Source organism: Physcomitrium patens, chromosome 1 (genome assembly GCF_059467195.1).
Source record: "Physcomitrium patens ecotype Gransden chromosome 1, ASM5946719v1, whole genome shotgun sequence".
NCBI lineage: Eukaryota > Viridiplantae > Streptophyta > Bryopsida > Funariales > Funariaceae > Physcomitrium > Physcomitrium patens.
In genome coordinates this window covers 27,228,304-27,300,392 of record NC_143410.1, presented here as the reverse complement: position 1 = coordinate 27,300,392, position 72,089 = coordinate 27,228,304, and the positions used below count along the sequence as shown (strand labels likewise).

Here is a 72,089-nt window from a genome sequence, read left to right as displayed (position 1 = left end):
CCAAATCTGAATGTCTGACAACCTTTCGAAGGATAGTTAATTTGCCCCTGTGCTCTCGACTCGTGGGGCTCGTTCAATGGCTAACAGGCGCAGTACAAAATCGTTCACATTATGAATGAAAGTCTTCCAAATCTTGTTGTTATTAAGAAAATGAAACAATGCATATTCTGAGGGGTCCCTTCCCAAGCTGATATTCATCTGACTGAGACCTCCGTTACCGAGTTACTCAACCCAAGAGCGACCTTTTCTAGTTCTTTGCCTGTAAAACTCAATAGCTAGATTTAATGTGGATGATTACAGACAGTACAAGTGGAAACGAAACGGAAGGAAACGCGACAGAAAAGCGGGCGAAATCAGGGCCAGAACCCGTCGCCTCGGGACATTAAAGTGGCTTCACAATACTTTTGGGCCATTCTCGTCATTATTAAGTAAGAAATTAACTCTCCCGTACAGGCAGATTGTGCCTTCCCTTCCCCTCACTTTCTTCCACAGCAACTTGTCAGTGCATTTGAACTATGTTTCGCAACCAGATTATGGCTTGTGAAGGAACGCACTGCAACTGTGCAGATCGAACCTTGTACCGTTCCGATGTAGGAGGAGTCATGTGTGAGACAATACTGGGGATTCAGCTCAAAACTGGTAAACAGAAACATTTGGTTCCAGACAGCATTGCCCTCGCCGTCGGACCAGCTCCCACGTGTAGCTTGGCCCACTCCAGCTGCCACTTTTAGTGCGCTTCCAAAACCTTGACCAGGTGCGAGTCAGCCTTTGCCGGCCTCTCATTTGCACGTCGTATTGGATTCAGCCGATCAGTGGATCACTAATTTCGCACAAATATCACACACAAACTGTCGGCGGGGTATCCAGGAAGCCTCGAATACGTCTTCGCCATGTGAACCACTGAGAAGTCAGTCTTTGCCAGAGGATCAGTCTTCGTGACAATGCTCGGTTTCTGCATCCCCTCTACCGAAAATGGCGTAAGCCCAATCTTTCGTATGAGAATCTACACTCATCCCATTATCCATTTCTGTCAGGATCTATTATGGGCTCCTAGAGATCCATAGAAATGCTTGCTCGTGGTTGATGGTTGGCAGCGGAAGGCAAAAGAGGAGCGACCCAAGAGGCGGAATGCATCATGAGATGCTCCACGCCTGTGATTTACAGAGGTCCGCACTGGTTCAAGGTCCAAACCGAAATTCGAACTCAGAGGGAGGGTGACACTGAGTGCGCAGACTGTTTTCCTGTGCCCCACTTTCAAATGCATCGCCAGCGTTTTCCAAGGTGTGTCCTTTCAGTCAAATTGCCAATGCAAATGGGTGCCAGCTAAAACCATGAAGCAGAAGCAGCACGTCGGAGATTTGGAATTCGCCACAAAGACAACGAGGTGGCTGAGTTAGGAAGACACCGACTCATCTTCTACGCTGTTCATACAGACGTCTTCGTCGCTGTGCAAGTTGAAATTTTTTTGTGATTTTTTCCACATTTTCAACACCACCAACAAGTTTTCTACGACGATTTCATCTTCGTCTTCATCATCATCATCATCATCACTGCCTTACCTTAAGCGTGGTGAGTCTCATCGCATCCTCTTGATTGTGTATCATGGGTACTTGATAAGGAGTGGCCACTGCATATTTCAGATACGTCGATTTGTATTCATACCTTGTGTACCAGCAATGACGAATCCATAGTTTTGTTGTTGTTGTTGTTGTAATGTTATATAAATAAATAGATAAATAAATAAGGACGGATTTCAACAAACACGGATCATAAATGAGCACAACTATATTTTCACTTTGCAACTAGAATATTAATGTTTACAGGTAGTGACTTCAAAATAAGAATTTATATGGAGTTTTTCAAAGATATTTCCAAAATGTAAAATCAATTAAAAATTAATATATATATTATTTTAAAATAAAAAATAATCATTTTTTTTTATGTATCAAATATATTTATGATATTTTTTTTCATAGCCCTTGTAAGTCATATCTTGAGGTGGCATTCAAGTTAAGACAAGTTAGTCATAAGAAAAATATTTTAGAATTCAGGTGATGAATGATTATATTTAATGTTTATTTAATTATCAAATTTAAGTAAGTTAATTTTTTTTTTTTAGTATACATAAGATTTTATATTTTATATTATAATCTTAAAATTTAGTAAGATATTTTAGAAAAGATTTTGTTTTGTAAGTGGTATATGCCATGTATTAATTAGTAAAAATAAATTCTTAAAATAGATGCAATAAAAGATGTATTTTGATTTTTTTTTATCTAAATAAAAAAATCAAGAAGAAATTTAGAAAGTATAATTTTTTTTATTTGATTATTTTATTTTAATAGTTATAGGCTAAGTAAATATATAAATCTATAGATATATAGATGGACTGCTCTAAAAGAACACAAATTTTAATAACAAAATCCAATGGAAGGTTGTCTAATAAACTATTTTTTATTAAAAGAATACGTTTCTATAGAGCTTTATTATATTATGTATTGTCTTGCTTGAGAATGCACGAGATATTTAACTATGGAGGATAAACTTGTATTTTGCTGTAAACAAAGAATCTAACAACTATGATAAATTTCTAAAAAAATTCCAATTAAATCTTAACAAAAATACTTAAAGCTTATTTAAATCTTACAAAAAGTATAAAAAAATCCTAATAAAATTCTAAATAAATCTACACAAAATTTTATAATAGTTTTAAAGCTGTAATAATTATTAAATAATCCATTGATCTTTCTTAAAACTTTATAAATATTTCAATCTATAAATTAATAATAAAGACATAAAATTTAAGGTATTTTAAATATACCAACTAAGATAAAAAGCTCTTAAGTTTTTTGGCTATTGGCTATCTTTTTTCTCCAATCTTAATATCAATCTACCAACTATAATATCTACTTATTGAAATATTTTTTATATTCAATATTTGCAAAAATATTATAATTTAAGTTTTTTTATTTTTACTTTTTTAGATAGTGTTTTAATTTGATCAAAAAATTTCTTAAGATCAAAGAAACTCTCATTAACCTTTGAAATCTAAATATTGAGATCCTAATCCAATTGAGTTTCAATAACCTTTGATCCAATCATTCCATTGAACTCAAATTTATAAAACAAATTAATAACAAGAAGATTCACAATTTTACAAAATTTTACCTCGAAATGCCCTATAATGCTCGCAATATTTTCAACAATATAAACTCTTTTTATTTTTTAAAATCTCAAATCAATTAAAATAACTTTGAATTTGCAATACTCTTATAAAGAGAATATTAATCTAAATCACTTCAAACTAATGCTTTAACAATCCTTATTAAATTTTTTCTATGATTTTATTCTCAAATCAACAAAAAAATCTAACAATTTATACAGTTTATGTCTTGGGACTTAATTACAACTTTGGTCTACAACTAATCTTCTTAGAGTATTAATATTTAGTTTTTTATATATAATTTTTAATAAAATTTATTATTTATTTTTATCTAAAGATATCCATGATATTAATTTTATTAATCTAACTTATTTTATCTTATTCATGAGACTACAAAATAAGTAAAAGTCTTTTTTATAAAAAAAAACAACCTTAGTACATATTACAAAAATTTTACAAGAAGATTTTATAAATATTCTATAAATATTCTATTAGGTTCTAAAAGATTCTAAAATATTTTAAAAAGATTTTAAAAAGTTTTAAAAATATTCTAATAGGTTCTAAAAAATTCTAGGAAGATTTAAGGAAGTTATTTAAGAAGCTTCCTTAGATCGCTTCATCTTCAAGCAACATGAGAACTTCTCAAGGAGCTTTCTAAAATTGCTTCATCTTCAAGCTACATGAAAACTTCTTAAGAAGCTTCCTAATACCTAATATGTATATTGGACTTAAAATTGAGGGAATCTTCAATCTCAATAATATATCTTTTGGAGTTATAATTGACATGTCTTCATGTTGATCTTATACTCATCTCATTTAATCAAGTTCTTGTTAGCTTTCTTGTTAAAATTCTTATCTTCAACTTCTTGTTTGGTCTCTTCTATAGTGTATTTGTGACATTTTTTCAAGACTGTCTTCTTATTAATATTAAAGCTTGATCCTTCTTGATAGAAAGTAGATTATCTCTCTTCTTAAAGGCATCTAAGAACTTTAGAGGTTGTAAAGTATCCTCTTCTAAATTTATTTTATTTTAGATTTTTTATTTTATTTTATTTTATTTTATTTTTTAAAATAGTTGAAAGTAAAGATGTTAGTATGATTGAGTCTCCTAAGTTGAAGTTAGATATTATTATGAATACACTAAATGCATTAGCTCTTGAAATTGCTAAAATTGAGGAATTTTTTGCAAGATTTTATAGTGATGTAAGATCTATAGTAGGTCAGCCTATGATATGCTTACTTTCTTAAAGTTTTATATCCAAGGAGGCAGTGGCTCTTATATCTCAATAAAAAATATTTATACATTGAATAATATAAAGAATTTTGGATTAGTCTATTAAAAAAGTTTGATAGCATATACTTGAAGTTTGGACGATTTATTATCTAAATTTAATTGTTAATTTTTTTATAATTTGAGTGCTATCCAACAAAAGAGTCATATATTGGTTTGGTTGAAATCTTGCTCATAGAATAAGTCTTATCTTGATTTATTCCTTTATTTGAGAAAAAATCTTTAAACTTGAGCAACTTTGAAGCTTTTTTAGAAGCATTTGTGGAGGCATTTGGAGAATATGACAAGGTTCAATGGATGACATCAAAGATTCACTTATTATGTGAAAGATCATGCTCTACTTTGGTTTATACATTTGATTTTAGGTAATTGGCTTGTGATATCAATTGGGATGAATAAATTCTTATGAATCAATTTTATTGGAGATTAAAGGATGATATAAAAGACTATAATGGACATATATATTTATTCTAATATTTACTTATATTATTAAATAGAAATAAATAAAAATAAATTTATTTTATAATATTTTCTAAAAAAACTTCTTAGAAGCTTCATAGATGTTGTTTTGACTTTATATGTGTTTGTAGTTGATTGATAGGTTAGAAACTTAGTCAATAAGTTAACCACATGTTAGTAGCTTATAGAACAAGTAAATTATATGGTAAAAATATAAAAAACTTGTCTTACAAGTTAAGATACATGTTTTGCAAAGTCAATATGTTTTGGAGGTCTTATAGGACATTTCCATGTAATTCTTAGCTAAGAATATATATGGAAGCAAGAGTGTAGTTTGCTACACTCTTTATATTATACATTCTTATCAATGCCTTTCTAATCCTTATTCTTTACAAATTTGTCAATACTCTTAGGATGGAAATTTTATGCATCTTTAGTACCAACTAAAGAAATACTAATTCTATGCCTATGAAAGAAGTTCAAAATTTGCATCAAGAAATTGTACAATTGAAGGAAACAAGTAGATTGACATCACAACTAAATTTAAGAATTTTTACTTTTATAAGTACAATAGGGACAAGGATTAATATACTTGAGAAGTTTGATGGAATAAGATAAAAAATTTGACGATTTTTGCAATGAGACAATCTCTATCCAAAATTGCATTCTTTCCAATATCTTGATGGATTTACTCAAGTTAAATTTATAGGCACACCTTTATTTGGAAGTACTATTTTTTAATTTTTACTATTAATAGAAAAAGATTCATACTTCTTTTATAATTTGAATTCATTCCTAAAAGTGTTTATGGCTATATTCAAAAAAAATAATCAAGAAGGATTGATAGAGACCAAATTCTTATCTTTACAACAATGATTACAATCAACTATCATATATACTATTGAATTCCAAAACCTTACTTGTGACATAGATTAGAATGACAAAGCCTTTATCAATCAATTTTGATATGGATTGAAGGATAACATCAAAGATTTATTATTGACGATGCCAAAAGCAGAATCTTTAAAAAAATTTATTGCTCAAGATATTACATGCAATAGTCAATTATTTGAAAAATATGAAGAACAAAGATTTGGATAAAGAAGACCAAGTCAAGAAATGAAAATAATTCTGAAGTTTTTAGAAACTTATTCATCAAGGCCAAAACTAATACAAATTGATATAGTAGGTTTTAAATCACTTATTGAGTGAAAAAAAGACTTATCATTGTTAAGAAGGTTTGTGCTTATATTATAGAAAATCCAAGTACACTACTCAATATTATCTAAAGAAGCAATATAATGACAAATAAAAGAGCATGGTTGCCAAAGAAGTTGATGTGTTGAAAAACAAGTCTCTCTGGCTTCTATAGAAACCATGTGGCTGAAATCTTATGCAACTCATAGTAAAGCTCATATTTTCTCCTTAAATCCTTCACCTTGTTTTATAAAAGAAGTTTTTTTAGGATAAAAAAATCACAAATTCTTAGCCTTGTTGGATTCAAGAGCCTCATCCACTTTTATAAAAAAAAATACTTTGTCAAAAAATAAGATATATCTTTAGTTAAGAAAATCAAATCTGTGTATGTAAAAATAATAGATGGTCATTTATTATCTTTTGAGGATGTTATATATGAAATTATTCATGTAGAATTAACAAATAGTAATTATAATAGTTTAATAATATTTAATATGATTAAATTTCTTTCTAACCTAATTATTTTAGGATTATTGTGGTTAAAAAAATACAACCTTTACATAGGTTAAAATTCTTACAATCTTGATTTTTTCCATAATTTAGTCCAAGATTTTGCTAGGCAATTAAAAATCTATAAGAAAAAAATATCTAAACTATTATTGGTAGGTGCAAGAAGTTTCATGCATGTTGTAAAAGAAAGATCAATTTTTGTTATATATGCCACATTTATTATTGATGGAGAAAAGATTTCAAGTGGCATTCTAAACTAATACCAATATTATTAAGACATCTTTGAAAAAAAGAATGCAAATATTTTTCCAAAGCATCATCTTTATGATTATTCCATTGATCTTCAAGAAAGAGCTCAACCACCATTTGGACCAATTTATACTTTATTACAGAACTTGATGGTATAGAATTAAAGATACCTATAGCATAGAAGAAAATTAAGTTATTTAAACAAAGAGATAAAAATATTAGTTTTGATGAAGAAAAAAATCCATTAAAAGATATTGAGATAGAAAAAGAAGACCAAATTGAAGATCAAGAATTTGACTAAGTTAAAAAATATTCTATATCAACATATTGAAGAATCATTGGCACATGCCGGAGGTTGCACAAGTTCTAGGAAGGTGGATGTCATGATGTAATATAACTAATAGATGAAAGAAGTGAAGAAATTATTATATTATAGGAGATCTTACTACAAATATTATAATAAATTATCTTAAAAAATAGACAATAATCCGAAGAAAAATTAAACTAAAGGTGTAAATGCTATCTTTTTTTCCAAGGTAGGCTTCTATTTATTTTGTAAGGCCATATATAAGGCAAAACAAGGTAGATTAAAAAAATTAAAGATATAAAAATATGTAGGAAGAATTTAGGAGTTGATTTTAGCAAGAATTAACTCAAAAAGACAAAATTTGATATCCAAAAAGAACCAATTATCAATCTAAGTCGAAATCAGACCGTGAGGTATAAAATGGAGCACCTACAACAACTCTAGGATTCTTTTATAGATCAAAGAGTGGGATTTGAAAGAAAAATTGATAGAATTTCTTTGAGCATTAATTTTGAGTGATTGGAGGGCGTAATGACTTTGAAAGAGCTTTGCAAAGTCACACTTATTTTGAGAGATTTTAGAATTTGTGAAATAAAAAGAATATTACATTTTAGAGAATTTTGTGAGTTTGATAGTAGATCTATAATTCAAATTTTAAGCACTTCTATGAATAGTTATTTAAATTATATGTTATAAGTTTGAGCTTGATCAAACAATTGAATTGAAGGTTATTGAATTTTAAGTAGGTCAAGGTCTCAAAAATTGGACTTTGAAAATAAATTAGGATTTTTAATATTTTTAGCAATCTATTAGTTGGATTGAAGTGAAATTTATGTATGAAGGCAATAGACTTGATTTGCAACACATGTGTAAAATTTGAGGATAATTGAATGATTTGAAAAGGAGATATTGGCACTAGAAATTCAACATTTGAATTGGAGTAGAAGGTCAGCCAACACTCAAGCGGATTTTAGGATTTTCCTTCTATTTGGTAATTGCGATTATCTTCAAATTTTGTATGCTTATTACTAACTTAGTTGTTGAAAAGTATATAAAATTTTACAGACAATCAATAGTTTAATTGATTGATATTGAGGCTCTAAAATATACTAGGATTAAATTGAATTGGTTATGTTTTGGATAGTTTTTGATTTAGGCTTAAGGTTGGATTAGGATTTTGGATTTGCTTAAGATTTAGGATTTAAGATTTGCTTAGGATTTATAATTTGGCATAGAATTTGATTGAAGTCCATTTGGATTTCAACTAGGATTAAATTAAAACTTGATTTAGATTTATTTAAGATATATTTGTGATTATTTTAACATTTCTTTAGGATTTTTTAGGAATTCTTTTAAAATTTATTGTAGATTTCTTTTAAATTCTTTTAAGATTTTTTTTTTTTTTTTTTTTTTTTTTTTTTTTTTTTTTTTAATTTCTTTAAAATTTCTTATGAATTTAATTAAATCTTATTTAACATTATAAAGGATTGATTGGGATTTATTTAGAATTCTGTTAAAGTTAGAATTTTTTTATTATAATTTCCATTCTACCTTCTATAACCAAATGCCTAGTATATTCTAAAGTAAGATTTCACGTAATACAACATTGTTTTATCACAAATTAAAATAAATAGCAAGCTCCACTCAATAGCTTTTCATTCTATTAAATTTTTAGTAGTTGAGATTAATTATGAGATCCATGACGAAGAACTTGTTGAAATTGTAGATTTATTTGGAAAAAGGCATCATTATCTAGAAGATATTTTTAGTCTAGTCACCATATATAAAGATCATAAGAAACTTGAGTACTTCATATCAACATGTGTTTTGAATGATTACGAAGTTTTTTGGAACATATCTTTATTTAGATTTGATTTCAAGCTTACTTATTGACTTGGTATTATATTACATGTGTTCTTGATTGAGAACACACCTAGTCCTTAATTGTGGAAGGTAAGTAAAAATGCAAAAACAATCCTATCAAGTCTAATAGAATCTTAAATAACCTTAAGTAGATCTTAATAATCCTAATTAAACTTTGATCAATCTAAAATAAATTTAAAAGAAATTATAAAAGAAATACAAAAAAGTCTTTAACTAATTCTAAAGAAAAATAACAAGAAATCATAAGAGATATAATAATAAACTTTTAAAAAAATAACAATAATCTTAAAGTAATATTAAAAATATAAATCTTTAAAGAAATAATAAGAAATCCTTTAAAATACTAAAAATATAAATTTAAATATAATCCTAATTAAATCTTAATTAAATCTTAGATCAAATTTTAGATCAAATCCTAATTGAAATCCTAATAAATTTTTAAATCCTAAACAAATCCTAGACAAGTTCTAAATCAAATTCTAAGCAAATTTTAATCCTAACCAAATCTTAGATCAAATCATAAATCAAACTCTAATCAAATCCTAGATCTTAAACAAACTCTTAACAAATCCTATAGTAAAATAGAATCTCAACAACTAATGTCCAATCGTTTGATATCAACTCAAAATTTGCACACTTTTTAATGTCTTAGTAAGGAAGAAGCACAAGAAAGATGAAATCAATTATACTTATATTTGAGAGAAATGTAAGATAATTCAATTGGATATTAGGTGGCCTCTTACCCCAATCTAAATGCTAAACTTCTAGTGCCAATATTTCTTTCTTGAATTATTGAATTTTTTTCAAATTTTACCTAAAATATTGAAAATTAGGTTTAATATATATATATTTTCTTCAATCTAATAAATAAATTACTAAAAATCTTAGAAATACTCATTGACCTTCAAATTCTAATTTTTGAGACACTAAAAAATAACAAGGTTTATAAGATGTCTTTTCTAAATATTCTTATATTGCACCAAAAGAAGGAGATGCAGCTTTTGATCAACAAAGAATAATCCTTTTGAAGCGAAAGCATTTTCAACTTTGAGCAATAAAATCAAAATTGATTATTGATTCAACTTTTATTATGTAAATTCAATTAAGTATATCTTTTGATTTTCTTATTCATGATATCAAGAATAATTCTTTTAAGTCTTATGATACTTCTAAGTTTGAATTTAAGAATAATTTAATCTTTTATGAGAGGCAATTATATATTCTAAAAGACAAAGCATGATTATATGTTCTTCAAGTTCGTCATGACTTTCCAATAATCAGACATTTTAGATATAATAAGACTTTGGAGCTAATATCAAGAGCTTTTTGGTGGCCTCAAATATAAAAGATAATTAAAAAATTAGTACAATCATGTGATATTTGTTCAAGATCAGAAACTCTTTTTCATCAATCTTATGGACTTCTCCAGCCATTGTTTATTCTGGAACAACTACAGTATTTTGTTTCTATGGATTTTATCATAGATCTTCTAGTCTCAAGTTTATATGATACTATATTTGTGATAGTAGATCATTTTACTAAGATGGCATATTTTGTATCATGTATAAAAACTATCATAGTTGAAGAAATGGCTAAGCTTTTTTTTTGATAATATCTATTGCTATCATAAATTACTCAAAGATATTATATTAGATAGGAGTATTTAATTTATATCAAGACTTTGGAGAATATTTTTTAAGATTCTAAATATAGATGTAAAGCTCTTTTTGACTTTTCATCCTCAAATTGATAAAAAAACAAAAAAGATGAATCAAGTTTTGGAAGAATATTTGAAGTATATCATCAACTATCAATAAGATGATTGGATATTTTTTTTGCCATTGACAAAGTTTATATAAATTAATTCAATACATTATTCTATTCAACAAATATATATTTCTTACCAATTATGGTTATCATCTATGATTTAATACTTTTGACTTTTTAAAAGTTGATAATCTTGCTGTAGAAGCTTTGGTAAATTATTTCTTAGAGTTACATACAACAATGAAAGTGTAGTTAAAAGAAGCTCAAGAGTGATAAAAGTTCAATGTAGATGCCTAAAATAAGAAACAACCACAATTCATCATAGGTGATAAGGTATAGCTACTTTGATATAATATCAAGACCACTCATTCTTATAATAAGTTGGACTATTATAAGCTTGGACCCTTTTCTATTTATAAATAAATCAATCCTATTGCTTATCAATTACCTATCGGACTCTATGGAGATCCATCATGTATTCCATATGTCTTTTTTTAAGCCATATAATAAAGTGAATATCTTAAAAAGAAGACAAATGTCACCTCATCCTATAAAAATAGACAATAATCAAGAATTCAAAGTTAAAGAGATCTTAAATTCAAGGCAGTGCCAAAATAGATTAAAATATCTTGTTTATTAGCAAAGATATGACATTAATAAATATATATGGAAGATAGTGAAGAATCTTATAAATACAATAAAAAAGATTAAGACTTTTCATTGATAGCATCTATCAAAATTAAGATAAAGAATAGTAAATCTTTATAATAAAAAAAAAAGATCAAAAAAAGATACTGTTTTATTTTTTATTTTTGTTTGTAAGTTTTGTGTAGTTATAGTATTGAGAAGATGGAGAACCAATAATTAGTAGATTCAACTCAAGAGCTTTCACTTGCTGACTTATCGGACAAGTTATTACAATTGTCACAACCTTCAAAACAACGTAATCAAGATGAAGACCTTTAAGAACCACATGTCTTTTCTTCAATAGATGGCAAGATACAATGTGTTTGATATCATGACCTTGGAAGAGACTCTCAATGTTTGGTGATTTTATTAAAGCTAGGGATGATTCTTGATAGTGTTACAAATGTTTTATTTGAAGAGAGTTATAAAGGCTTTAACAACAATCAATTAATAGAGTGGTATTTCCACCCTAGTATAGAATATTAGTGATGGCTGAGATGATCTATCAATCATTTTCAAAGGAAATAACCAAAGTATATTGCAAATATAATTTATCACATCTTAGATTACTTCAACATATGATGACTACTTCTCATGGAAGTTATTTCTAGAAGAGGGATAATATCACAAACATATATATATTTACTCTAATATTTATCTATATGATTAAATAGAAGTAAATAAAAATAAATTTATTTCATAATATTTTTTAAAGAAGCTTCTTACAAGCTTCATAGATATTGCTTTGATTTTATATGTATTTATAATTGATTAATAAGTTAGAAACTTGATCAATAAATTAATTACATGTTAGTAGCTTGTGAAACAAACTAACTATGTGACATACATATAGAAAACTTGCCTTGCAAGTTAAGATATATTGTCATGATGTAAAATGGCTAATTAGTAAAGAATGAAGAAATTATCAAATTTTTGAAGATCTTATTTTAAATATATTATAACAAATTATCTTAAAAAAATAGATAATAGTGAAGTAATAGAAAAATTAAAGGTACTAATGTTGTCTTTTTTACAAAATAGGCTTCTACTCACTTTGTAGTACCACAAATAGAGCAAAATAAAGTAGATTAAAAAAATAAAAAATATAGACACCTTTGGAAAGAAATTAAGAGTATTTTGTAGCAAAAATTACCTTAGAAACCTAAAAAATGATATCCAAAGAGGACTAGTCATGAACCTATGTCGAAATCAAACCCTATGGCACAAAATCAAGCTTCTATGATAGTTTAGGGGTTTTTTTGGAGATTAGAGAATAGGACCTAGGAGTTGACTTGATGGAATTTGTTTGAGCATTAATTTGGAGTTATTTGAGTGTGTAATGACTTTGTAAGTGCTTTGCAAAGTTGGAGTTTGTTTTGGATGACTCTAGATTTGTGAAATAAAATGGGTGATATTTTTTGGAGAATTTCGTAAGTTTGGCAATAGATCTACAAGTGAATTTTTTTTGGTTTATAGATGTAGTTATACTTAATGTATGTTGTGAATTTAGATTTGATCAAACGGTTGGATTGAAAAGCATAAAGGTTTTTGTGGATTATGGTCTCAAAATTTAGGATTTTGAGGACTAGTGAGGTTTTTTTTTGATATTTATCAAGCTGCTAGTTAGATTGAGACAAAAGATTTTTCACATAAATAGTCAACTTGATTTTTAACAAGTGTGTAAAGTTTGAAAGCAAATTAATGGTTCAATGAGGAGTAATTGGCTCTAAGAGATTGACATTAAGATCAAAGACAGAGGTCGATCAATACACGAACCCATTTTTGAGGTTATCATCTATTTGGTAAATTTAATTCTTTTTAATTTTTTTTGTGTTTGTTTTCAATTTAATTGTTAAAAAGTGTGTAAAATTTGAGTTAAAATCAATGGTTCATTCATTAGTTATTGAGGTTTAAATCTGCTGTAGGAATTACTTGAAATTGATTAAGATTTGGTTTAGGGTTAGGATTAGGATTTTACATTGATTTAAAATTTGATTAGAGTTGGAATAAGGACTTGGATTTGATTTAAGGTTTGAATAGGATTAGGATTTGGTTTAGATTAGGATTTGATTAGAATTTGTCTAAGATTTGATTAGGATTTGTTTAAGATATGGTTAGGGCTTATTTAGGATTTGTCTAGGATTTGACTAGGATTTATTTAGAATTTTGTTAGGATTTGTTTATGATTTGATTAATATTTGACTAAGATTTGACTAGAATTTGTCTAGAATTTGATTACGGCTTATTTAGGAGTTGACTAAGATTTGAAAAAGATTTGACCAAGGTTTGACTAAAATTTGATTAATATTTGATTAAGATTTGATTAGATTTTGATTAGGATATAATTAATATTTTTATTTTTATTTTTTATTAAGATTTTTATTTTATTATATATTTTTTTGAATTTCTATGTTATTCTATTGTAAATTCTTTAAAGGATCTCTAAGAATTCTTTATATTTTTTGTATAATTCGTTTGAAACTTTAATTGAATTTGATTGATGTTTGATTATCTTTGCTAATATTTAAGTATAATTTATTTAAGAATCTATTAGAATTATTAAGACTTATTATTTCTATTTTTCTTTTATCTTCCATAGCAAGGTGTGCGATACATTCTCAAGCCAAATACCACGTAATACAACATATTTTGATGAATCCGACGTGAAAGACTTGAGGTGGAAGATATTTGGTTATATTGAATTATTTAAACTATGGAGAAGGAAGGCAAGAGAGTTGAAGGAGGAGTTATGGGTAGTATCAATTGGAGCTACAAGTGGTGGAAGTAGTGGAGGATAAGGTATATATTTTGATCCCAACTCTGCAAGCATACTTGAGGCTTTTATCTTATTTATGCAAAAATAGGTTAAACGTCGTAAAGAGGGCATGGCTAACAAAGCATTCCAAGCAATTGTGGACAAGATTGATCAATTTGAAGGGAAGAATATTACAAAATATATAAGGTGTTATGTAAAGGAAGTAGAATTGAAGCACGTTTCAAAAAGAGAGATGGTTCAATTATTTGAATTGGCTATTATATTAAAAATAAGAAGTCATGTGAAATCTATTATAGGACAATTTGGAGGTTCATGGAAAAATTTATCTCAAGCATTAAAAGATGAATAGTTTTTAGAAGATAGTGACTTGATTATAGAGAAGCTATTTTTTGAGTGGATTCAAAGACCTAAGAAAGATCTCTAAGCAACAAAATTATTGAGGGATTTTAAAAAGTTATATTCTTTTTTATGTAAAAAGGAAAGATAATTATTAGATCTATGAAAAGTGGAGTTATTTCTTCAAGCAACTGATGGAGAGTTACAGGAGAAGTTAGAAATTTTGCTTAAAGATAAAGAAGAAGAAGAAGAATTGACAAAAAATTGGAAGAAAGTGGAAGAGGTAATAGGATTACTTACAAAAAGAAAAAAAAGAAAGAACAAGGTGGATATTTAAAAACCATTGCAAGCATCTAAGATAAAAATAACTTCTATTATTCTTATATCTATGACTCAACCTTCAATGTCTATATCAAAGAAAGAAGATATGAGTATGGATGAAATCATATGTGGAATGAGAGATTTACAAATTAAATTTACAAAACTTGAGGAGAAGGGTCAAACATCAAGAATGTCAACAAGACAAAAATTATGACCAATAGAAGGTTTTATGCATAGGTGCATGTGGTATGATAGCACAGACCATTCAAAAAGGGAATGTGAGGATTTTACAAAGGCACTGTATAAAAGAGTTTTTTTTTTTTTTTTTTTTTTTTTTTTTTTTTTTTTTTTAAGATAATATGATATACTTAAAATTAAGTGGAAAAAAAATTAGAGACAACTTTTGGTAAAAGAGGAATGAAGGTGTTTGTGGGAGATGCTTTTTAAGTGCATATAATTTCAAGCAATGAAGCATCAATATTTTAGGTGGGGACAAATCTAAAAAAATATTTAAGTATAAATCTTGAGTATCAAGGGAAATCTAGTTCTTTGTGGTCGAGTGCAATGAATCATGCTGAAATGAAAAAAATTACTAGAGATGATTTAAAAAATATTGGCAATAATATTTGGCAAATTATTAGGTGGGATGATCTAATAGATAGATTATTAGTTCATATTCATATTGTAAGGAGTCAACATGAAGCATTAATAGAAAAAAAAAAAAAAAAAAACAAAAAAAACAAAAGAGAGTTGAAAATCATGAAGGGCCATCAAAAAGAATCACAAGGGGAGAGAAAACACAACAACAAAAGAGTCCTATATATAAAGAGACAACTAAGCATATTTCTACAAAAAAAAGGATATTATAAAAAAAAGTAATTATTCCAATTTATAAATTACAATCAAATATAGAAGCTATTACAGGTTTGAAGAAGGTATTAGAGGAGCGGATTTTAAGTAGAAAGGTTGAATTCACAATTGGTGAAATTCTAAAAATTACAAAATGAGAGTTTTATGAAGTTATTATTGATACAATAAAAAGAAAGAAACAATCTATTGGTCATACTATGATATCAAATGTACAAGGTACAAAGGCAATAGGAAGCACTAAAGATGAGGAAGTTAAAATACAAATTATTGGAGATATTTTACAAGTCAAATTTACAAGGAAAGAAGATATGATTCAAGCTTCTAGTCATTATTCTCAAAATTATTGGACAAGAGATACTACAAGAACTTTAATAAAATTGGAAGAATTAGAATAACCAATTTTAACATTGATTGATCATTGTTCTAAAATCAATTTAATGTCAACAAAATTGTATAAAACAAAAAATTGGCCTATTGATATTGAGTATAGGTGGATGATAAGAAAAGCAAATAATTCAAAGAAAGATTTGTATGGAGCTTGTCCAAATATCAAGATGACAATAGTAGATGTTATTCATGAATAAATTTTTTTTTTGTAAAATATGTTTACATACCTTATTATTTTGGGACAATCATATATTACTGCCATACAAATAGAGACAAAGATTATGGATGATAGATCAACTTATGCAAAGATAAGAAGTCAAGATGGAAAGAAGGCGGTGTAATTTTTAAAAATTTGTGCAAATCATGGAAGAAATCAAGATAGTTTGAGAGAACATCTTTTTATCAAAGGCACACAAAGAATTTGAAGATCTTGAAGATTCAAAGGATTTTTACTAGATACCATTTTAAAGCAAGATTGCCATAGTAAAAAGAGTGAAGGCTTTCCGCCTAGTAGAAAAGATGAGGATATTATAGGATTATCACAAGATAGATATATTGTATTCAAAAACATAAATAATTTTAGAAGGATAGATAAAAAAAATATCAAAAATATAGAACATGAATTAAAAAAATATGGAGTGATTGATGAAGATGAATACATATCAAGAATGTTTGAAGAGTCTTGTTTTGGTGATACTATGGATGATTTAGAAATATTATTGAATGAAGATTTTGAAGGAGGTGATAATATAATAAATATGCATTTTATTTATGATGGAATAAAAGAATATATAGATAAATAGGAAGTGAAGATAAACACAAAATACAAGACCATTGCAAGGAGGTTTAAATAGGTGGCATTGCTACTACCATCAGATTTTGAAGAAAGGATTAAAGGAGCTTCTATGCAACCAAAATTAAGAGATTTAAGGAAAATAGGTCATGAATTCAAGGATCATTTGACATTAAAAAGTTTAAAAATTGGATATGATAAGTTTTTGATAAAAGATGGGAAGAGATGTTTTAAAGAAATGCTTTCACAACATGGTAAGGCATGTGCATTTGAATCACATGAAATAGGGTGCATTGATCTAAATATTGTAGCACTTATAGTTATTTTCACAATTCTACATGAATCATGGAATTTGAAGCCAATTTTAATTCCAAAGGCCTATTTGCCAAAGCTAGTTGAATTATTCAATGAAAAGATTAAGATGAAAATTTTAGAACCATCTATTGCACCATATTTTGATCGATGGTTCATAATACCTAAAAAAAATGGGACATTGAAGTTTATTCAAGATATGCAACCAATAAATAAGATAACTATTAGAAACATGGCCTCAAGTCCAATTGTGGATGAGTTTACAAAAGCATTTATAGAGAAAAAATTATTCTATGAGAGATCTTTATTCAAGGTACAATCTATTTCAATTGACAATGTAAAGTAGAGATTTGACAACTAAGAAGACACCATTAGGATTGATCAAGATGAGTACTTTACGACAAGAGGCTACAAATTCTATAACACACACGATCAATGGAATGCATAAGGTGTTAAGAAATTTTATTTTAAGTATAATAATACTTTTTTTAGATGATGTGCCAATTAAGGGATGCGAAGTAGAAAGAAAAGATGAGACTTTGGATTCATAGGAGTATAAGAAGTTTGTGGAAAATCATATTGATGATTGTGAAAAGATTTTGACATGATTAGAAGAGGTTCATTTAACCTTATCGGAGGCAAAATCAATGTTTGAAGTAAAGGAAGTTTTGGTGGTTGAACATATGTGTGGAATATATAGACGTAAGCCAAATATGAAAAGAATTGATGTTATAAAAAAGATGAAAGAATGTGCAAATACAATGGAAGTTAGAAGGTTTTTAGGAGCATGTATTTTCTATCATGTATGGATACTACATTTTGCACATGTAGCAAATCTATTATATGAGTTGTTAAAAAAGAATAAAAAATTTCAATGGAAAGAAGAGCAAAGAAAAGCTATGGAAAAATTAAAAAATCTTCTTTCTTCACCTCCAACTTTAAAGAAAGTAAATTATGAGTATAGAAGGCTAGTGGTATTAATAATAGATGCAAGTCAAATTAGAATAGGCTCAGCAATGAGACAAGATGATAAATAAGGCAATAGATATGTAGTAAGGTTTAGAGCAAAGGTTTTGAATGCTAGATAAAGGGCATATGCAAAAATTAAAAGAAAATTATAGAGTGTAGTAATAGCTATGAAAAATAAAAGGGAGTATTTGATTGGTACATTGGTAGTTATAGAAACAAATTGACTACCTTTATTGATTATGATTATAAGTTTTTCAATAATAGATATTACAATGTTAAGATAGATTGTGTATTTAAAGTCTATGAATCTTGAATTCAAGCACATTTTGAGAAAAGACAATGCGGTTGCAGATATGTTGTCATGAGTATAATATAATAATGAAAATGATATAATTAATGATGACAAAAATATTGACACCAATTTTTATTCAACTTTGTATGCAAAAATGGATGGATTGTATTTGGCTGTACTATTTAAATTATTCTTAGAAGAATTATATGATGGTAAATGGTTGTATATAGAAAAATACTTAAATACATTAATGTGACAAGAAGGTTAGATGAACAAAGAATTTAAAAGGATTCAAAGGAAAACATATGGATATTTTCTTCAAAATCGATTTTTATGGAAGCATCCAAAGAAAAGAAGAAAAATACAACAACAAGTTGTAAATATTATTGAGACTCAACAAAAGATCATTAAGAAATTTCATGAAAGTCGATGGACTAGGCATAGGGATATTTGAGAAGTATTTATTAAGTTGAAAGAAAAATATTGGTGGAATGGCATGCACAAAGATATATCAAATTTTGTAAGATCTTATGAAATTTTTTAAGTATATTCAAACATTTGGCATCAAGATGGATTATACCGAACATGTCTTTTAGTTTTATATTATAAATGGGTGATAGATTTGGTAGCAATGCTAATGGGACTTAGAAAAATAAAGTATTTGGTACTTGCACAAGAAGATTTATCAAATATGGTTGAAGGATGAGCATTAAGAACAAAGGGTACTGAAGGTATATGTCGATTTTTATTGAAAGATGTTATTTGTTGCTACAATTATATTAGAAAAATTACATGAGATAGGGATGAATTAGATGCAAAGAAAGGACGAAAACTCTTTAGTAGAATAGGAATTAAAATTTTATTAATAACAGCATATAATCCAGAAGGTAATAGAAAGAATGAGCGTGGACATTCTCCTATTGTTGAGGCATTAATGAAGGCATGCAATGAAAAAACACATGAATGGCCTAGACTATTATCATCTAAACTATAGGCAAATCATATAATTGATAGTTCAGTAATAGGTTATATGCCTTTGGAATTAATATATGGACAAAAACCAATAATGCCATTAGAAGAAGTAGAGCCTACATGGAATGTATTGCCTTGAAAAGATGATTTCAATATGGAAGAACTTTTAGCATTACGGATTCAACAATTAGAAAGAAGACCTAATAATATTGAAGTAGAAAAAATAAGGTTGAAAGAAGCAAGGAAAAAGAATAAAGAAGGATTTGATAAAAAAAACATCAACTACGACCTAAAGCAATTGAAGATAGTCATTGGGTATTAGTTTATGATAGTAGCTTGGACAATCAACTCAGCATGGCTAAGAAATTTGTAAAGAGATGGTTTGGGCCTTATGTTGTGAAACAAGTGTACAAAAATGGAACATATTTGTTATGAAAATTTGATGGAATAGAATTGAAGATACGTATAGCAGGCAAGCAAATCAAATTTTTTAAATAAAGAAGTGAAGATATTTATTTTAATAAAGAATAAAATATATTACAAAATATTAAGATGGGAGAAGAAAAATAAGTTGAAGATTAAGAACTTCACCTAGATGAAGGACATTTTACATAAAAATGATAAAAAAAACTTGGTAAATGCCAAATGATACATAGGTTCATGGAAGGATGGATGTCATGATGTAAAATGGCTAATAGGTTAAAGGTGAAGAAAATATCATATTTTAGAAGATCTTGTTTCAAATATATTATAAAAAGTTATCTTAAAAAAATAAATAATAGTCAAGGGATAGAAAAATTAAAAGTACTAATGTTGTCTTTTTTGCAAAATAGGCTTCTACTCACTTTATAAGACCAAAAATAGAGCAAAATAAAGTAGATTAAAAAAAATAATATAAGAATCTTTGGAAAGAAATTAAGAGTAGTTTGTAGTAAAAATTACCTTAGAAATCCAAGAGATGATACCTGGAGAGGACCACTTATAAACTTGGATCAAAATCAAACCCTATGGTACAAAACCGAGCTTCTACACCAATTAAGGAGTTTGTTTTGGAGATTGGAGAGTAGGACATAGGAGTTGACTTGATAGAATTTGTTTGAACATTAATTTGGAATAATTTAAGTGTGTATAGACTTTGTAGGAGCTTTGCAAAGTTGGGGTTTGTTTTGGATGACTCTAGATTTGTAAAATAAAATGGGTGATACTTTTTGGAGAATTTCATAAGTTTGGTAGAAGATCTACAAGTGAAATTTTTTAAGTTTGTAGATGTAATTGTGCTTGATGTGTATTATAAATTTGGATTTGGTTGAATATTTGGATTGAAAATCATTGAAGTTTTTGTGGATTTTGGTCTCAAAATTTAGGGTTTTATGGACCAATGAGGTTTTTTTTAGATATTTGTCAATCCGCTAATTAAATTGAGGCAAAAGATTTTTTTACATAGGTAGTTAGCTTGATTTTTAATAAGTGTGTAAAATTTGGAAGCAAAATAATGGTTTAATGAGGAGTAATTGGATCTAGAAGATTGGCATCAACGTTGGAGAAGGAGGCGGGCTGACACACAAACACATTTTTGAGGTTATCATCTATTTGGTAATTTTGATTCTTTTCAATTTTTTTTGTGCTTATTTTCAACTTAATTGTTAAGAAGTATGTAAAATTTGAATTAAAATAAATAGTTTATTTATTAGTTATTAAAATTTAAATCTATTCTAAGAATAATTTGGGATTGATTAGGGTTCAATTTAAGATTAGGATTAAGATTTTGGATTGATTTAAGGTTTGATTAGGGTTAGAATTAGGATTTGGATTTGGTTTAGATTAAGATTTGATTAGGATTTGACTAGGATTTGTTTAGGATTTGATTAAGACTTATTTAGTATTTTTCTAGGATTTGACTAGGATTTATTTAGAATTTGGTTTAGATTTGTTTAGGATTTGATTAGGATTTGATTAGAATTTGACTAGAATTTGATTAGAATTTGTTTAAGATTTGGTTAGGACTTGTTTAGAGTTTGTCTAGGATTTGACTAGAGTTTTATTATAATATATTTAGGATTTGGCTATAATTTGACTAGAATTTGTATAAGATTTGATTAGGACTTATTTAGGATTTTTTTAGGGCTTGACTAGAATTTAAATAAGATTTGATTAGGATTTATTTAAAATTTGATTACAATTTGATTAAGGTTTGATTAGGGCTTATTTGTAATTTATATAGGATTTGATTAAGATTTTATTTGGATTTATTTAGGATTTTATTAGGATTTTATGAAGGCTTATTTTGAAATTGATAAGGGTTTGATAACGATTTGATGAAGGTTTGACTAAGATTTGATTAAAGTTTGATTAGATTTTGACTCGGATTTAAGTAAAAATTTTATTTTAATATTTTAATAATATTTCTATTTTAATATATATTTTTTGAATTTCTATGTCATTCTTTTATGAATTCTTTAAAAGATTTCTAAAAATTCTTTGTATTTCTTTTATAATTCTTTTGAAATTTAAATTGAATTTGATTGATGTTCAATTATATTTGTTAATCTTTAATTATAATTTATTTAAGAATCTATTAGAATTAATAGGACTTGTTGTTGTAATTTTCTTTTTATCTTCAATAACCAAGTGCCTAGTGCATTTTCATGCCAAATGCCATGTAATATGACAACATGTTTTGCAAAGTCAACATGTTTTGGAGATCGTATAGGATATTGCTACATAGCTCCTAGGTAAGAATATATATAAAGGCAAGTGTGTAGTCTTTTCTACTCTTATCAATTCTTTTTTAGTCGTTATTCTTATTTCAAGACTTTTTAGTCTTCTTGTATTTTCCAATAGCCATTCCAATTTCTTTTTAATATACATACTGTTTTATTTTTATTTTACCACTTTTCTTTTGATAAAGATTTTTCAAGTTTATGTATCTTTTTCTAGTTCATATCACTGACAAATTGATAAGAATATACTTACAATATTAGAGCTTTGTCTTTTCTTGATTAAGAGTGGATTACTCGTTTTTTTTGATAAGACATAAGCATATTAGAAGTTGTAGATAATCCTCTTCTAAACTAATATTGTTTTTAGTATCATTGTTATTCTCAAGTGCCTTCTTCTGCTTGTCTTGAGTAATATTAGATATTCATTTTTAAAGTATTATCATGGCAGAGCTTATTGAAATGAAAAGTGCAATGGCACAAATGTAAGAGAAATTGAAGGAGTTAATGCTTGCGAAGCATCAACTCAATTTACTATTTAAGGAGCAACAAGAATGGCAAGAAGTGAAGGCATAGATAAGATTGGAGCTGCATCAACATTTGCACCCAATCATGTCCCTTCTCTTACAATAGAACATCCTTCCAGTATTAGAGAACCAAGAGTTGCCTTGGTTAAAAAATTTTATAGTACAAGATCCAAGTTTTGAGGATTTATTAATCAAGTACAACTTATGATTGATTTTTAACTCCAAAGCTATCTAATTTTAAGATTACAAGTTAAATTCATTGGAACACTTCTTTTAGGTTCAATATTATTATAGTTTTTATCTTTTCTTGAATGAAAAGATCCAATATTGGATAATTTGGAGGCTTTTTTTAGTGGAGTTTCAATCCATGTATGGAGAACATAATGCAACTCATGTTGCAACAAATAAAATCTATATTTTACGACAAGGCAATTGACCTATAACATTATATTCTTCACAAATTTGACAACTTGTAACTCATATCAAGTGAAATGATGTTGTACTAATTAGCCAATTTTTTTATGGATTACAATATAAAGTAAAGAAATTGATGCTCAACTTATCTAATCCTCAAACATTGAATCAAGCAATTGACTTTGTTGAGAAGTGAGACAATCAATTTTTTGAATTTTATTCTAAGAGTCAGACAAGTAGGCCTCAATATTATCATAATTCAATGGCAACACCAATGCCTTCTTAATACATATATTCAGAAGTAGAAGATATATAAATTAATGTGGTATGTTTCAAACCTCTTATTGAGTAAGAAAAGACTTATCGCTATCAGAAAGGATTGTACTTATATTGAAGAGAATTTAAGCGTACTACTCAACATTGTTCAAAGAAGCAACGCCATTATAAAATGAGGAGTACAAATATCAAAGAAGATAGTATATCAAAAAATAGATTTGTCCAGCTACAATAGGGACTGTGCGGTTGGAATCGTATACAATACCTAATGAAGATCTTATTCTCTCCTTAGAATCTTCTCATTGTTTTACATTAAACATTATTTTAGGACCTATATATAACAAAGTCTTTGCTTTGTTAAATTCAAGAGCCTCATCATGTTTCTTAGATGAAAAATTAGTTAAAAGACTTAACATATCTTTAATAAGAAAAACTAAATTTGTTCACATAGAAGTCATATATGGTCATCCATTGTCTTCTAGAGATGTTATTCACAAAACCCTTCTCATAGAAGTAATAACTAATAGTTATAATAGTTTTGTGGTATTTAATATCATTAGATCTCCCTCTAATCTAATTACTTTAAGTTTATTGTGGTTAGGAAAATACAACCCTTGAGTAGTTTGAATTTCTTGTATTCTTGACTTTTCTAAAAGTATAACTAAGAATATAATTAATCAAATAAAAAATCACAAATCTAATACAATTAAACCTATGCTTGTAGGTGCAAGAGCTTTCTCATATGCAGCAAAAGAAGGATCACCTTGTGACATTTATGTCACATCCATTTCTAATGATGCAAAGACTTCAAGCAGTATTTCAAGCCAATATCAAGATTTTTAAGATGTATTTGAAAAAAAGAATGTAGATATTCTTCCAAAATATTATTCCTGTGATTGTTCAATTGACCTTCAAGAAGTAGTACAATTGCCATTTGGACCAATCTACAATTTATCACAAAATAAGTTGATCAAATTCAAAAAGTATATTGAAGAGAATCTAGCCAAGAACTTCATACGTCATTTCGAATTTCCACAAGAGCTCTAATTTTATTTATGAAGAAAAAAGATGGATCATTGTAGATGTATATTGATTATCGAGGACTCAACAATATCACCATCAAGAATAATTATCTACTGTTTTTAATATCTAGACTTCTTAAATAGTTGAATCAAGGTAAAATCTATACAAAAATAGATCTATAAGGAGTAGACAATTTAATATGCATCAAAGAAAGAGATGAATGGAAGCTTACATTTTGAACCAAGTATGGATATTTTGAATATAATATCATGCCTTTTGAACTTACAAATGTATAAGCAGCTTTTTAATATCTTATGAATGATGTTTTTTGAGAGTTTTTGGATGATTTTGTATCAAGGACATGAACAAAAAGATGATGCATAAACCAATGAAATCCATATCAAAGAAAGAGTTATAAAATAGAAATAAGATAATATTTATATTAAAAAAAATTAAAAAGATTTTTTTACCAAAACAAAAGAAAATTTGAAATTCTTGAAACTAGACTAGAAGTAAGAAAGGAATTGACAAGAATGAAGAGGGATTCACTCTTTTCTCTATATATACTATCTAATTAAGGGCTACATGGCGATATTCTATAGGACCTCCAATATGTGTTGACTTTGTAGGACATATGCCTTAACTTACAAGGCAAGTTTTTCTATGTGTGGGCCATATAGTTAGCTTGGTCTTTAAACTAACATATGTGGCATATGGCCAACTTGTTGATCACGTTTTTAACTCAAAAATTCAATTAATGACACCTATAAAGTCAAAGCAACATCTATAATGCTTCTAGAAAGCATCTAAAGAAGATATTATAGAATTAACTTATTTTTACCTACTTCTACTTACTTCTATCTATTTATACATATAATTACTAGCTTATATGTATATGTCTGTGACAATACTCTCCTTTCTAGAGATGAGTTCCATGAAGAGCGATCATCATATGTTGAGAAAATCTATGATGCCACGAGTTGTATTCGCCACATACTTAGATCTTTGTTCTCTTCAAAGATGGTTGATAGGACCTCTCAACCATCGATAGTGTCACATACCAGGGCGAGAAGACCACTCTGTTATCTGATCATTGTTGAAGCCTTCATAACTTCTTTCAAATAAAATATTTGGAATATTGTTGGGAGTTGTTCCTACCTCTAATAAAATTACCAAACATCAAGAGTCTCTTCCAAGGTCGTGATATCAAACACATTATATCTTACCATCTATTCAAGAAAAAACATGTGGTTCTTGAGGATCTTCATCTCAATTGCATTATCTTGAAGGTTGTGACAATTATAATGTCTCATCTAGCAAGTCAGTAAACAAAGGCTCTTCAATCAAATCTACTAGTTATTGGTTCTCTATCTCCTTAGCATCACAATTATAAAGAAGCTACAAACAAGGATTGAAAGTACAATGTTATCTTTCCTAGATCTTGTTTCTTTTATAAAGAAGGTTTTCATCTTAATTTTAATGGATGTTATCGATGAAAAGACTCCATCGCCTTTGTTGCATTTGTAAGATGTATTACTAGCTTTTATTTGCATTCATTTATATCATATCTACGTAAATAGATAAGATATTTCAATTTATTTTGGCATCGCCTTGAATCTAGGACTTCTTCCACTTCGAACTCTTCATTATTGTCCACTTCTATAGGAGGAAGTGGAACTTGTCTTCTTTTAGGTATGTCCATTGTCTTGTATGGTTCAAGAAGAAACATGTGGAATATTGGATGGATTTTTATTGACTCCGTTAGGTATAAATGATATGAAACTACACTGATTTGTCTAGAAATAAGAAATGGTCCAAGTCTATGATAGTCCAACTTACACAAGGATGAGTGGTCTTGATATTGCGACAAAATAACCATACCTTGTCACGTGTGTGGAATATTGATTTTTTTCTTTCAATAGACATTCACATTGAACTTTTTTTTTTTTTTTTTTTTTTTTTAGCTTCTTTTAACTGTACCTTCATTGTTGCATGTAGCTCTGATAAATGATTTGTCAAATCTTCCATCATAGGATTATCAACTTTTAAAAAGTCAAGTATTAAGTTGTGGTTGATAATCATAATTGGCAAACAAAGGAGTTTATTTTGTAGAAGAATATATTATGTTATTATAAGCAAACTCTACTAATCGTAAAAGAATTATCCAATCATCTTGTTGGTAGTTTATGGCACATCTTAAATATTGCTTCAAAACTTGATTAATACTCTTTATTTGTCCATCAGTTTGAGGATGGAATGTTGAAGATAGTTTTTATATCTACTTTTAGAATCTTAAAAAGACCCTACCAAAATCTTGATACAAATTGAGTTCTCCTATCTGATATAATATCTTTGGGTAATCCATGATAGCGATAGATGTTGTGAAGAAAGAACTTGGATGTTTCTTGACCTGAGATAGATTTTTTACATAGTACAAAATATGCCATCTTAGTAAAACGAACTACTATCATGAATATAGAGTTATAAAAACTTGAGATTGAAAGATCAGTAATTAAATCTATAGAAACAAAAAACCATGATTGTTTTACAATAGTTAATGGTTGAAAAAATCTGAAAGGTTGATGACAAGGAGTTTTTGATCTTGAACAAATGTCACATGATTAAATGATGTCTTTCATACCTTTTTACATTTGTCGCCACAAAAATCTTTGGATATAAGCTCCAAAGTCTTTTTGTATCCAAAATGTTTTGCTATTGGAAAGTCGTGACATGCTTTCAGAACACTTAAACATGCTTTTCTTTTTGGAACATATAATCAACCTTCAAAATAGAGTAGGTTGTTTTTGAATTCAAACTTAGAAATATCTTAGGACTTAGAAGAAGGATTCTTAATATTATGAATAAGAAGATCAGAAGACAGACTTGATTGAATTTGTTTCATAAGGGTCAAATCAATAGTTAATGTTGATTTCATTACTGAAAGATGAAAATGCTCTGTCTTCAAAAGAATTATTCTTTGATGATCAAAAGATGCATCTCTTTCTTTTGATATAAGATAAGAACATCTAGAAAGGATGTCTGACAAACCTTATTGTTTTTTGAGTTGATATGTGATCTTGAAATCAAATCTTGATAAAAACATGCTCCAACGAGCTTGGTGATGATTAAAAATACGTGTGAATATAAGGTACTCGAGATTATTGTGATTCATATATACAATGACTAGATTAGAAGTACCTTCTAGATGATGACACCATTCTTAAAATGAATCCACAATTGCAAGAAACTCTTTGTCATGTATTTCATAATTAATCTCGACTGCTAAAATTTTTTTGGAATGAAAAGCTATTAGATGAAGTTTATCATCTGCTCTCATTTATGATAATATAGCTTCCAAAATAAATTTTGATGCATCTGTTCCCATAAAAAATACCTTAAAAAAGTTGATGTAATATAAGATTGGTGTAGAAATAAAGGCTCAGTTCAAAGTTTCAAAAGATGCTTCAACTTCTTTACTCTACTTAAGTTTGTCTTTGCAAGTCAAATGTGTAAGTAGAGCTGAACTCAAGAAAAGTCTTTGATGAACATTCGATAATAGTTGGTAAAGTCCAAAAAGTATTGGAGATCTCTTATCATTTTTAGAATCTTCTAATCTATAATTGTTTAAACTTTCTTAGAATCTATCATAAGTCTATCATTTGAAATGATGTATCCTAAAAAGTCGACTTGAATAATAAAGAATACAGACTTTTTTTTATCTTAGTATAGAGTCTCTTATCTCTTAATTTTTGTAACACATGATGAATATGAAGTTTATATTCATCTGTGTTCTTAGAATAGATCAAGATGTTGTCCAAATAACAAACAACAAAATCGTCTAAAAATTCTCAAAAAACATCATTCATTATATGTTGAAAAGTTGCTAGTACATTTGTAAGTCCAAAAGGCATGACATTGTATTCAAAATGCCCATACTTAGTTCAAAATGTAGTCTTCTTTTTATGTCCTTCTTTAATATGTACTAGATTATATGCTCTCCATACATCTATTTTTATATAGAACTTAGCTTGATTTAGTTGATCGAGAAGTTTAGATATCAAAGGTAGAAGCTATCTATTTTTGATGGTGATCTTGTTGAGTCTTTAATAATCAATACACATCTGCAATGATCCATCTTTCTTCTTTACAAATAAATTTGGAGCTCCTACTGGTGATTTGGAATGACATATGAAATTCTTGGCTAGATTTTCTTGAATATATTTCTTGAGTTCAACCAATTCATTTTGTGATAAACCATAGATTGGTCCAAATAGTGGTTGTGCTCTTTCTTGAAGATCAATTGAGTAGTCATAGGGATGATGTACTGGAAGAGAATTTGCATTTTTCTTTTCAAATACATCTTGAAATTCTTGATATTGGCTAGGAATGCCACTTGAAGTCTTTGCATCATTATAAATAGGTGTGGTGTAAATGACACAAGGTGATCCTTTTTTTATAGCATGAAAGAAAGCTCTTCCATCTACAAACATAGGTTTAATTGCACTAGACTTATGACTTCTTACTGAATTAATTTCACTCTTAATCATGATTTTAGAAAAATCAAAGGTATAAGAAATCCAATCTTTGTAAGGATTATACTTTTCTAACTATGATAAACCTAAAATAACTAGATTAGAGGAAGATCTAATTATATTAAAAATTACACAACTACTATGATTATTTATTGCTACATCTATAGGAAGTGTTTCATGAGTAACATCTCTAAAAGATAAGAGACGACCATCTATGACTTCTATATGAACAGGTGTGATTTTTTGTACTAACAATCTTTATGACTTTTTATCAAATTCTACATCTAAGAAATAAGCTAAGGCTCCTGAATCTATCAAGACAGAGGCTTTATAATTATTAGGTCTTAAATGGATATGTATTATAAACAAGGAGAAGGTTTTGAGGAGAGGATAGGACCTTGATTAGAAATTGTATAAGATTCCAGCTACACGATTCCTATTGTAATGGCACAAATTTGTTTTTTGATACATTGTCTTCTTTGATAGATGTGCTCTTCATTTTGTGATTTTGTCACTTCTTCAGATAATATTGAGTAGTGTGTTTAGATTCTCCACAATATAAGTACAATCCTTCTTGATGACAACAAATCTTTTCTTACTTGGTAAGATATTTAAAATATTTTGCATCAATTTACATATCTTGTGCTTCCAAATATATGTGTTGAGGAGATATTGGTCTTGCCATCAAATTGTAGTAATATTGAAGCCTATTTGTATGACTCTCAGATTGAAATTCAAAAAATTGATTGCTACATTTCACAGCAAAGTCAATTACTTGACTCAATATTTGAGGATCAGGTAAGTTGAGAATCAATTTCTTTACTTTAAATTGTAGTCTATAGAAAAATTGGCTAATAAGTGCAGCATCATCTCACTTGATATCAAATGCAAGTTATCAAAACTATGAAGCATATAATGTTATAGATCGATTGTCTTATTGTAAAATATGGATCTTATTAGTTGTAATTCGAGTTGCATAATGTTCTTCATACATGGATTGAAATTTTGCCAAAAATACCTCTATGTTATCTAATATTGGATCTCGTTGTTGAAAAAAAGATAAAAACTACGATAATACTGAACCTGAAAGAAGTGTACCAATGAATCTAACTTATGATCTTGAAATTGGATGGCTTTGAGGTTGAAGTTCAATCACAAGTTGTACTTGATTGATAAATCCTCAAAATTTGGATCATGTACCATCAAACTTCTTAGGTAGGGTAGCTCTTGATTCTCTAACACTTGAAGCATGTTCCATTGTTGGTAGAGGGACATGATTTGGTGCAGATGTTGAAGCAGCTCTAATCATCTCTATATCCTCACTTCCTACCATTTTTGTTGATCCTTGTAGTGGTAAGCTAAATTGATGTACGGCAAGTATCAACTCCTTCAATTGCTCTTACATTTGTGCCATTATACACTTCATTTCAGCAAGCTCTACCATAATAACACTCAAAAAAATATCTTATACCATTCAAGACAAGTAGAAGAAAGGACTTGAGGATAAAGAAAATACTACGAATAATATCAGTTTAAAAGAGGGTAATCCGCAACTTCTAATATGCTTATGTCTTATCATGAGAAAGGGATAATCTACTCTTAATTAAGAGAGGGCAAAGCTTAGATATTATAAGTGTACTCTTATCAATCTATCAAGGACATGAATTAAAAGATGATGCAGAAACCAATAAAATCCATGTCAAAGAAAGAATGACAAAATAGAAATAAGAAAGTACATATATTAAAAGAAATTGGAAAGATTTATTGCCAAAAAAAAAAAAAACTTGAGACTCTTGAAACTAGACTAGAAGCAAGAAAGGAATTGATAAAAGTAAAGAGGGCTTTGCTCTTCTCTCTATATATACTATCTAACTAAAGGCTACGTGGTGATATTCTATAAGACCTCCAATATGTGTTGTCTTTGTAGGACACATGCCTTGACTTACAAGGTAAGTTTTTCTATGTGTGGACCACATAGTTAGTTTGGTCTTCAAGCTAACAACATATGTGGCACATGGCCAACTTGTTGACCACATTTTTAATCCAAAAAGTCAATTAAAGACACCTATAAAGTCAAAACAGCATCTATGAAGCTTTTAGAAAGCTTCCATAGAAGATATTATAGAATTAACTTACTTTTATTTACTTCTATTTACTTATACCTATTTAAACATGTAATTAGTGGCTTACATGCATATGTCTAAGATATTTTGTTGTATGTTATGTAGACAATATCTTCATCTATTCTAAAAATATAGAAGAAAATGAAATTGATATTCATTGTTTCTTACAAAAATCAAGAGATCCAGGACTTTATACCAAGATAAAAAAAAAAAAATATGTATTCCATACTACTCAAGTTGATTTCTTAGATTACATCATTTCAAATAATAGACTTATGATGGATCCTAAGAAAATTCAAACAATTATGGATTGGAAGATCTCAAAAACTATTTGAGAAGTCCAATATTTTTTAGGATTTGCCAATTACTATCACATCTTCATCAAAAACTTCTCTCAAATTGCAGCTTTACTTACACGTTTGAATTGTAAAGACAAACTTTAATGGAATCAATAAAAAAAAATAACATTTAAAGCTTCAAAGATAATATTTGTTTTTACACCAATTTTGTATTGCGTTGACTTTTCTAAGTCATTTTTTATGAAAATAGATGCAATGGACTTTGTTTTGGATGTCATATTATTACAAATAGGAATAGATGATAAATTTCACACAATAGCTTTTCATTCCAAGAAATTTTCAATGATTGAGATTAATTATGAAATCCACAACAAATAACTTCTTACAATTATAGATTCTTTCTAAAAATGACATCATTATGTAGAAAGTGCTTCAAATTCAGTCATCGTGTATATGGATCATAAGAACCTTAAGTATTTCATGTCAGCTCATATTCTAAATTATTGTTAGGCTCATTAGAGCATGTCTTTGTCAAGATTTGAGTTCAATATCACTTATCAACCAAGCAAACAACAAAGTTATTCTGATGCCCTTTCTAGACATTCTTATCTTATATCTAAAGAAGGAGATGTAGTCTTTGATTAATAAAGAATAATTTTATTGAAGCCAAAATAATTTCATCTTTGAGCAATGAAATCCACATTGACTATTGATTCAACTTTTCTCAAACAAATTCAATCAAGTATATCTTTTGATCTTCTTATTCATTCTATCAATAATATTTCTTCTAAGTCTTGTGATACTTCTAAGTTTGAGTTCAAGAACAACCTATTTTATTTTGAAAGATGCCTATATGTGCCAAAAAGAGAAGCATATTTACGTGTTCTTCAAGTATGTCACGACTTTCCAGCAGTAAGACATTTTGGATACAACAAGACTTTGGAGCTAATATCTAGAGATTTTTGGTGGCCGCAAATGTGGAAGACTGTAAAAGACTTTGTTTAATTGTGTGATATTTGTTCAAGGTCAAAAACTCCTCAACAACGACCTTATAGACTTCTTCAACTATTACCTATTCTAGAATAACTATAGTCTTCTATTTCTATGGATTTTATTATGGATCTTTTAGTCTCAAGATCGTGTGATTCAATATTTATGATAGTAGATTGTTTTATCAAAATGGAACATTTTATACCATACACAAAATCTATTATAGGTGAAGAAATTGGCAAGCTTTTCCTTCACAATATCTATCGATATCATGGATTATCAAAAGATATTATATTGGATAGGAGGACTCAATTTATATTAAGATTTTAGAGAATTCTTTTTAAGATTTTAAAAGTGGACATAAAGCTTTTTTCGACCTTTCATCTTCAAATTGATGGACAAACAAAGCGCATAAATCAAGTTTTAGAGTAATATTTAAGGTGTACCATCAATTATCAATAAGACAATTGGAGAACCCTCTTGCCATTGGAAGAGTTTACTTATAATAATATGATGCATTCTTCTACACAAAAAATATCTTTCTTTGCTAATTATGGTTACTATCTACAATTTGATACTTTTGACTTTTCAAAAGTTAATAATCATGGGGCAGAAGGTTTGGCAAATCATTTGTCAAAGCTATATGCAATAATGAAGGTGCAATTAAAGGAAGCTCAAAAACGACAAAAGATCAATGCAGATGCCTATCAAAAGGAACAACTACAATTCAATGTAGGTAATAAGGTATGATTATTTTGTAGTAATATCAAGACTACTCGTCCTTGTGATAAGCTGGACTATCTCAAGCTTATACCTTTTCCTATTTGTGGACAAATCAATCGAGTTGTTTATTAGTTACATCTACTGCAAGTATTGAAGATCTATCTTGTCTTCGACATATCTCCTTCAATCATATAAGACTATGAACATAGCAAGAAGAAGACAAGTTCTAGCTCCTCCTATAGAAGTGGACAATAATGAAGAGTTTGAAATAGAAGAAATTTTAGACTTAAGGTGGCACCAAAATAAATTAAAATATCTTACCCATTGGAACAGATATGATATTAGTAAATGGACATGGGAGCCAATAAAGAATCTTGCAAATGCAATAAAGGTAGTAGAGGCTTTTTATCAATAACATCGATCTAAATCAAGATGATGAATAATAAGTCTTTGCTATAAAAGAAACAAGGTCCTAGTTAAATAGTATATAAAGAGGTAAGAGTGAAACTCTCTTCACTCTTGTCAATTCTTTCCCTACTTCTAGTCTAGATTTAAGAGTCTTTAGTTTTTTTGTCATTTGGCAATAGCTATTCCAATTTTATTTTAATATACATACTACTTTATTTCTATTTTACTACTTTTCTTTTGATGCAGATTTTTTAAATTTATGCATCTTCTTCTAGTTCATGTCCTTAATAATAATTTAATTATGTCTTTATCTACTCCAAGTCTTCTGATGAATATGAAAAATATGTGAAATTTGTCTTATAAAAATTACAAGATAGAAGATTACATGCCAAATTAAAGAAGTGTGTATTCTATCAACTAAAAGTAGAATTTTTTGGATATATTATTCTTAATTAAGGCTTGTTGATGGATCCAAAGAAAGTTCAAGCTATAATAAATTGGGCAATTCTAAAGATAATATAATATATATAATGTTTCCTTGAATTTATTAATTTTTATTGAATATTTATCAAGAATTACTCCCAAGTTGTTACTCCCCTCACTTGGTTGACATCCAAAGATAAATTATAATAGAGACCTTAAGCACAAAGGACTTTTCAAGATTTGAAGGTAGCTTTTATTACAACTCCAATCTTACTATATTTAAATTTTACAAAGGTCTTCTATTTAGAAGATGATACTTTTGACTTAGCATTAGAAGCCATACTATCACAAATGGAAAAGGATAGGAAGCTCCATCCAATTATATTCTATTCTAAAAAGTTTTCAATTACAGAAATCAATTATGAGATTCACAATATATAGCTTTTTATGATTTTAGAATCTTTTTAAGATTAGTGTCACTTGATAGAAGGCATTATATATCCTATGATTGTATATACAAATCATAAAAATTTGAAGTATTTTATATCAAATCAGATTTTGAATTTTTGCCAAGCTTATTGGAATATGCTATTATCTTATTTTGATTTTGTGATTACATATTGACCAAAAAAGTAGTAAGGACTATCATATGCTTTATTAAAGAAATCATATCTTCTTCCAAAGATCCAAGAAGAAGCATTTTATTAACTTTAGAAGCCAAAATAATTTTGTCTATGTACGACTTCTATGGTTATAACTATTGATTCAAGTTTTCCTAAATAAATTTGTATAATTTCAATAAAAGATTCATTAGTTCATAATATTAATCAATGCCCTAACAATGAGAATTTTAAGTTTTTAAAAGATCTTTTGAATTTTAAAGATCATTTATATATTCCAGAAGAATCAATACAACTATGTATTCAATCTTGTCATGATATTTCAGCTGCAGGATATTTTGGATTTAACAAAACATTGGAGCTTATCTCTCAAGATTTTTAGTAGTCTCAAATGTGGAAAATCGTGAAGGAATTTATTCTCTAATATGATATTTGTTCAATATCGAAGAATTTCCAACATCATCTTTACTGACTTCTACAACCATTAATTACATAATATCCATGACTTGATTTTTAAGAATACACTTAGAAATTCAATTAAAAAGGAATAGTTTAAAGTACTAAAGACTAACTAATTTAATTTTTTAAAATAATTATTATTTTGGAATGATCACTTTGACTTTTATTTTTTAATTATTATAAATAAAATTAATAAAGTTATATTTGATCTAATAATATTTACATAATTTTCACATAAAAGCTTTATTAAATATTTAATTATCAAAATTTATTACTTAATATAGAATAAATCAATTTAAAAAAATATGTTTAGAAATTTAATCAAAAAAGAATATTTTAAAGCATTAAAGACTAAGGTGTATATAGAAAAAGAAAAAAAATAGCTAAAAAGACAACAACCAATATTTAATGTTAAGAATAAGAATGCCTAAAGATCACAAGAAGAACTAATTCATAAGATGAATTGACAAGTCTAAAGAGGATCTCAATCTTTTTTTTATTTTTGTATAAATTTAAATTTTTATATAAAAGAAATTAAATGCTAGAAATAATTATTAAATATAGAATAAAATACTAAATAAGTCAAGACTTGACTTGACAAAAATGTCAAGTTAAAAGAAATTTTGCACTTAGTTCTCTCAAATTCTAGTTTTCACTAATAAAACCAACTAAAATAAAATACTAAATGAATAAATTTTTTAAAACTAAACTAAATTATATAAAATAATATAGTCTATTAATTACATATATTTGATATGCTTTGGTACTCAATGCCACATCACATGACACTACTTATATTACTTGCAAGACCTAAGACTTAGAGTCTAAGTCTTTCATGTCTTACTATGCAAGTTAATAGATGGCTTATTGGCCAAGTCTTAAGAAGTCCTTGAAGAAGCTGCTTAAAAAGACTTGGATTCAAATTAAACCACGTGGTTTGATTTCTAAGCTATTCTTAAAGTTTCATAAAATGCCACCTAATATAACTTAGTTTCTAAATTATCAACCACATATATCTATCAAGATTTTAATATATTCTAGAAAGATCTATTATAATATAGAATATTTTTAGAAGGTTATAAAATCTTCTTTGTGTGTTTATGACATTATTTTTCTCCTTAACAACAATCCAAGTTCTAAGAATTATATTAAAAAAAAAATAACATCAATCCAAGTTCTAAGAATATTCTAAACTATGATAGATCTATGCTATTTTTTTTTTATATTTATAAAAACTATATCATTTGTTGAGCAACTCTTATTATAAATTTTGATCTTTAATCTCTACTAAATAGATGAATAGATCCTTCTATTCAATTGCCAATACTTTTTAAAGTCAAAGAATATAACTAGATGACTTGATTTAAATTAAGACTTTTAAAAATTCCTTAATAAAAAAATACCTTCACCTCTTTCTTCAACACTTCTAACTTGCAACACCACAACTAATATTCAAGTGTCTTTTTGAAGGTTTTCATGCCACATTTAATTGTAGCAAAGATGTACTCAACATTTAGATGGTCCAGCTTTATATCAAAAATACATATAGGATGATGATTGCTATGATAGTTGATATAATTGATCTCTTGATAAAAGCTCAAGATCAAGATCTTTTGGCTCTAATGGCTAAAAGAAATTTGACAAAAAATTCACATGTTTATATTTTAATACAAATAAAAAATGAAAAATAAGATATATAATATTGTGATATCATAAAATGCATATTTGGTGGCTAAAATATAGAATTGTCTAGTTATAAGGTTTCTACTACTAATTAATATCTTTATATTTCAACTTTTATATCTCTCAATTTGTTCTTCAAATTCTAAATTCATTTATTTTTACTCAAAAATCTTGCACCTTATGTCTTGATTTTCTATAATACAAGCATAGATTTTTACATCAATATCTATCTTTTCTTCTAGGATTAATTGCTTAAATTGAATGGTATTAATTTACATAGGTTAAGGTCTTGAAGAATAATTTTTCATACACCTAGAAGTAGATGCAATAGTTTGATTTTCTCCTATTCAACCAAGTCTTCATTTTTGACGTCTTACAAATAGCCAATTATCACATGTTATTGCTTAAATAATAAATTGCTCCTAAGATTCACCTTCTGGCATTGCTAATAACAATTCCTTCATGTTATACTTTAATCCATATTAAAATTGGTAAATAAAGACTCTATCATTTCAATCCATATCCCATATGAATTAATAAAATTTAGCAACATATATGGTAATAGAATGTAATCTATGTCACAAAAAATTAAAGTATGGTTTCAACTACTTCTTTCTAATTGCTATCTCTAATATAGCATTAAACGACTTCAAATATAAATTAAGATCATATAATAGTCTTAAATCTTTTTTCATTAATGGTACAAATTAAAAGAAGATACTTTTAGTTTTATCTATAAAATCCACTTGAATATTACCATCATGATATCAAGATGGATGTAGCCTAAAGAAAGGATTAATTTGTAAAAATCTTCAAAATCTTAATTTAGTGCCATCAAATTTCTTTGGCATGTTAATCTTTGGTTCTTTAAAACTTGTAGAAACAATTCTAAAATCTAATTGTGATGTCTATTTACATATAATTGCTTCATATAATTGCAAAACTTCTTGGCATAAACGTTGAACTTTATTATTAACTTCTTTCATAGGCATTGAAACATAGCTTTTATAATTATAGTTGCTGATATGTGACATTTCAGCTCAAAGACTTATAAAAAGATCATGAAGATCTATAATTGTGGCAAATTTATTGTGACTTTTTTTTATGTGTATTTTATTTTCTTTCCATCTTTAATAATATTTTTAATAAAAAAAACACTCGAGGAGTAGGATAACTTGCTTACATTTCAATATAAAACAACAACAAAGAAGTGAAGTAGTTCACTTGCTTTTAACACAAAATAGCATTTAAGAAGTAGACTGATATATTCACTTCTGAATACAAAATAACACTAAAAACAAATAAAACCATAATCTTATCAAACTATCAAGGAATATCAAGATGGATGTAGGCTTAAGAAATAAGTTCTAAGATACATTTAGAACTTCAAAGAAGAAGAAATAATTTAAAGTACTAAAGATTAAGATATGAATAAAATAGAAGGAATAACTAAGGAGATAATAACCAATCATTAATGTCAAGAACATACTTCTATCAAGTTGTTAGAATATTTTAGAAAGATCTATTGTAATGTAGAAGATTCTTTTAAGGTTTTAGAATCTTCTTTGTATGTCCATGACTTAAATTGATAGAGATTTATGTGATCAACACAAATTTTTAACAAATTCAAGTTTTGCTACAATTTCAATCCAACAATTTAAGCATTTTCAAATGGCTTTATAACTTCACCTCTTAATTTAATAACTATAATAGTAATAATGTTTTATGAAATATATGTATGAGTTTAATTTTAAACAATGGTTGTACAAGCAACAAAAATGCATGCTCTATGAAGATGTCCAAGGATTGCTCAAGTTCATAGATTGAATAAATTATTGAAATCAATTTTTTTTTAATTTCTAATTTATTAAACAAGTAAGTTATATAAGATTTTATTTATATGATTGTATTATTTTTATTGTATTGATTGAGAAATAAAAAGATTAGAGCTATAGATCTATAAATTCTTTGATAGAAAAAATTCTAAAATAGTACTAGTCAATAAATATTATCTTATGGATGATCATCTATATGGTAATATTAAATTATAAGAAGTTGCCCTAGTCCACAACCCTCTAATCTTAAAGAATAGCAAGCAAGGGCAAAACCTTCTTATGTTTGCTTGTATGAAATATATAAAAAAAATTAAAAATTAAAAATTAAAGAAGAAACAACTACAGGTTATGTCATTACACCATAACCTCTAAAAAAAAATTTACACTAAGAAAATTCCAAGATTTAGGGCCTACTTTTTGTAGACATTGTTACAAAAAAACATTTTGTTATTTGCTATATTTGCTAATATTTACTAATCATGAATACCTCCACTTGAAATATGATTGATAGGATACCAAGATAAATAGAGATTCCAAATTACACTTACGAAAATTCTTTAATTGGATGAATATGTACAATAGACATTAATTGTGTTTGGGAGTTGTTTCTCCCTGGCCACCCCTAACAAACATCTCCATGTCAAGTGCAAGCCTATTTTAGCCTTTCGCATTCAGCCATCATATTTCAGAAATGAATGATAAATTGAGTCCAATCAATACTGACACAATCCTCATTCAACTTTCTCATCTATGGCATTCATCGTGGTCATCTCAGTCATCTTGCCTGTCTCCGCAAGAAGGGAATTCAAATTTTGATGCAAATTGGGGGAACAAGCACGTGGAAGTACTACGGAATATGCATGTGATGTATTTCTCGCAACAGGATGCAGTGTAGCTGATGGCTGCATCCAGACTCCTTCAAATTCACAAGAAGCACAGCGAAAATGATATGAAACTGTGTTGTTACAGTTGCCTGCACTGGAACTGAAAAAACTCCCACTCCTAACCACTCACAAACACTCAACCACTTCCCAGAATCTAGAAACTTACCTCACGTATCATAAATCTATACAATTCATGCATCAGTACATCGAAATAGAACACGAGCTGTAGCAGGGGCATACAGAAACTTTTAGCCTGTTTATTCTTTGAAAGTTATGACAAGGCCAAATGTATCACAATCCAGTGTGAACGTCATCCCTCCTCTTCATAAATGAAATGCAAAATGCTCTACCTCGTTCGAAGAGACAAATGAAAAGCTCATTACCAACCTACACGTGTAAAACATGCAGTGCAATAGTCGACTTCCACCCAAACCTCTTTGCACCTTGGAAGGAAACCTCAAAGCGACCCAGCAATAGACAATCCTGAAAATCAATTTTTTCCCAAGCGAAATCCTCTTGGACAGAGTGGGGCAAACCCTGTTAATTAGCTGCGGTAAGATCGTTGGCTTTTCCTTTTAGTGTGATAAGAATGGCTGTTGTGACCCTCATCTATTTCTCCAGCTGAGTCAACCAGCTGCCAGCGGGTTCCCTCAATGCTGTTACTTGATGGATTGGAGCCGCCCTTAGACTTGAGCTTGCGGGAGGCGACAGGCTCGTCCACGTCTTTTTCTCGAATGTCTCTAGGTCTGTCCTCGATACTATCATCATAATGTTTTCTGTGCTTCCTTTTCTGTTTCCTTCTAGAATCCTCAGAATCATATTCTACAGGCTCCTCACCTTTGGACTTGGAGCGACTATGGTGTCGTTTAAGTCTGGGTTTTTCTAAAGCTTCTCCCTTAATAATCTCCTCGGTTTCAGCGTCATCATACACATGATGACGTCTCTCTTGACGTTCCTTTTCACGTTTGCGACCGAGCTTCAATCGCAGGTCCTGGGGCTCTGGAGGAAGATCAGAGTGGCCTGAGTCTTCAGGCATCTCCCTCTTGCTACTTCTGTAGCGACTTTCGCCACTGACATTAATGCGCTTACTGCTGGACTCCATCCTACGACTTTTTAGTGAACGCGAACCTTCCCTGTCATGCCTTTCAGGTACAACTGGACCATCATGCTCAGAACTGTAGTCCACAAACTCTCTGTGCTGCCTACTGCTTTCTCTCTCGCGTCTCATGTCCCTCTCAGGCAATTTTTCATCACGATCACCACGCCGTACAGGCCGTCGGGTTTTAAGTTCATCAAGAGAAGTAACATCATCATCATTAGAAAGGTGAGATTTACGAGAATGGCGATTTTCAACCACTACCCTATCAGGAGCTTTTCTACGCTCAATCCTGCCACTTTTAGTTTTACGATACTCAGTGTCATCTGAAAACTCATCCCCAGATTCCCGTTCAACGTCATGCTTCCTCACATGATCATAGTGATCTGGACGCCTCTCCCTCGTTTCCTTCAACCTCCGACTCTCCAGCTCTGGAGACTGATGTCGAACATTTCCATCCCTCTCCCGCTCCCTATCCCTTGGAAATAGAGCCTCTGGAGACCATTCTCTGCAACATAAAAGACACAGATGAACACTATTAAAACGATCGTCATTACACAAAACAATTAAAGAGGATGCCTGCAACATTAGATATGGAGTACGTTACAAACTTCTTTACTTCACTACAGATAAATCTACACGCACACTACGAAGGAATCCCACAACAGAATAAACAAACAGTGCAGCTAATTGTAAGCCAAGCAAAAAAGACCACAAGATGCAACTCAAGTTGAAAATAATAGTAACAATAATAAAACTTCTAATATACATTGGTAGAAGTACTCCACAACAGACAACAGACAACAGACAACATAGTAACTATGAATGCCAACTTTAAACAGAATTTCCGTACACACAGATTAGAAGAATCAAAAAAATAAATCACAAATAAGTAAATCAGATCTGTCAAGTGATGCTCATGCTTACGAACCTCTCGGAATGTTCCATCATTCGATGCTGACGGTGTCTCTCTTGACGTTGTCTTTCCTGAACTTCCAAAAACTCCTCTCGAGATAAAGGAGGTCTGTCCATCATGCCCATCATACCTGGTCCCCTCATGTAACTGTACATCCCAGCCATAATCAGGTCGCCAATGTTAAAGAATGGAAGAAGATCGAGAAAAATTTGAGACCCACAATCCAGACACCCTGAATAGAGCTTCTTCACATGTGGCAAACAATATTAAACAGATTAGGATTATCATAAATTTAGTAAAGAGACGAAATACATACCCGTGATGAGGGATTCCAGGATACATAGGAGGCATTCCAAACGGAGGTGCACCATATCCAGGACCGGGCATCATTGGTCTATCAAATGGCATCATTCCAGGACCAGGTCCATGCATGCCTTCACCATACCCAAATGGACCACCATGCGGGGGCATTGGAGGACCATGCCATTCCATATTGTATGCCCCACCATAAGGAGGTACACCCATAGGAGGCATTCCTCCTGTACCAAAAATCCGTCATGTTAGCGTAATGAACTAACATTCCAAAGTCGATGGGACAACAAAGGACTATACAATGTCCAAAACAACCCGAATGTGAATGAAAGATCTGAAAGTTTAAGGCTGCAGATCTGCTTAACAGTTGACTAGAAAAAAAGACTTAAAAAAAAAAAAAAAAAAAAAAAAAAAAAAAAAAAAAAAAACTCAAAGCAAAAAAAAACTCAAAGCAAAAAATGGTCCCTCACATGGAGGTAAAAAAACTCGATCACTTAAAGAAACATTAATTCCATGACGCAACCCTTGCTGTGAGAGAGGTTACAAGAATGGTCAAGATACTTACCGGGACCAAACATGGCAGGATGAGGACCACCATAAGGACCAGGGCCTGGGCCTCCATGGTCGATGCAATCCCTTGCAAAATGATCAGGAGAGCCACATAAATAGCAAACGCGCTCCCCCTGCGTGCCCTAAATATCCATCCGCATTATCAGTATGCGAAGCAACAAATGTTTAATACTACCAAAAACATAGGAACTATCGATTTCAGGGATCCTTGATTGAAAACAATACCCATACCTAAGGTAATTTTCCACATGTACACATGCGTTTTTTCCGAGGTATACCTAGGAGGGCAATAGAGAAGAAAGGTAAAATAAAATACAACTAAGTCCCAAAAACTCCCAAACAATCTGCGAAGTAAACATCTTGGGACATGACAACATAATTATGAAAACCATGACCTACATAACGTTGTGAGCAGTGATGAATACTAAAGGTAGAGTATATTTAACAGATAAAATTGACATAAGCAAAGTTTTAAAGCAACTCCTTAACTTATCCACCAGAATTCACGTGACCAGCATTCTGTGATTACTCATGCCATACACTCTATATTAAAAAATAATGTATCTGTTAGCCTTGACGTGAAGAACAGATTAAATTCATGAAAACCAGTTCAGCGTTGCGTTTGGGCGATCTAAAATCTGAGTAATACCTTTCTGACCTTGCCTCCGCCAATATTATCTGCGGCTCCATCTGCTTCAGTGCACTAGCTCGTCAGCATTGATAACGAAAGAAAGAAATTCGATCATGGAACCCCAATGGTCTCGTTTATGATAATCGTCATAGATCACAAATGCGAGCTCAAGAAACACCATAGACATGAAAATCCAACAAGGACTTGGACAAGAGCCAATTATAAGGAATTACGACCTAAGCTCTGAGAGCGACTGCCGTTTCCCACAGAAAACATAGCAAGTAACCTTTAAATCCTAGTTGTAGGTCACCCAATTAAGGAAGGAAGTACCTCTAAGGAGCGTTGAAAACTTACGAAAAGAAAATGATTACACAATGAAATCCCAAGGAAATACAAAGTACAGCCATAATTTTGGTATACTACAGAATGACAATGCTCATAAACGACCTCTAAAATAATTTACACCATTTCATAAGCTCATATTACTGACCGGTTCTAGAGTGATCAACAAAATAGTCAGAAGTAACAAACAAAACATCCGTAGAAATGTAGAGAACAACCTCCACTGTCGTTCCTCTTCAAACAGCCAATATGTGCTAACTATATGGGTGTTTCAAATAAAACTTTCTTCAGAGAAGCAACAAATTCACAGCAAGTAACAATATTAATCAAACCTACCTGCTTGGACAGGACGAGAACGTTTCTTCTTCTTTTTCCCTGAGATAGATCAGCCAAAGCACAGTCAGGGTGTACCAAAATGCTCACAAAAGAAATACGAAACCTGAAGCTTTCGGTTCACCTGGTTGAACTCGTATAGAATGCCGAATGATGCGTCCACTAGTATGGTATGATATTTATATACCAGTTGCAAAGACAAAGTGCACGGTGGGGAACACATGACCTTAGCATGCTTAATCCAAATGCAGCGATGTGATGCTATGTGAAGAGGGTAGTATGTCGCGTACGAGCAGAGTTTGGAACATGCCTACTTCCACAAGAAATGAAGGCTAAATAGACGTCGCATAACAGAAACAAATCCTAAAAGGGGACCCAAGGGAAGCGGAAAACGAGAAAAAAAAAAGAGGGAGGGGGGGAGGGGGGAGAAGAGGAAAGAGAAAGAAAGAGGATAGAGCAGAGAGAGCCTTCTTTCGGCACCACTTTGTCCAATATGGGCAAAATAAATGTCTCAAACTGAATACGACCCAGCAAATCCAACTTGTGGGGAAAACTCCAACATCTAACTTCCAAACTTTGGGAAAAACTTATGTTATTCCTCAGTGAAAACACACCTTTGCTAACCTCAGACTCCACTGCTACCCCATCCGTCTCCTTAACAAAGAGAGGCTCGATATTCTTAGATATCATGCCTGCTTCTCCCTCGTCATTTACAAAACCCTGCCTTTCCTCTTCTTTAAGAGAAACCCCAGCTTCCTCTTTTCCCGAAGTTTCTGCTGCATATTCCTTAGATGGGGGGCCTTCAATGGCACCTCCACTGTCTTCATCTCCAAGAGTCAAAACAGCGGAGCCTTCAACTTGTTCAGTTTTTTCTTTTTTGTCCTTTGACGACTCTACTGCATCCTCCACAACGACTTCCTTTGAAGGAGGTGCTTGAACAGGTGCACCCGTGGAGATCACAGGCTTTCGTAGCTCAATTTGTAGGCGTGAACCAGCAGGTGCGGCAACCTTCCGAGGACCAGAATCCACATCTAAACATAGCCCGTCACCAAATGTCAGGCATCCAATACATACAGCAAGAACAAAAAGCATTCATCACCGAAAGAAATTAATGGATACAGTGAAAATAGGATCCTGCTTACAGACAGCACAGAAAGTATCAAACTTGTCACTACCAGGCAACAAGAACAATCTATGCATGCTACGGTGTGTAAACCAACTTCTTAAATATGAAATAGAAAATTGACTGTAGAAAAAAGGCTCCGGGAATAAAACGGAAAACAAATTTAAGAGTAGTCTTAAACATACCAGGCAACTGATGCTGTTTGTAAAAACTGTCGGACGCTCCACTAGTTGTCATTTGTGCCTCCAGAAAACGATCAATTGCCTGCCTGAGGTTGATGTTTGGCAGCAGATCATCATTCTTGAATTTGGTAGATTCACATTGAGGGCACTTTCCCTTGGCTATCAGCTCGTCTCTAATACCTGCGGTCATCATGAAATTTACACTCAGAACCTGATGTATGTCACCCCCTATAATCCTCCGATAACGGATAAATAAAGGAATGTTTCTTTCAAAGGTGTTTTGAAGGTTTCAAAAGTATAGCATAGAGATCTTACATTTATCACAGAAACTATACTGACAGCAAGGTATCATGACTGCGTCCTTAAAAATGGTGCCACATAAAGGACACTTCAACTCTGGAGGTGGCTCCGAATAAATTGGTCTGATGGCCAACAACGCGTCTGCTTCTTTGGCGAAAACCGATCTGGGAAATGTGCACAACCATAGAAGGTTAGAGATCGAACTATACATGAACACATTACTGTTTGGCACAAGCATAGAGTAAAATGCTGAGCATTAGACAACACATTGTTTAAGGGCAGTGTACAGAGAAGAAACTTACTCGTCAGGTTGCATAACAGCAACTGATCCATCTGGTAGTATGTACGAGCCCTCCTGGTCAGCTTTTAATCGGGTTTTAGGAATGCCCACAGGTGGTTTCATTTTCCTCATGTCATATGTAGGATCTCCGTTGGTTGGACAATGCTGGATAAAATGACCTATATAGGAAAGAAAACATCGAGTATGATCAGTAGAACGAACCTCGAAGTCCTAGATAATAAGGATCATTCTCCTGACTGCTTAACAGATGCAAAGGAGCAATAGATGAGGCCTAACACCAAATTGAAAACTAAGTTAAATATGATCAAAGGCATACTCGATAACAGCAGTGATAAAACGTTTGCCAATCACAGCTAGGACTACGAACCTGGTTGACCACATCGATGACACACATAACCCTGTGGTGGCGTTGCCCTTCCGAAAGCACGACCTGCACCAGATAATTCAGATGAAAAAGCCTGGGATTAACAGAAACGCAGTGATGGAATCACGGGACTACCTCTGCAATAAGGACACAAAATCAAGAAATCGAATTCTCAACATGTAGTAATCGACTAATTTTAGACCAAAGGTCAGCATGCCAACCAAAGCTCCCAAAAACAAATGAAAGAATGTTGATGGTATATTCAAACCTCCGCCGCCCCTGGCTGCACTTCCTCTTCCATAGCCCCCACGTCCGGATCCTCTACCTCCACCAAGACCCTCATGTGTTTGCCTGGTTTAACATCAAGAATACTGTAAAATCAGAAAAGTTGAAACAACTTCATATACCACATACAACCTATCCTAATTTACGACCAACACGACGTTGACAACACACTTGGAAAGGAGTCACACAAATCAATGGCTACTTTTTTAAAATAAAAACTAACCGCTGCCATTCTGTAGCTGTTGTGTTGACCATGGCAGCAATACGAGTGTTTTCATCCAGGTCGGCCTTACTGACAACAGGCTCAGGTATAGCATACAAGTCGACACCGAAATCATCCAAGCTATCCATTCCGACATTCTGAACCACCACCACCACCCCCACCTTATTAGTAAAATCCACTTTTAATGACTGACTTCTTCACTATAACCGGGAACCACGAAATCATATGATCAAACGCCAGAACCTGCCCAGTATCAATGACGTCATGTAGAAGCTAACAAACTCGGTAACTGATAATAAGAATATTACATCATGTAGAGAGGAGCAATCTACGACATCAGAAGAAGTATTGAAAACAAAAGTAACAACATACAGAAAGAGCTGTAGCCTGAGATGTTGACTCTGTTCCCCTGCCATAGTCACCAACCATCGAGTCTGCCACTGATCCATGAATCTTCGGCCTGTCAACACCAGAATTCAAAATATTACGTATCTCAGAATTAACTTGAACAACGCGAAAGCAAGAGGATGCCATGTTAGAGCACCACCGGACGAGAGGGTTAAGGACACGCTAATTCATGTATAGCAAGCTGCATATTTCCTACAAAATCAAATAGGTGAAAGGACTATACTGTTCTTCAACTCGGAGAACTGGTTTTGAGCGAGATGCAGGCACTCGTTTGATAATAACACTTGTGTTTTTAGGCAAAAGAAAAGATTCATCCGAATACTCTGAAATGGCAACACAGTAAGATATCGTAAGTACAGGTGCTAAGGACATGACATAAGGACCGTATTATAAATCCCTACAACTTTTAGAGCTATGAGATCGAAACATTCTTAGCAACTTGGACCATTCAGATTACATTGACCCGGAAATATTTCCTCAGCAAATCAATTGCGCAAACATTTCTAAACGATCTTAAGATGCTAGAAAGTCCTCATCTACTGATGACTGTGGAGACCACAAGAGGTAATTATCCACTTGAGACACAAATTTAGGCCACAATTCGCTGAACTTCAAACGTTCGTCTCTAGTTGATCACCTAAGAAAAGACACGAATAGGAACGCCCCATTGTCATCAAGAAGGTAGTGCTGAAAAGATGAAAAGAAGGATCTTATAATTATGACGAACAAAATCATGTTGGTTGTGCCAATTCCCATGAAGACCACAACTTATCTTCTTCAAAAGAAAACCCTAGACTCTGCGAAATCACATATCCTGCCAAAATGAGAGTCGCAGACTGGGTGGCAATGTGTATCAGGCCAAACACGTTGAGATGCTGAAAAGGTAGTGAGATAATTACAACTGATCATGGAGGACAATTCAGACAAGCTTCAACCGAAGAGCATCCGAAAGTATAACTCGATTTAGCAATAATGTCTCAGCACTGCCCTAAGGAGACAACCTATTTATCCCAAAATTGACTAGACCTAGAAAGCTGCACCCATGCCATTGTAAACAAAATTGCGTTGAGTGAAGCAACGCACCGGCGCGTCTCCAACCAAAGCATGTAACGAACGTCTATAAACGGTACTGAGAGGGAGAGAACGCTGCCTTGAAAGACTGTCCGTGTTATAGATATGGTGTGCAGCTTGAACTGCCAAATGTTGCAGAACTACCGCTAGAGCAACACCATGCGAGAAACTTACTAAGCTTACAAGATACAAAATTTGGAATATACCGCCTTTTCGGCTGGTTCTAATAAAACTCAAGCACTAAGTAAGTGTCAAGAGAAGCTGGCGGTGATTACCTTCAGCTGTTTGCGCATTGGTGATGAGAAGGTCGAAGTCCGTTGCCCTACCTAAGTTCTTGTGTTCAACTATCTTCTCCTTCAAAGAACCAATTGAGATGAACGGGCCATCAATATCGATGGAATCATACTCAACTGCACTTCTGAACTTGAAATGAATAGCCATACTGGAGAAATTCTACCTATGAACAGCCAGACGCGTGTGTACGAAAATTTACAAAAAACACGCTGCCACTACGACTACCTACCCTTGCAACCCAAAATTCCTCTCCTCGCTGCTGCACATCACGAAGAAGTAAGGCCTCCGCAATCCCTGGGAGAGCCAAATTACAAGCCGATTGATGACAGCAGCGAGATTGAAGATGAAGATGCACACAGAGCTCAAGGCATCCAAAGTTAGCCTACAAGAAGAGCAGGCGATATCCGCGAAGAAGAAGAAGAAGAGTGCCGCAATGATCCAGAACAGAGGAAGAGAAATAGGAGAGAAGCAAGAGGTCAGAGCTCCCAGGGCTAGGAACAAGAGAGGGAGAAGGAGTCGGGGGAGGAGGCAGGAACATGGTAGCGGAGGAAGACGAGGAGGAGGAGGAGGGCTGAGGTGAGGATTGAGGGTGGAGAAGCACGCATTCGAAGTAAGTGAAGGAGAGGGTCGTCGTAAAAGAAGATGAAGACGGAGAAGAAGACCTAGAGCAGCAGCAGAGGCAGCGAGATCTGTTGTGCGGTGCACCCTACCTCTCGAGCCCCCCTCCCCCCAAACCCCCTTCGTCTTTACCCTCCCGTCCCAGCCTGCCCCTACCCCGTTCCCAGCCCGTCATTCCACCTCATCCATCCCGTGTTATCAATCTGTCCATCCATGTTCCTGTGTTGCAATTCTGTTCATCACATTCCGCACGCAGTACTTTAATTCCACGTCATGTCTTTTTCCGACCATTGTAAACTTTTTCAAAGCGTTCTCGGAATGTAATTTAAAGAGTAATTCCGACGTGGCAGCATGAAAACTTCTTGGGAATAACTTCTATTTCATTAAAGATAAAGAAAATTTAAATTAAGCACACTTATACTTTTTTTTTTGAGAAAAACTAGAAAAGATGACAATAACATTAGGATTCGTTACAATAGCTTTCAAGCTTTTTTAAAACATCAAACTTTGGTTTGAAATTTCATTTTGAGCACTTCACCAAAAACTTAGAGGGAATTTTCACAATCTTTTGAAGTGCTTTATTTAACCACTATTAAAATTATTAAAAGACATAGTATTAGAATAAATTAGCTTTTACATTATTTTTACATATATGTTGCATAAAAAAAAAATTATATATAAAAATTTATTAAGAAAATATTTTTTTAATAAAATATTTTTAGATTTAAATTTTTGTAGATACACCATTTGTCACAGACATACATATTTACTCTAATATTTATCTATATGATTAAGTAGAAGCAAAAAAAAAAAAAAAAAAAAAAAAAAATCGATTTATTTTATAATATTTTCTAAAGAAGCTTCCTAAAAGCTCTATAGATAGTACATTGACTTTACATGTATTTGAAGTTGATTGATAGGTTAGAAACTTGATCAATAAGTTAATTATATGTTGATAGCTTGTAGAATAAGCTAACTATGTGGCACACATTTAGAAAACTTGCCTTGCAAGTTCATATGTCTTACAAAGTCAACACGTTTTAAAGGTCCTACAGGACATTGCCACATAGCTCATAGTTAAGAGTATATACGGAGGCAAGAGTGAAGCCTTCTTTATTCTTGTCAATGCCTTTCTAGACCTTAATCTTGTTTCAAGACTTTCTAAGTCTTCTTATCTTTAGAAATAGCTATTCTAATTCAATACTATATCATCTTTGAGTGATTTTTTAGTCTTTTTGAGTGACACAAGACTATATTGACATTTTAATTGTTTGAGGTTCATGTCCTTGATAGTTTGACAAGAGTGCTAATTTATTGTTCTTTTCTTATTTAAAAAGTGAGTGAATTATCCCACATCTATTATTATATTTTAAAGGTTGTAGATTTTTCACCTTTAAAAAAAATTATTTACTTTTATAATAATGATTTTTTTTAAAAGAAAGTGAATTATCCCTCTTTGTAGAAATTTTCATTCAATATTAGATGTTGCCGATTATCTTCTTCTAATTTCATTTTTTGAATCTATAAAGTTGTTTGAAATAGAAAGAAAAATCATGGATGCTATACTTAGTGGAAGTAAGAATAGATTTACAACTATTGCAAATCTACACAAACTTATCAACACTCTTAGAATGAAAATTTTATGCATCACCAGCACCAACCACAAAAACAGTAATCCTATGTCTATAGAAGAAATTTAAAAATTATGTCAAAAAATTGTGTACTTGAAGGAAGCAAGTAGATTGACCTCACAACCAAATCCAAAAAGTTTTGTTTTTACAAGTATGATAGAGATACGGATTAGTATACTCGATAAGTTTAATAGAACAAAATTAAAATTTTGAGGATTTCTGTAATAAATCAAATTCTATCTAAGATTGCATCTTTTTCAATATCTTGATGGATTTACTTAAGTTGGATTTATAGGTATATTTTTATTTGGAAGTACTCGATTTTGATTTGTACCATTAATTAAAAAGAATTCATAACTACTTTTTGATTTGAATTCATTCATAAAAGTATTTACACCTATATTTGGAGATAGTAATCAAGAAAGAGTAACAATGACCAATCTCTTATCTTTATAATAAGAATCACGATCAGATACTATATATGCTCATAAATTCCAAAACCTTACTTGCGACATGGACTGCAATGATAAAGCCCTTATCAATCATTTTTGATATAGATTGAAGGATAATATCAAATGTTTGATATTCACAATGCCAAAAGCAAAATCTTTGGAATAATTTATTACTCAAGCCATTGCATCCAACAATCAATTATTTGAAAGTTATCAAAAACAAAGATTTGGCTAGAGAAGAACAAGCCAAGTAATGATAACAGCTTTGAAGTTTTCAAAAAATTATTTATCAAGGCCAAAATCAATACAAATTAATGAGAAATATTTTAAATTCTTCATTGAGCAAGAAAAGATTTGACATTGTTAAGAGGATTTTTGCTTATATTATGGAAAAGCTAAGCATATTATTCAACATTTTTTAAAGAACCAATGCAATTATAAAATGAAGAGTACAATTTTCAAAGAAGATAATGTATAAAAAAATGAATTTTTTTAGCTGTAATAGAGACCATGCGACTAGAATCATGTGCAACACCTAATAAAGGTTCTATTCTCTCCTAAGATCTCTCACTTTATTTTACAATAGATGTGTATTTAAGACCTAAAAATCACAAAGTCTTTAAATTATTAGATTGAAGAGCCTCAGCCAATTTTATAAACAAAGATTTTTATCAAGAAACAAGAAATATCTTCAGCCAAGAAATCTAAGTCTATACATATAGAAGTCATAAATAATCATTTGTTATTTTTTTAGAGATATTACTCATGAGTCTATTCTTTAAGATGTAGAAATTAAAGATCATAATAATATAATAATATTCAATATGATAAGATCTTCCTTTAATTCAATTATTTTAAGATTATTATGGTTAAAAAATATAACCTTAAAATAGATTGGATTTTTTGTAACCTTAATTTTTTTTGATAGTTTAATCCAAAATCTCATTAGTCAAGTAAGAATATATAAGTCTAGTACATCCAAACCTTTACTAGTAGGTGCGAGAGCTTTTATACATGCCACAAAAAAAGAATTATCTTTTGCTTTATATGCCATGCCCATTTATAATGGTGAAAAGACATTAATTGGTATTTCTAGCCAATATGAAGATTTTCAAGAAATTTTTGAAAAAAAAAATGTAGATATTTTTTTCAAGTATTATCCTTATGATTGTTCTATCGATTCTTATGAAGGAACTCAACCACTATTTGGACCAATCTGTAGCCTATCACAAAAAGAATTGGCTACATTCAAGGAATACATTGATAAAAACTTGGCTAAGAATTTTATATGTCATTTTAAATCTCTAGCTATAGCTCTTATTTTATTTGTGAAAAAAAAAAGATGAATCTTTGCAGATATGTATGGACTATCAAAGACTCAACAAGATCACTATCAAGAATAAGTATCTTCTACCTTTAATTTCAAGTCTTCTTGATCAATTGAATCAAATTAAGTTCTATACAAAAATAGATCTACGAGAGGCATATAATCTGATATACATTAAAAAAAAAAGATGAATGGAAAACTAGATTTCAAATTAAGTATGGACATTTTGAATATAATGTGATGCCTTTTCGACTCACAAATGCACCAACTACTTTTTAACATCTAATGAATGATGTCTTTTGTGAATTTCTTGTTGATTTTATCATCTATTATTTCAATGACATCTGAATTTAATCTATGAACAAAGAAAAATATGAAGTTCATGTTTTTTATATATTACAAAAACTTAAAAATGTAGGATTATATGCCAAATTAAAAAAAAGTGTGTATTCCACACTACTTAAGTTAAATTCTTAAGATACTTCATTTTTACTAAAAGGCTAGAAATAGATTCAAAGAAGGTCTATATTATCATAAATTAGAATATTCTAAAAATAGTAAGAGATGTGCAATGATTTTTGGATTTTATCAATTACTATCAAATCTTTATTAAGATTTTTTTTCAAGTTGCACCTCTACTTACACATTTGACTTGTAAAGACAAATTCAAGTAGAGTAAAGAAGCCAAAGCATTGTTTGATGCTTTAAAAAGAAATTTACTTTTGTACTAATTTTATATCATATTGACTTCTCCAAGGTATTTTTTATGGAAACAGATGCATCAGACTTTGCCTTCAGTGCAATATTATCACAAATAGAAGCAGATGATAAATTCAATCTAGTAGCTTTTTATTACAAAAAAAATTTAGCACTAAAGATTAATTATGAGATCCACAACAAAGAGCTCCTGCCAATCATGGATTCATTTCAAGAATGGTGTCATTACTTAGAAGGCACCTCAAGTTCAATCACCATATATATATATATATATATATATATATATATATAGATTATAAGAATCTCAAGTATTTCATGTTATCACGTATTTTAAATCATCGCCAAACTCATTGGAGTATGCCTTTATCAAGATTTGATTTCAAAATGACTTATTGACTCAAAAAATAATAGGGTATTTTAGACATCTTTTCTTAATGTTTTTATCTTACTCCAAAAAATAGAGATATAACTTTCAATCAACAAAAAATGATTCTTTTGAAGTTGGAGCATTTTTATCATTAAGCAAATAAAATCAAAATTGATTGTTGATTCAATCTTTGTCAAGAAAATTCAATCAAGTATATCCTCTCATCTTCTTGTCCATGATATCAAAAATAATTCTTCTAAATCTCATGATACTTCTAAATTTAAGTTCAAAAACAACCTACTCTATTTCAAGGGATGATTATACATTCCAAAAGGTGGTGCACAATTATGTATTTTTCAAAGTTGTCATGATTTTTCAACAGCCGAATATTTTGCATACAACAAGACTTTGAAGCTAATATCTACAGATTTTTAGTGGCTTCAAATGTAGAAGGCAATTAAAGACTTTGTATAATCATGTAATATTTTTTTAAGATCCAAAACTTATCGCCATCAATCTTATAGACTTCTTTAGCCATTACATATTCCAGAATAACCATGGTCTTTAGTTTCTATGGATTTTATCACGAATCTTCTAGTCTTTGATTTGTATGATTCTATATTTTTAGTAGTAGGTTGTTTTATCAAGATGGTTCATTTTATACCATGGATAAAATCTATAAGAGTTAAAAAAATGGCTAAGTTTTTTTAACAACATCTAATACTATTATAAATTGCTTAAAGATATTATATTAGATAGATGATTCAATTTACATCAAGATTTTAGAAAATCCTTTTTAAGTTTTTAAAGGTAGATACAAAACTCTCTTCAAGTTTTAATCTTCAAATTGATGGGCAAACAAAATAGATGAATCAAGTTTTGGAACAATATTTAAGGTGTACCATCAACTACTATCAAGATGATTAGATAATTCTTTTATCATTGATAGAATTTACATATAATAATTTAGTACATTCTCTCATTTAAAAAACATCTTTCTTTGCTAATTATAATTATTATTTATGACTTGATACATTTAACATTTCAAAATTTGATAATCATATGATAAAAGTTTTGATAAATTATTTGTCAAAGCTACATGTAACAATGAAGGTGCAATCTAAGGGAGCTCAAGAATGACAAAAGGTTAATACAGATGCCTATTGTAAGGAATAACAACAATTCAACGTAGGTGATAAGGTATGGTTACTTCGATGCAATATCAAGACTACTCATTCTTGTAAAAAGTTGGACTATCATAGGCTTAGACCTTTTTTTATTAGTAAACAAGTCAATTTTTTTGCTTATTGTTATATCTATTAGAGTCCATGAAGATCCACCCTATATTTCACATTTCTTTTTTTGAGCCACATAAAATAGTCAATATCTTAAGAAGAAGATAAATGCTACTTCCTCTTATAGAAGTGCATAATAATCAAGAATTTAAATTAGTAGAAGACTTAGAAGCAAGGCAATACAAAAATAAGTTAGAATATTTAGTTCATTGGTATGGATATGATATAAATGAATGCACATAGAAGCCAACAAAGACTCTTATAAATATAGTAAAGAAAGTTAAAGCTTTTCATTGATGACATCTATCAAAATCTGTCAAGGACATGAACTAAAAGATTATGTATAAACCAATGAAATCCATATCAAAGAAAGAGTGACAAAATAGAAATAAGAAAGTACATATATTAAAAGAAATTGGAAAGGCTTATTGCCAAAAGAAAAGAAAACTTGAGACTCTTGAAACTAGACTAGAAGCAAGAAAAGAATTGACAAGTGTGAAGAAAGCTTTACTCTTGTCTCTATATATACTATCTAACTAAGGGCTACGTGGTGATTTTCTATAGGACCTCCAATATGTGTTGACTTTGTAGGACACATGCCTTGACTTAGAAGGCAAGTTTTTCTATATGTGGACTACATAGTTAGCTTGGTCTTTAAACTTACAACATGTGTGGTACATGGCCAACTTGTTGACTATATTTCTAACCCAAAAAGTCAATTAAAGACACGTATAAAGTCAAAGTACTATTGTCACGAATTTAGAATACTGATTGAAAATCTAAACAAGAAGCTCAAGAAGAATTGGCAAGAACTAGATTAATCAGATGAGTACAAGAACAACACTAGAGAGGTGAGCTAGAGCTCCAAGAGATGTATTGTCGAGACTAAGGATCTTCTCAATCTCGGCTCCTATATATATTACAAGCTAGAAAGCTTCTCAAGTAGCTTCCACAAACTAGGAAGCTTCTCAGATAGCTTCCACAAACTAGGAAGCTTCTCAAGAACCTTCTACGAGCTTGAAAACTTCTCAAGTAGCTTCTACAAATTACAAAGCTTCTCTAGAACCTTCTAAAATCTTTTACAACTTTATAGTATATGTCCTTGATATCATCCCCGCTTTTAGCTTCGAGGTCTTCGAGAAACATTCCTATTGCGAGTCAGTACCAACATAAGAAGTTAAAAATTTGTCACATAGTGTCTACAATATACTCTAATTGTTGTTTGTGTAATAAGTAATTCATTGGTCCTTGTAACCAATGATAGTGTCCTACGCCTTGGATTTTTGACTAAGCATGAATTTTCGTGTCTTTATTATGAAAATGCCCTGTAAACACTCCTTCGAGAAGATCTCCATAGGCAGGTTCTACCTCAAACGCAATCACTAGAAACTTGTTACTAGGTATCATTAGTCGCCTTTGTGGTACATGCAGTTCTTCATCTCTGGGTCATCTTCGTGAGATACTCGGTTGAGAGGACATAACTAGTATGGTATCTATCTCTTGGCTATCCATATCAGATCAAAAAAATAAGCACTAAACATAGAAGAATGATCTCAGGTTACAAATTTGTAGTCTATAACTACGTCTTTTAGAAGTTCCTTCTCCCCCTTCTTTATAAGGTCGAGGATTAAGAGGCTTCAAAGAGAAGAGACTTCACTGAAAAACTTTCATCAAAGGGACTTAGATTTCTGAGGATAGCGTCGATGAAATTCTTGTACTTTTTGCGATGCATTGATAAGATTTTTTGCTGGTTCTAATGTGTATTCATTGATATCATAGTCGCTCCAATGCACTTGTCATAGACACAAAAATACAGACTAGAGATCTAAGAAGAAGTTCAACAAGAATTGGCAAGAATTAGATTAATCAGATGAATATAAGAACAACACCAGAGAGGTGAGCTAGAGCTCCAAGAAATGTGTTGTCGAGACTGAAGAACTCTTCAGCCTCGATTCCAATATATACTCCTATTAAGGAAGCTTCTTAAGCAACTTCTACCAACTAAGAAGCTTCTAAAAGGTTCCAGAGACTTACTTTTAGAAGGTTCTAGAAACTTGTCTCTAGAAGGTTCTAAAGACTATGTCCCTAACAACACCCCCTCCTTTAGCTTCGAGGTCTCTGAGAAGTAATGTTGTTGTTAATTAGTACCAATGCAAGAAAATGAAGATCTGTCGCATAATGTCTGTTATGAACTCCAACTGTTGTTCACAAGGTAAGTGGTTCATCAGCCCTTGAAGCCAACGATAGTGGCCCACTCCTTCAACTTCTGACCAAGTATGAACTTCCGTGTCCTCATTCTGAAATTGTCGTGCAAACATGCCTTCTGGCTGACCATCGTAAGCAGGCTCGGACTCAAATACAATCACCAGTGATCGGTTACTCGGTATCCTCCATTATCGTCATGGTGTAGGCTGTTCTTCATCTCGGGGTCGCCTTCGTGAGCTAGTCGGTTGAGATAATGTGACTGGCATAGTATCTATCTCTTGGCTATCCATATCAGAAGACCAAACTATGGCTACTGAAAAAATTCTATTTTATCTTGGAGAAAATAACTACATCAACTACGAATTTTGATGGTGCTCTCCCCTTTTCTTATATTCTTGGGTGAGCAAGCTTCAGAAGGAAGCTATCATCGAACTGGTTTAGGTTTATGAGGATGTTGTTGATGAAACTCCTGTACCTTTTGTGGCGCATTGGCGAGATTTTCAGCTGGCTCCCACGTTCGCTCATTAATGTCGTAGTCGCACCAATGAACAAGATACTCCAACTTGCCCTACCTTCGCCGTGAATCCAGTACCTTTTCAACCTCGTATTCCTCGTGGTTCTCGATCTGAATACTAAGTAGCGGACATTGCATTCTTCTAGGAAAAGACGACTCTTGATAAGGCTCCAATAGAGAAACATGAAAGATTGGATGTACCTTCATAGAAGTCGGTAATTCCAGACGGTACGCCACTCGATTGATTTGCTTCTGGATGATAAATGGTCCCAATCTTCGATAGTCCAACTTATCACATGGTCGCTTAGTCTTGATATTCCGTCGAAGAAGCCATGCTTTATCTCCAATTTTGAAAGTAGGTGCTTGATTCCGAAATCTATCTGTAGACGCCTTGTAGAATTCTTAAGCAGATTGTAATTGAAGCTTCAACGTATTTTGAAGCTCTGATAGTTGTTTCGCAAATCCTTTAGCTGCTGGATTGTTATTTGTTGACGAACTCAATAAATCAAGTTTTGGATGATACCCATAGTTAAAAAAGAATGGTGTGTATTGAGTCGACGCATGGAGGGTGTTGTTATATGCAAACTCGGCTAGCGGCAAATATGTGGTCCAATCGTCTTACTGATAGTTGATGCTGCATCGTAAGTATTATTCCAAGATTTGATTCACCTGTTCCGTTTGGCCGTCAGTTTGAGAATGAAAAGCCGAAGAAAGCTTGATATCCACCTTCAGTATCTCAAAGAGAGATCTCCAAAACTTTGATACGAACAGGATTCCTCGATCTAATACGATATCATCTGGTAGTCCATGATATCAATACACATTATCGAGAAAGAGCCTTGCTGTGACTTCACTGGACGATGTCTTCTTGCAAGGGATAAAGAACGCCATCTTTGTAAGCCGATCTACCATGACAAAGATGCTATCAAATGAGTTCGATGATGGCAGGTCCGTGATGAAGTCTATCGAAATTGAAGACCATGGTCGACGTGAAATCGAAAATGGCTGTAGGAGTCCATAAAGGCGATACCAAGGATTCTTAGATCTTGAACAGATGTCGCAGGAGTGGACAAAATCTTTCACATCCTTCTACATTTGGGGCCACCAAAAATCTCGAGAAATAAGCTCCAAGGTCTTGTTGAATCCAAAATATTGCGCAGTTGGAAAATCGTGGCGAGATTGAAGAACTCAGAGTCGTGCTGGTCCTTTTGGGATATATAACTGCTCCTCAAAGTATAAAAGATCTCCCTCCACCTTGAACTTGTCGTCATTGGCACGTTGCTTAATATCAATGGCTACTAAATCTTCAATGGTCACAGCACGTACCTGATTCAGGAAGTCAGCATCAATTGGCACAATAGTAGCACAAAGCTGAAACTGCTCTGGCTTCAACAATGTCATACATTGTTGTTCAAATGTTGCTTCTCCAGCCTTTGGTACAAGATACGATCTCCTCGATAAGGCATCAGATAGTCCTTGCTGCTTTCCAAGCCGATAAGTGATAACAAAATTGAACTTAGATAGCAACATACTCCACCGAGCTTGACGTCAATTTAGAACTTGAGCCGACATGAAATACTCCAAATTCTTGTGATCTGTGTATACGGTCACTGGGTATGCAGCTCCTTCAAGAAAGTGATGCCATTCTTGGAAAGAGTCCATTATAGCAAGAATTTCCTTATCGTGGATCTCATAATTGATTTCAGCAGCAGAGAACTTTCCAGAATAGAATGCAACCGGATGGAGCTTCTTGTCTTCTCCAATTTATGAAAGTACAGCTTCCAAAGCAAAATTCAAAGCATCAGTTTCTAATTAAAAGACCTTTGTAAAGTCTGGATGTACTAAGATTGGAGCCGTAGTAAATGTCGTCTTCAGGTCTTGAAATGCCTTCTCCGCTAGAGGTCCCCATTCCAGCTTATCCTTGCATGTCAACCGAGTGAGAGAAGCAGCAACTTGAGAGTAATTCTTGATAAAGATCCGATAGAAGTTGGCAAAACCAAGAAAGTATTGTACGTCTCTAACTCTCTTTGGAACCTCCCAGGACACGATTGCTTCCACCTTCTTTAAGCCTTCCGTAGTCGCAACGAACTCCAAAAACTCCATCTCTATTTGGTGAAACAAACACTTCTCCAACTTGGCATATAGTCCTCGCTTGCATAGTTTCTCCAAGACCAAACAAACGTGCTTTTCATGCTCTTCTTCGTTTTTGGAGAATATCAAAATATCATCCAAATAGATGACAACAAAATCGTCAAGGTGCTCTCGAAAAATACCATTCATCATATGTTGGAAGACCGTTGGAGTATTAGTAAGACCAAAGGGCATGACATTATACTCAAAATGGCCATACCTTGTACGGAACGCTGTCTTTCACTCATCTCCTTCCTTGATTCATAGAAGGTTGTAAGCTCCCTTTAGATCAATTTTTGTAAAGATCCTTGCACGTCCAAGTTGTTCTAAGAGACCTGAAATTAAGAGTAATGGATAACGATTCTTCTTTGTTACCTTGTTGAGGCCTCGATAGTCCACGCACATCCACAACGAGCCATCTTTCTTCTTCACAAATAAGATGGGTGCTCGTGTTGACAATTTTGAATGATGGATGAAGTTCTTGGCTAGATTCTCGTCAATGTACTTCCACAACTTCGCCAACTCCGTCTGCGATAGATTGTAGATTGGGCCAAAAGGCGGTTGTGTTCCTTCCTGCAAGTCTATGGCGCAATCATATGGTCGATGTTCTGGTAGCATGTCGGCATTCTTCTTTTGAAATACGTCTTTAAAATCCTTATATTACTCAGGTATACTTCTTGTCAAGATCTTCTCCCTGGTAGTTGGAGCCACATAAATAACAAACGGTGTGCCTTCTTTAGACGATCTTATAAACGTTCTTGCTCCAATAAATAAGGATTTCTGTATTCAGGGTTTTCTACTAGGCTTGCTCTTGGGTGGTTTTGTGGGAAAGGTCATCTTCTACAACCTCCAATCTATGGATGGGTTATGCTTTTCCAACCAGGAAAGACCAAGAATAACAGGATTTGATGGGATTCTAATAATATTGAAAATAATATGACTACTATGGCCCTTAAACATCACTTCTATAGGTTTTGATTCATGGGTGACACTACTAGACAATAAAGGTTGCCCATCTATGACCTCAACGTGAACAGGTTTGGATTTTTGTACTAAAGGGATCTTATGACACTTTACAAATTCTTCGTTTAAGAAACAAGCAGATGCTCCTGAATCTAATAATGCTAAGGTTCTCAATTTTTGAGGGCCAATAAGCAAAGGGATTGTAAAACAAAGGGCAAGTTGAGCGGAAAGAAAGGAACCTGGTTGTTGTTGCGATATTTCACTATCTAACCGCATGGTTCCTATTGTGGCTGGGCATCCTCGTTTTCTTGAACAAATGTGCCCTTAGTCTTGATAATACATCAATTTTGCTTCTTGGGGCAGTTTTCAACTTTGTGGCCTTCTTCACCGCAATACAAGCATAGACCTTCCTCCATACGTCGCTTTTTTTCTTCTAGGGTAAGAGATTTGACACGTACCGCATTAATTTGCATGTCTTCTATCTCTGAATGAGAATTCATGCTGCTTGTTGACATAGTTGGGGCATGGCAAACCGTATGTTGTCTTGAACGTTGATCTTGACGGCGTTGGAATAGGGGATTATCGCACTTCACAACTTGACTAATAGCTTCATTGAGCGTTTGTAGATTAGGAAGAATTAACAACAAATCCTTCTGTCACGGACATAGAATACAAACTTGATATCTAGCAAGAAGTTCAAGAAGAATTGGCAAGAACTAGATTAATCAGATGAATACAAGAACAACACCAGAGATGTGAGCTAGAGCTCCAAGAGATGTGTTGTCGAGACTGAAGAACTCTTCAGCCTCGATTCCAATATATACTCCTATTTAGGAAGCTTCTCAAGCAACTTCTACCAACTAGGAAGCTTCTAGAAGGTTCCAGAGACTTGCTTCTAGAAGGTTCTAGAAACTTATCTCTAGAAGGTTCTAAGGACTATGTCCCTAACATCTTCTACCAACTAAGAAGCTTCTAGAAGGTTTCAGAGACTTGCTTCTAGAAGGTTCTAGAAGCTTGTCTCTAGAAGGTTCTAAAAACTTGTCTCTAGAAGGTTCTAAGGACTATGTCCCTAACACCTTCACATCATCCCTTATATCCCAATAGAATTGACTCATCAATGCTTCTTCATCTCAATTGATGTCATATGCTAATTGCCTGAAGTGCGATGCATAGACTGATGTAGAGCGCATCCCTTGTTGTAGTGACTGGAACTTTGTCATAGCCCATCGAACCTTGTCGTGTCCGCCAAATGCTTCTGCAAATGCCTTCAAAAAGGTTTCAAAGTTGTTTAGTATGGATGATCGTTTCTCAAACAAAGGAGCAAACCTTGATAGAGCTTGCCCTGTAAGTAAGGTTCCAACAAGCCCAACACGTGACTCCTCCGTTGGATAGCATTCGGGCTGTAAAACTATTATCAACCTGATTTGATTGACGAATCCTTGAAACTAACAACGCATACTATCAAACTTGTTCGGAAGGCTAATTCGGGGCTCCTTATGTTGTAGAACCAGCGGTACTTGTCAAACCTGAGGCAAAGTTGCTTCTCCAAGTGCAGAAGTTTGAGGCTGATGCAACCTAGATTGTGCCATCCCAGATGCTCCATCATTATGAAGCCTTGCCACGACTCCTTCAATCTCTGCAGTTCTTTGTGATAACGTAGCAAGGACATTCATGATAGCATCCAACTTGGACTCCGAACTTTCTGTCATACTAATATCTTGGCCTCCGACCATTCTAAGATAAGGACAGAAATGACTCTACAAGAAGACAATATTGGTTTAGAGGAGGGTACTCTGCAACCTCAAAAATGCCTTAAGAGCTTCAAGAAAAGGAGTAATCCACTCTCTCCAAGAAGAATAAGACTCCAATATTGTAACAAAAGAAATATTAGTTTAGAGGAGGGTAATCCGCAACCTCTAAAATGCTAGTACACTTCCTTGCAGAGAGATAATCCGCACTCTAACGAGGAAGAAACTAACTCTGATATCTGAGGTGAGTGAAGTCTCGACAAACTGTCACGGACACAGAAATACAAACTCGAGATCTAAGAAGAAGTTCAACAAGAACTGGCAAGAACTAGATTAATCAGATGAATACAAGAACAACACCAGAGAGATGAGCTAGAGCTCCAAGAGATGTGTTGTCAAGACTGAAGAACTCTTCAGCCTCGATTCCAATATATACTCCTATTTAGGAAGCTTCTCAAGTAACTTCTATCAATTAGGAAGCTTCTAGAAGGTTCCAAAGACTTGCTTCTGGAAGGTTCTAGAAACTTATCTCTAGAAGGTTCTAAGGACTATGTCCCTAACATCTTCTACCAACTAAGAAGCTTCTAGAAGGTTCCAGAGACTTGCTTCTAGAAGGTTCTAAGGACTATGTCTCTAACAGCACTAGGTATTCTAATTTCCCCCACTTACGTCACAAATCTAGTACCTTTTCCACCTTGTATTTCTCGTAGTTCTTAATTTTGATACTAGGTAGCGGATATTGCACTCTTCCAAGAAAAGACAATTCTCGATAAGGCTCCAATAAAGAAACATGAAAGACTAGGTGTACCTTCATAGCAGCTAGTAACCGTAGACGGTACGCCACTGGATTGATTTGCTTTTGGATGACAAATGGTCCTAATCTCCAATAGTCCAACTTATCACATGGCCGCTTGGTTTTGATATTCCGTCAAAGCAGTCATACTTTATTTCCAATTTTGAAAGTAGATGTCTGATTCCGAAATCTATCTGCAGACGCCTTCTAAGCTTCTTGGGTGGTTGCAATTGAAGCTTCAATGTAGTTTGAAGCTCTAATTGTTGTTTTACAAATCCTTCAACTGTCGGGTTGTTATTGGTTGACGGACTCAACAAATCAAGCTTTGGATGATACCCATAGTTGGGAAAGAATGGTGTTTGTTGAGTCGACGCATGAAGGATGTTGTTATATGCAAACTTGACTAAAAATAGATATGTAGTCCAATCGTCTTGTTGATAATTGATGCTACATCGTAAATACTTCTCCAAAGTTTGATTCATTCATTTCGTTGTCGTATTGTAACATGACTATATGGTGAAAGATGATAATATGGATCTTATTATAGAAGAGCTAAGTTAAAAGAAAAGGTAGAAAAATATGGATAAAAGATAGGGAGGTAGTAAAACTTTTAGTAGAAATGTTGCCTTTTTTAAAAAAATAGCTTCTATTTACTTTGTAGGATCAAAAATAGGGCAAAATAAGATAGATTGGAAAAATAAATGATATAGACATCTTTAGGAGAAAGTTAAAAATAAATTCTAATAAAAATTACTAACAAAAACTAGATGTTGATACCCAGAGAGGGTTGGTTATGAACTAGGATCGAAATCAAACCTTGAGGCACAAAACCGAGTCTCGACGACGACTTTGAGACTCTTTGGCATATCAAAAAATAGGATTTGATATCAAATTGAATAAGGTTTCTATAGGTATTGATTTTGGGTGATTTGGAGTTGTTATGACTTAGTAAGAGCTTTGCAAAGTCAAGGTTTGTTTCGGATGACTTAGGTTTTATGAAATAAAATAGGGTTTATGTTTTAGATGATTTTGAGAGTTTTGTAGCAGATCTATAGGTGAAATTTTGTAGGTTTATGGGTAAAATTGTGTTCAATATGTATTGTGAATTTGAGCTCGATATAATAGTTGAATTGAAGGATATTGAGGTTTAAGTGGATCAAGGTTTCAAAAAGTAGAATTTTAGGTCTAGTGAGGATTTTTAAGATTTCTTGCAATCTACTCCTTGGATTGGAGTAAAACTTATATAAGAGGATATTAGACTTATTTTTCTATGTGCATGGAAATTTTGAGATCAATCAAATATTGCAAAGGAGAGATATTGGCTCTGGAAGATTGGCATTAAGATTGGAAAAGGAGGCTGGTCAATACCCGAGCACATTTTTGAAGTTATCATCAATTTGGTAATTCCGATCCTTTTAATTTTTTTTTTGTGCTTTTTTTTAACTTATTTTTTTAGAAGTGTGTAAAATTTGAATTAAGATCAATGGTTTAATCATTAGTTATTGAGGTTTAAATTTGTTGTAGGAATTACTAGGATTTGGTTTAGGATTTGGTTAGGGTTTGGTGTAGGATTTAGGATTTGGATTAGGGTTTGATTTAGGATTTAGGATTTGTTTAGGATTTGATTTAGGGTTTAGGATTTAGGATTTGGATTAGGATTTGGTTTAGGATTTGGTTAGGATTTTATTTAGGATTTGATTTAGAATTTAGGATTTAGTTAGGGTTTGAATTAGGGTTTTATTTAGGATTTAAGATTTAGGATTTGGATTAGGATTTGTTTAGGGTTTGATTTAGGGTTTAGGATTTGATTAGGATTTGGTTTAGGATTTGGTTGTGGTTTGGTTTAAGGTTTGTTTAGGGTCTGATTTAGAGTTTAGGATTTTATTAGGATTTAAGATTTAATTAGTTTTGGCCTAAAGTTTGAATGAAGTTCAATAGGATTTTAATTAGAATTAAATTAAGATTGAATTGAGATGTATTTGAATGATATTTTTGATTCTTTTAATATTTCTTTAAGAATTCTTATTGTTTGTTTGAAATTTCTTTGAGGTTTCTTTGAATTTGATTAAGTTTGCTTGCCATTATTATAGTCTAATTAGAGCATTGTTAGTATTCTATTAGAATTAGGATTTTTTTATTATAATTTCCATTCTTCTTTCTATAGTCAGGTGCCCAGAGCATTCTCAAGCAAGACTTCACGTATTATGACACTGTTTGGTCATTGGCTTGAGGATGGAAAGCCAAAGAAAGCTTGATATCTACCTTTAATATCTTAAAGAGATATTTCCAAAACTTTGATACGAATGGGGTTCCTCGATCCGACACAATATCATTTGGTAAATTATGATATCGATACTCACTATCAAGGAAGAGCCTTGCTATGTCTTTGCTTGATAATGTTTTCTTGCAAAGGACAAAGTGTGCCATCTTTGTAAGCCAATCTACCACAACAAAGATGTCGTCAAATGAATTCGATGGCGGTAGGTCCGTAATGAAGTCCATGGAAACTGATGACCATGGCCAACGTGAAATAGGCAATGACTAAAGAAGACCATAAGGACAATGCTAAAGATTCTTCAATCTTGAACAAATGTCACACGAGAGGATAAAATCCTTGACATCCTTCCACATTTGGGGCCACCAAAAATCTCGAGAAATAAGTTCCAAGGTCTTATTGAATCCAAAATGTCTCGTAGCTGGAAAGACGTATCGAGATTGGAGAACTCAGAGTTGTGCTGGTCCTTTTGGAATATACAACCACTCCTCAAAGTATAAAAGATCTCCTTCCACCTTGAACTTGTCATTATTGACACGTTGCGTGATATCGAGGGCTACAAAATCTCCAATAGTTGTAGTTTATACTTGGTTGAAGAAGTCAGTATCAATTAGTACTATAGCAGAACAAAGCCTGAATTATTTTGACTTCAATAATGTTACACATTGTTGATCAAACGCTCCTTCTCAAGCCTTTGGCGCTAGATACGATCTCTTTGATAATGCATCAGATAGTCCTTATTGCTTCCTAGGCCGATAAGTAATAACAAAGTCAAACTTGGATAGCAACGTATTCAATCAAACTTGACAATGATTCAGAACTCCAGCCGACATGGAGTATTGCAAATTCTTGTGATCCGTGTATACGGTCACTAGATGCACAGCTCCTTCAAGAAAGTAATGCCACTCTTGGAAAGAATCCACTATTGCAAGAAGTTCTTTATTGTGAATCTCATAATTGATCTCGGCAGTAGAAAACTTTTGAGAGTAGAACGCAACCAAATGAAGCTTCTTGTCTAAGCCTATCTGTGAAAGTACAGCTCCCATAGCAAAAGCTAAAGCATTAGTTTCCAAATAGAAGGCCTTTGCAAAGTCCGGATGTACCAAGATTGGAGCCATAGTAAATGCCATCTTAAGATCTTCAAATGCTTTTTTCTCTAGAGGTCCCCATTTGAACTTGTCTTTACATGTCAATCGAGTGAGCAGAGCAACAACTTGAAAATAATTCTTGATGAAGATCCAATAAAAGTTAGCAAAGCTAAGAAAGCATTATACATCTCTAATTGTCTTTGAAACTTTCCATGATACAATTGCTTCCACCTTCTTAGGATCCATCTTCAAGCCTTCCATAGTTGCAATGAATTCCAAAAATTCCATCTCAGTTTGATTAAACAAGCACTTCTCCAACTTGATGTAAATTCCTCGCTCATGGAGTTTTTCAAGGACTAGACAAACATATTTCTCATGCTCTTTTACATTCTTGGAAAATATCAAAATATCATCTTGATAGAAGACAATAAAATCATTAAGGTGCTCCCAAAAGATGTCATTCATCATGTATTGAAAGACCACTGGAGCATTGATAAGACCAAAAGGCATGACATTATATTCAAAATGGTCATACCTTATATGAAAAGATGTCTTCCATTCGTTTCCTTTCTTGATTTACACGAGGTTGTATGTTCCCCTTAAATCAATCTTTACAAAGATCCTTGCATGTCCAAGTTGCTCTAGAAGACCTGATATCAAGGATAATGGATAACAATTCTTCTTTGTCACCTTGTTGAGACCTCGATAATCCACGCAAATCCACATCAAACCATTTTTTTTTTTACAAATAAGATTGGTGCCCTAGTTGGCGACTTCAAAAGACAAATGAAGTTCTTAGTTAGATTCTTGTCAATGTACTTCTGTAACTCCGCTAACTCTATTTGCGACAAATTATAAATTGGGCCAAACGGTGGTTGTGCTCTTTCTTGCAAGTCTATGACACAACCGTATGGTCGATGCTCTGGTAGCATATCGACATTCTTCTTTTGAAACACGTCTTCAAAATTTCTTATATTGCTTTGGTATATTTGCTGTCAAAATCTTCTCTCTGCTAGTTGAAGTTGCATAAATGACAAACGGTGTGCCTTCCTTGGACAATGTTACAAACGCTCTTGCTCCAATAAATAAGGGTTTTTTGATTCGAGATCTTCTAACAAGCTTACTCTCGAAATGTTCTATAAGAAATGTCATCCTTCGTAACCTCCAATCTATCGATGAGTTATGCATTTCTAACCAAGAAAGACCAAGAATAACAGGGTTTGACGAGGTTCTAATAATATTGAAAATAATAAAACTAATATGGTCTTTAAATGTCACCTCTATAGATTCTAATTCATAGATGACACTACCAGACAATAAAGGTCGTCCATCTATTATTTCTATGTGAATGTCAAGGACAAAGATTCAATGAGGAAAAATATACACCAAAAGGCTATCTCGATATAAAATATAAACAAGTAGGTATATTAAAAGGAAACTAGAATGGCTATTGCCACAAGACAAGAAACTAAAGACTCTTGAACCTGGACTAGAAGCAAGAAAGGAGTTGACAAGAGTGAAGAAGCCTTCACTCTTGTCTCTATATATACTATCTAACTAGGGGCTACGTGGCGACGTTCTATAGGACCTCCAATATGTGTTGACTTTGTAGGACACATGCCTTGACTTATAAGGCAAGTTTTTCTACGTGTGGGCCACATAGTTAGCTTGATCTTCAAGCTAACAACATGTGTGGTACATGGCCAACTTGTTGACCACGTTTCTAATCCAAAAAGTCAATTAAAGACACCTATGAAGTCAAAGCAGTATCTAGGAAGTTTCTAGGAAGCTTCTATATTAAATATTATACAATTAACTTACTTTTATCTACTTTTACTTACTTCTACCTATTTCTATATGTAATTATTAGCTTACATGATTATGGCCGTGACATTACCCCCCCTTCTAGAGACGAGTTCCACGAGGAGCGGTCATCATATGTTGAGGAAATCTATGATGCGACGAATTATATTCGCCACATACTCTGATCTCTGTTCTCTTCGAAGATGATTGATAGGGCCTCTCAACCATCGGTAGTGTCCCATACCAGGGTGGGAAGACCACCCAGTTATTTGATCATTATTGAGGCCTTCATAACTTCCTTCGAATAGAATATTCGGAACACCATCAGGAGTTGTTCCTACCTCTAGCAAAATCACCAAACATCGGGAGTCCCTTCCCAAATCGTGATACCAAACGCGTTGTATCTCACCATCTGTTCGAGGAAGAACATGTCGTTCTTGAAGATCTTCATCTCGATTGCATCGTCTTAAAGGTTGTGACAATTGTAATGTCTCGTCCGACAGGTCAGCAAACGAAGGTTCTTGAGTTGAATCCGCTGGTTGTTGGCTCTCCATCTAATTAGTGTCACAAATGTAAAGAAGTTACAAACAAGGATAGGAAATTGAATGTTATCTTGCCTCAATCTTGTCTCTTTTATAAGAGAGATTTTCATCTTGGTTTTGATGGATGTCGTTGATGAAAAACTTTGACTTTAGTTGATGCATTTGCTAGATTCCTGGATGGCTCCCATGTGCGTTCACTAATATCATATCCGCGCCAATGAACAAGATATTCCAGCTTATTTCGGCGCCGCCTTGAGTCTAATATCTCTTCCACCTCAAATTCTTCATTATTATCTACTTCTATAGGAGGCGGTGGCATTTGTCTTCTTCCTTGTATATCCACTGTCTTATATGGTTCAAGAAGAGATACGTGGAATACAGGATGGATCTTCATTGACTCCGGTAGATGTAACCGATATGCAACTGGGTTGATCTGTTCAGAAACAGAAAAGGGGCCAAGCCTACGATAGTCCAACTTGTCACAAGGTCGAGTAGTCTTGATATTGCGACGAAGTAGCCATACCTTATCACCCACGTTGATTTGTGGTTGCTCCTTACGATATAGATCTGCGTTTATCTTTTGTCGTTCTTGAGCTTCCTTCAATTGTGTCTTCATTATTGCATGTAACTCTGACAACCGATTTGCCATATCTTCTACTGCAGGATTATCAACTTTTGAAAAATCAAAAGTATCAAGTCGTGGATGATAGCCATAATTGACAAAGAAAGGTGTTTGTTGCGTGGAAGAATGTACCGTATTATTATAAGCAAACTCTGCCAATGGCAGAAGGGTTGTCCAATCATCTTGTTGGTAGTTGATAGTACACCTTAAATATTGCTCCAAGACTTGGTTTACGCGCTCTGTTTGTCCATCAGTTTGAGGATGGAAAGCCGAAGATAGCTTTATGTCCACTTTTAAAATCTTGAAAAGGGTCCTCCAAAATCTTGACACAAATTGAGTTCCCCTATCCGATATGATATCTTTAGGTAATCCATGATAGCGATAGATATTATCAATGAAAAGCTTAGCTGTTTCTTCACCTGTGATAGATTTTGTACATGGCACAAAATGTGCCATCTTGGTGAAACGATCTACTATCACAAATATAGAATCATAAGATCTTGAGCTTGGAAGATCTGTGATGAAATCCATAGAAACAGAAGACCATGGTTGTTCTGGTATAGGTAATGGCTGAAGAAGTCCGTAAGGTCGATGACGAGGAATTTTTGATCTTGAACAAATATCACATGATTGTACAAAGTCTTTGACTGACTTCCACATTTGTGGCCACCAAAAATCTCTTGATATGAGTTCCAAAGTCTTATTATATCCAAAGTGCCCTGCTGCTGAAAAGTCATGACGTGCTTGAAGAACACGTAAACGTGCTTCTCCTTCTGGAACATATAGGCGTCCTTCAAAATATAATAGATTATTCTTGAACTCAAACTTAGAAGGATCATGAGACTTGGAAGAATTATTCTCGATATCATAAACAAGAGGGTCTGAGGACATACTGGACTGGATTTGCTTGAGAAAAGTTGAATCAACAGTCAATGTTGATTTCATTGCTCGGAGATGAAATTGCTCCGGTTTCAAGAGGACCGTTCTTTGTTGCTCAAAAGCTGCATCTCCTTCTTTTGGTGCAAAATAAGAACGTCTAGATAGGGCATCGGATAAACCTTGTTGTTTTCCTGGCCGATAAGTGATAATGAACTCGAATCTTGACAAAGACATACTCCAACGAGCTTGACGACGATTCAACACGCGTGCTGACATGAAATACTCGAGGTTCTTGTGATCTGTATACACAGTGACTGGACTAGAAGCGCCTTCTAGATAATGACGCCATTCTTGAAAGGAATCCACGATCGCAAGAAGTTCTTTATCGTGGATCTCATAATTGATCTCGGCTGCAGAGAATTTTCTTGAATGAAAAGCTATCGGATGGAGTTTGTCATCTGTTCCCATTTGTGATAAAACTGCACCCAAGGCAAAATCTGATGCATCTGTTTCCATAAAATATGCCTTGGAAAAGTCAATACGATATAAGACTGGTGCAGAGACAAACGATGTCTTCAAGGCTTCAAATGCTGCTTCCGCTTCTTGATTCCATTAAAATTTATCTTTACTAGTCAAGCGTGTAAGTGGAGCTGCAACTCGTGAGAAATCTTTGATGAAGATCCGATAGTAATTGGCAAATCCCAAGAAACATTGGACATCTCTTACCGTCCTTGAAATCTTCCAATCCACGATTGTTTGGACTTTCTTAGAATCCATCATGAGACTATCATTTGAAATGATGTATCCTAAAAAGTCAACTTGAGTAGTGTGAAATACACACTTTTCCATCTTGGCGTACAATCCTGCATCTCTAAGTTTTTGTAATACTTGACGAACATGTATTTCATGTTCTTCGACGTTCTTGGAATAGATCAGGATATCGTCTAGATAGCAGACGACAAAATTGTCTAAGAATTCACGAAATATATCATTCATGAGATGTTGAAAAGCAGCTGGTGCATTCGTGAGTCCAAAGGGCATGACATTATATTCGAAATGTCCATACCTGGTTCGAAACGTAGTCTTCCATTCATCTCCTTCTTTGATCCGTACTAGATTATATGCTCCTCTTAGATCTATTTTTGTATAGATCTTAGCTTGATTCAACTGGTCAAGGAGTCCTGATATCAAAGGTAATGGATACCTGTTCTTGATTGTGATCTTGTTGAGTCCTCGATAATCAACACACATTCGTAAAGATCCATCTTTTTTCTTTACGAATAGAATTGGAGCTCCTGCTGGAGATTTTGAATGGCGTATGAAATTCTTCGCTAAATTCTCGTCAATATATGTCTTGAGTTCAGCCATCTCATCTTGCGATAAACTGTAAATTGGTCCAAATGGTGGCTGAGTTCCTTCCTTGAGGTCGATTGAACAATCATATGGACGGTGCTCAGGAAGAATATCTGCATTCTTTTTCTCAAAAACGTCTTGATAATCCTGATATTGACTTGGAATGCCACTTGAAGTCTTTACGTTTTCAGAAATAGGTGCAGCATAAATAGCAAAAGTTGATCCTTCTTTTGCTGCGTGTATAAATGCTTTTGCACCTATCAGTACGGGTTTTACTATACTAGATTTATAACTTTTTACTTCGTCGGTAGAACTATTAATAATGCTTTGGGAAAAGTCAAGTTTACGAGAATTCCAATCTATTCGAGGGTTATATTTTTCTAGCCAAGATAAACCTAAAATAACTGGATTGGACAGGGATTTAATTATGTTAAAAGCTATGTAGCTATCATGACCGTCTATTGTTACTTTTATAGGATGAGTTTCATGAGTGACATCTCCAGAAGACAAGGGACGACCATCTATGACTTCTACATGT

General features: G+C 32.1%; 1 protein-coding gene across 2 annotated transcripts; it reads right to left on the bottom strand.

The window, feature by feature from the left end:
- Window positions 1-39,715: 39,715 nt before the first annotated feature.
- Window positions 39,716-48,917, bottom strand: LOC112283008 (uncharacterized). 2 transcript variants are annotated; one of them, XM_024521310.3, is made up of 16 exons: window positions 48,211-48,917; window positions 47,088-47,187; window positions 46,829-46,916; window positions 46,457-46,593; window positions 46,217-46,299; window positions 45,952-46,014; window positions 45,586-45,742; window positions 45,299-45,447; window positions 44,987-45,163; window positions 44,293-44,709; window positions 43,682-43,720; window positions 43,022-43,062; window positions 42,368-42,494; window positions 41,807-42,029; window positions 41,506-41,637; window positions 39,716-41,082 (listed from the first exon to the last, which is right to left on the bottom strand). In XM_024521310.3, exons 1-16 carry the CDS (start codon window positions 48,374-48,376, stop codon window positions 40,023-40,025), a joined length of 3,159 nt encoding a protein of 1,052 aa, XP_024377078.1. In that variant the 5' UTR covers window positions 48,377-48,917; the 3' UTR covers window positions 39,716-40,022. The 2 variants fall into 2 exon arrangements, with proteins under 2 accessions (XP_024377078.1, XP_024377069.1); XM_024521301.3 differs by having other exon boundaries at window positions 43,022-43,065; window positions 48,211-48,911.
- Window positions 48,918-72,089: the final 23,172 nt, after the last annotated feature.

What these genes read in the sequence shown, in the direction of transcription:
- LOC112283008 (XM_024521301.3), bottom strand. Translation starts at nt 48,376, where the DNA reads ATGGCTATTCATTTCAAGTTCAGAAGTGCAGTTGAGTATGATTCCATC. An exon ending in CTCAGGCTACAGCTCTTTCT is followed by an intron (nt 46,594 to 46,828) that starts GTATGTTGTTAC and finishes GTGGTGGTTCAG; the next exon opens with AATGTCGGAATGGATAGCTT. An exon ending in TTCTCGTCCTGTCCAAGCAG is followed by an intron (nt 43,066 to 43,681) that starts GTAGGTTTGATT and finishes AGTGCACTGAAG; the next exon opens with CAGATGGAGCCGCAGATAAT.